Below are 72,089 nucleotides of genomic sequence, written 5' to 3'. Positions count from 1 at the left end.
AGGAGGTGAACTTCCAAGAGGTTTGGGAAGATCATAGATGTTTGAACTAGGACCCAACAAACTATTTTATAACTTGGAAGAGGGATGCTGTAATCCAAGCTATAAAATATTTGAAGGTAGGTGAATGACGATTCACCAATTTCCACCAAGATAAACGAAATGTATAATTAGGTTTTAATTGGTTTTGAAACTCCTAGGTCTTTTGAAATTCACTGAACCTTTCAATGGCATGTTTCAATCTCGAGTGTTCCCTTTAGGTTTTGTGACTGGGATGCCGAGGATCACAAAACAAGGTGTGAAGTAACCATACAAATTACTTGGTACCCTTAAGTGTTTAACCCTCAATCGATGTGCCGGTTAACCACACACGCTCCATCGATACTATGATAAACATTAAGTTACCCTTTGCCTACCTTGTTAAATACGAGTTAGTGTGCCGATTAACCACACACGCTACACTAACCGACTTAAACAAAGTGCAAAGTGTAATTTCATGGATTAGCACCTTATTCACATTTTCCTAAGTAACTCAGATTGGGTATTTATAAAAGCTTTAGTTACTTAGTATTAATACTTTTAATGAGGAGAGAATTTATAGTCTTTGTCCTACCCATTCGGCTAACGACCCTCCACCAGTCAAGGAAGTGGTGGGTGAGAGTGGACATCCATTAAACTTCCATTTTATAGGCAGTAACCTTATACCCCCCTCCCCCCTTATAGACCGGCTTCGTGAATGACGCCTACTAACGGTAAGACTGAATTGCTCTTATATATATATATATATATATATATATATATATATATATATATATATATATATATATATATATATATATATATATATATTATTAACTTATAATATTATAAAGTATAAGTGTTGAATTTTAACTTTTAAAATTCTACGGGATAAACTTGGAATTAAAGTATTCATAAGAGAAAACTTTTCAAATTCCAAAACTTGAGGGCAAGTTTTGTAACTTTCAAAACTTTTCTATTCCATAACTTGTGTGTAAGTAGTTTTAATTAAAAAACTCTTCAAGTTCCATAACTTGAGGACAAGTTATGGAAGACTTTAAACTAATTAAGAAAGTGACTCTTCATAATTCATAACTTATGGAAACTTTATGATTTTAACTAAGGTTACACATATTTTATTTAATGAAGAGACTCTTGAACCTCCACAACTTGAGGACAAGTTATGGAGTCATAAAACCATTTAATGAGAACAAGAATCTTTATTTTGTAACCTATGACAATTTTTTATGAGTTTTAAGAAACTTAAATGTGACTTTTCATGTAACTTGAGGACAAGTTACACAAACATATTTTAGAATCAACTTTTGGATAAAAATGGATTGAAAACAACTATTCAATTAACTTTTCTATTAATCTAAGCAACTCATGTGAAAAAAGATAATTCACATCAAACTTTTCCATGTAATTAGCAATACTCTTAAACTAATACAAAACATGAATCTATTGACAATTATCTTTGAAATTGGATTAACATGAACATTACTACATCAAAAATAGGTTTATAAGTTCAAAAACAACTTAGGGTAATGTTCCTAGTCCATTTCTAGCCAAAATAGTCGAATCTATGCTGTCTGGGGGGTCCAACTCGTCGAGTGCATGAGCCAACTCAGCGAGTTGGATCATTTTGAACATTTTTAAGGCATGGACTCGTCGAGTCCCCTGATGGACTCGCCGAGTCCGTTGTCCAGACAGCAAAACACTTCGATTTTTAAGCAGTTTTTGCAAGTGTAACAAGAAAACAAGCCTAGGCTCTGATACCACTGTTGGGTTTTCAGCATTCTAACACCCCTATGGTGTACATGCAACCCTATAAACCTTGGATCTATGTTTCTCTATTATACATGCAAATAAGAACTTTTCAAGGCTTTAATCCTAACTAGCATAATATGAGGCAACTATACTACAAAGACTTGTCAGATGACATACCTTTTGGTGTAGCTTGATGTCTTCAAGCTTTAAGAGCTTAGCCCCAATAGTGTGGAAGCCTCAAGTGGAATCACAAATCACCAAAACACCTTGGAAGACTTTGAGAATAAGAATACTTTGTTTCTCTCTAGTGAAATCGGCTAGTCCTCTTAGTGTACTCACACTAGTGCCAATTTCACCAACCAAGGACATCTTTATATAGTGTGGAGACTAGGGTTAAACCCATGACCTTTCAATTCATATGATCCATGGGTTACACACTCCATGGACTATCCATGAAAACTTAGCCCAAGCTAAATGAACTTGGCCCATTCCATATATATAAGAGTCCATATTTAATTAGTTCATTTTGATCACTTAATTAATTCTAAATTAATTATTGATCAATACTATTCAAATAATATGATTCCATATTAATATATTAGAACTTATAATATATTAATATAAATCATAAATATGCTATTCTCAAAAGACTATCCATATAAATTGTGATAACCCAAAATTTATTCTGTCACTATAACCCACTTCCGTTAATAAAATTTATTTTTATTATTAAAGTTTTCCGTTAATTTTGAAGTTAAGTAAATCAATTAGGGTTGTTGTCGTAATTTCATACGTGTCGGAAAACGATAAATCACGCGAAAAACCCCGTTTGAGGTTGGTGTTGGGTGGACCCCCCCACCGTAAACTCAACCCTATATAAGGGTTGAGTAGCCTTCATTTCAACCTTTTTCACACCCTAAAACTTTCTCTCTCTACTCTCTCTCTACAAAAGTTGGAAGTTAATCAAGAATCACCCCTTTCAAGCTTCACAACAGTAAGTAAACCCTCCTAGCTTATTGTTTTCCTTAGTATACTTGCAAATTCGTGGTTTAACCACCCAAAAACCCCCTAAGAACATGGGTTTACGGTTTGGGAACATCCCAAAACCGTAAACACCCTAAAAGGGGGTTTTGATGCCCCAAAACCCTTCCAATGCTTGGCTAATGATCTAGAAACTTGCATGAATGATCTTAGAACCCCAAAACATGGAAAGAGAGAAGTAAACATGATTTTACGGCTAGGGAATATCCCAAAACTGTAAACACCTTCTAAGGGTGTTAAAATGCCCTTAAACACCTTCTATGACTTGAATGAGTGGCTAGAACCTTGTAGGCTTACCCTAGAAGCACCAAACCATGAAAGAAAGTGACAAACATGAGTTTACGGCTGTAAACTCATGTGTTTACAACCGTAAACTCCCCAATGAGGGATTCAAAAACCGTAAACTCCAAATAAGGGCCATTTCATGCTCCAATCACTTCCTAAGCCTTTGATTCAACCCTAGGACCTTTCTTTGTGAAGCATGAGACCTTGGAACACCCAAACCCATCATTCCCATGAGTTTACGGTCGTAAACTCATGGGGTATATGGTCCCTCAACCGTAAACACCCCTAAGGCCACCACTTAAAGAGTAAACTCCATGATGAGGCCATACACTCCTTAGATGCAACCCGTATCACCCCTAACACTTGAAATAAAGTGTTTTCGCACATTAGAGTTTATTTACTTACTTAATTAGTGATTAAATAACTAATTAGATACAAATATGTATCGCTTCATGTTACATAGGATCCTCACGTGTGGTCAAGTCCTCAATTGACACCTAGCATCCTACCCGGCACGTCCATCCATTCCACTCACAACACGTGAGTTCATACCCCTACACTTTTCCGAGTTTTTCATGTTTTCAGGGGGGAATGCAAGCAAATCATAAAGGAATTCGTAATTTAAAAACTGATGTAATTATAACGATTTTCTATCAAACTTTTAGATACCTTTATCCCTTTTGTAATATGCAGAGCATAAGGGGCGTTTTGTAAATATAATTACATAGTTTTCAAAACAGCGTGGGAACTTATCAAACCATTCAAATTATTATGGGAATAATTTGGGATTTTTCATTCCTTGTTTTACGGATTCGAATTTCATTCAAAGTCAATATATAAACTATGTCTGAGTTAGTTTATCTATTTCTAATATAGAGTATCATGCTAAATAATTACCTTGTGTTTAATTATTTATACTCTACTTCGTTCCAAACGATTTCAAAACTCGATAACAGTTAAATATTCCGTGAATTAGTTAATACTAGCTTGTAAGACTTATCTTTGTTACGCCCTTCGGGGTACCAATAAATCCTCTCCGGTAGTATAACCAGAGTCTCTTGGAGGGAGAGCGTGAAATTTGTGGATAGATCTATCCGGGATTGACAATCCCATACCTAAACTGCTCGCTACAGTTAGGCGGGCACGCCTAGGGTGACAAATTTTCGAAATCGTACGACGCCTGAAGAACGTCAAGGAGGTCATGGGTCAAATTAGTATGGTTATACGACTCACAATACGTATAAACTAACTTTGTTCACGGATTTATTTCTTTCTTTCTTCTTTAGTTTTATTTATGTAATAAAACTACCTACCTACTTACTGGAGGGTATTCCAGGGACACAACTCATGGTTTTATCTTAAGTAGTAAAAACTACTATACTTACTGGTGGTATCCAGGGTTTTCTTATCATATAGAAATCGACAAACATGTTAGAAAATATGGGATTTTCTTGGAAAACATGCATATGTATTTCATAACTCAATAATAATGGTTTTCGATATTTACTGCATTCTTTATCAATGGAACCAAAGTATTTTCACAAGATTTAGTAACCAGGTTCTCCTTACAAATCATGCTTATGAACTCACCAGCTTTATGCTGATATTTCTAAAATTGCTTGTATTCTCAGGATCACGTTAGGCAGGTACATCGATCACTTTTGGAGAAGACGGAGCATAAAGAAGTCTCGTCTTTACTTTTGTTTATACTGATGTACATAATATATGTATATTCTTCGCTTTCAAAAAAATGTAAATATTCTTATGTCATGTAATGGTTGTGTTTACTATGCTTACTATGTACAATGGTTGTGATACTACGCATGACGTCCTCCGCCCCGGAACGTTTCTGCCGTCGGTTTCGAGGTGTGACAAATCGGTATCAGAGCTTTTGTTTATAGTGAACTAAGTATACCAAACCTTACATGGTATATAACTATAAACACTAAGGGGCCGAAGTGCTCTGAACTAAAAGTATACTTTAAAATACAAGTATTTTACAGAAAGTATACAAGAATACCTAAACGTCATAAATAGTAACCACGAGTAGAACTAAACAAAAGTAATTGGGTGTTGGGCACTACGGTTAAACCTGGGCAGTTATGTAGTCATTTCTGGGGTTAATATTGTAACATCCCGAAATATCAAGAGTAGAGTTGAAGGGCTAAAAGAGTAAGTTGTGGAAGAGTGACTCGGCGAGTCCATGGATGGACTCGACGAGTAGAGTCGCGACTGGGTCGCGTGTTAAGTAGCTGACTCGGTGAGTCAGTAAGGAGGACTCGGCAAGTAGGCGCTGAGTGGAGAAAACATTAATTCCCGGGGTTGTGCCCTATCTAAAGAACATAACAGCCCACTCTCAGCCTCTTTATTCATCTCCAAGTCCAAAAACCCTTAGCCTTCGTGTGTGAGTGATCATATCTCAATTGGGAGCTTGAAGGAGATGATTATTGAAGGAATTTGGAGAGATTGAAGGCTTGGAGCAATGGGCTTTGCTTGGATTCGAATAACATTGCAGTTGGGGTGTCCATTCATTTTGGGGTTTGTGCCAACTTGTCTATGGATGTAATTGGAAGTCTAAAGGTTAGATCTGAGGTTGCTACCTCAGATCTGGAATGGAGAAGAATCAGAGAGCATGAAAGTCCCTGTGTTGGAGTGTTTAGTGAAGCTTACATGTCCCAAACCCTAAACCAATGTGCAAATGGCCTAGATCTCTTAGGATTCACATAAAGTTTGCCACTTTACGTGATGGATGAGTGGTAGGAGGCTAGATCTATGTTTTGGAGCAATTGCATGGCTTGGAATGCTTCTGAATGGATTCAGACCGGTGGTACTCGGCGAGTCACATGGGTGTACTCGACGAGTTGTTTGAAGATGAGCTGGGACTCGGCGAGTTGGAAGAACAACTCGGCGAGTTGGATGAAGATGGCCTGGAACTCGGCGAGTTGTATGAACAACTCGGTGAGTAGGTTGAAGATAGCCATAGACTCGGTGAGTCTGTTCTTGGACTCGGAGAGTCTTGTCGAAGAGTTTCGATATTCTCTGGTTGAGTCGAGAATCGGTGAGTCAAGGGATGACTCGGTGAGTTGTGTGCGAGAGGACTCAGAAGTTGTAGGACTCGGCGAGTCTCGGGGTGACTCGGCGAGTTAGGTCGCGGATTGAGTGAGCTCTGAGTATGGGAACTCGGCGAGTCATCGGGTTGACTCGGCGAGTAGGGTCAGTCAGGGGTTGACTTTGACCTTGTCTTTGACCAAGGGTTGACCAGTGGTTTCCAGGGGTATTTTGGTAATTGTTGAATATTGTTTGAGTTTAGTGCATTGGTGGTTGTCCAGAGGTGGAGATCGTATCAGTGATCGGAGCAGCTTGGGTTATCTGTTCAGTCGGCAGTTTCGAGGTGAGTTATCCTCACTATATCGACAGGGTCTACGGCACCAAGGCCGACCCTTTATCGGATGGAAATTCGGGTAGTGTCTGTTGTTATGATATTGCGGAATATGGGCCGAAAGGCATTAGGTTATGGGCCGGAAGGCATTATATGTTGTGGGCCGGAAGGCATTACATGTTGTGGGCCGGAAGGCATTGCGATGTGGACCAGAAGGTCATGGCCTGGAAAGGCGTATGTGTGTAATTAGTATGTTGACTGATTCGTAGGGTGATGTTATGCTAGTGACCGGTTAGGCCGGTATCTTGGTTAGAGTAATGTTATGTTATGTGATCTGTTGATCGATTTGCTGACTGTGATCTGTTATATGTTTATGTGTTATGTGCAAGGTTGCTTGGTCTGGGGTTTGACCCGATATGTATGGTTGTTCTATGATCTGTTATGTTATGTATGTATTTTATGCTATGGGCCGGAAGGCGATATGTTATGGGCCGGAAGGAAATATGTTATGGGTCGGAAGGCGATGTGTTATGGGCCAGAAGGCAATATGTTATGGGCCGGAAGGCAATATGTTTTGGACCGGAAGGTCGTGGCCTGGAAGGGCGTATATGTGGTTGGTATTTTGGGGGTATCTCACTAAGCTTTCGGGCTTATAGTTGTGGTTTTATGTTTTCAGGTTCTCAGGAGTCTGTGGCAAGGCAAAGGCGTGGTCGTACCGTTCCTCGCGTTGGCATTTTATGATATGAACCTGGGAAAATACTCTGTTAAATAATGTATTGAAAACCTTTTTGTAACAACGTTATTAAAATGGGTGGTTTTTGAAAAGTTTTAATTGTTTTGAAATTTTGGTCGTTACAAGTTGGTATCAGAGCCTTGGTTTGAGTGAATTGGAGGAACACTCGTGTAACTCCAGTCTCAAATCGAGGAAGGTTTTAAAAGAGAAATTAAAATGGTTTTCAAATTAAGTAAAAGGAGGACGCTAAGGTACAATCAGCCGGAGCCATTAAGTAACCCCAAATTACCATTCATGACACTTGTTTTATTGTGCTTTGATAGAACAGCATGCTAGAGTTAGGCTAGGGATCTACAGGAATTCATGATAATGTTGCCTGATTTGTGATGCCTGTAGCCTAGGGTCCCTTATGGGAGATTCTCAGTGTTCCTCTAGTGGTGAGGGGTTGAGCGTTGTTATGCATGTTTCTCTAGGGTATTGTGGTAGTACTTCATACAAATATGGGTAGGTGTGGAAGGTAGTATGGGCCCGTACTACTGAAAGCACAGGACCCATACGCGTATCAGGGAAATCATGATCTCTAGGGTTGGGTTGCGAGAGTTGGATCCCAGGATTGTGGGAAGTGTCTGAGATTTAGTGGTGTTTTCAGTATGGAGATTCCGAGGCATGATGAGAGTGGATCCGGATCAGGATCGGGAGCTGGAGAGAGAGTTCCGGGTGGATCGGTGCCGTCTGAAGTTATCGATCAGATGAGCACGAGCGAGTTGGATGCAAGGATTTGTGAGATCCTGCATGATGAGGTTGCTGCTTTGTTCCGGGTTGAGTTGCCGGAACTGTTTGGATCGATCAAGACCGCCATGGTTGAGTATTTTGATGAGCGCTATGTGACTCTCGCGGAGACGGCTGCCGCGGCGGCTACAGTGGCTGTAGCAACGGCAGGGGGAGGAGCTGATAGGGATTTTCAGTATCGGGACTTCGATAATATGGAGCCTCCCACCTTCTATGGAGTTCAGGACCCGATTGTTGCTATGAGGTGGTTATCGGACGTGGAGGGGTGTTTCTTCACGTGTTCATGCCCTTCTGATCTGAGGGTGAGGTGTGCTATGAACCTGTTAAGGCTCGGGGCGAAGGATTGGTGGACATTGACCACGGGGTCATACTCGGATGTGCAGAGGGCTGCGGTTTCATGGGATCAGTTCAGAGAGATGTTCAGCACCCACTATGTTCCGCAGGATGAGAGGGAGAGATTGGCTCAAGAGTTCCTGGAGCTAAAGAGTCGATGAATGAGATCACCAGGATGTTCACTGAGAGGGCGATGTTTTGCCCTGAGTTCGCTTCGGAGCAGGCTCAGATGTCCCGATATCTGATTATGCTCAAGGGGGATATCAGACAGTTTGTGTCTGCGCAGAGGTGCAAGACCTTGTTGGAGTTGTAGGAGGCCGCCAGGCGGCGTGAGTTAGAGGTTGAGTTGCAATTGCGCGAGCTAAGGCAGGCTCCGATGCAGTCACAGCCGGCGCCGAAACGGTCCAGGACCGTCGATGTTAGAGTGGGGGATCTGAGCGGCCACACTTATGGAAAGTGTGGGAGGGGTCATACCGGAGTTTGTTGGTCTGGTGGTGCATGCCGCAAGTGTGGAAAGGAGGGGCACTATGCGCGAGATTGTCGGCAGTCAGTGCCGGTTCGGGATTTGAGGATTTGTTATCATTGTCGTCAGGTTGGACATTTGAGGGTCAACTGTCCACAGCTTTTTGTAGGACCGGTGCAGGCTCCATCACCGGCCACTTTGAGGATTTCAGGTGGAGGTTAGGGTGGATCGGAGCCCCTAGGGGCTCAGGGTCGCGCTTATCAGCTTGCGGCAGAGGAGGTCAGAGCAGTGCCGGATGCAGCTGCGGGTATGTTTCTTTCTTGATGTCTTGTTATCTTGCGATTATTGTGGTGTATTGTTTGTGCTGGTATCTTTGTGTGGATTTCGATGCGGTATTCGTCGTTTTGCGGGTTGGAGTTTTTGGTTATGGATTTGTGTTCGGGTTTTCGTTTTGGTATCCATTGTTCCCTGAGGGTTTGGTATGGTTATAGTTTGCTGTTTGTGCTATCGTTGGTTATCTTTCGTGAGGGTTATTAGTGGAGATGCGGCATTGGGTGGAATCTCGGGTAGCATCTGCAGTCGTGGAGTGGATAAGTGGAGATCAGGTTTCTTTGACCGGATTGATCAGTGTGGAGTTGTGTTTTGTTGAAGGTCGTTTATGCTTGTGGGAAGCAGTCCGCGTGTAAGTGTTTTCCTTGTGCGGGGTTGTTCTGGAAGGTCGTTAATGGCGACCGATGGTTGTTAGTCAGTGCTTTAAGTGGGGAAGAATTGGAGAATTCTCCAGGTGATCGATGAGTATTTGAGGGTGCTTAGCTGTTGGGATTCAGCAGTGTTCTGTCAACCCAGAGTATAGGCTGATAGGAGCGAGTGTCGGGCGTGCGGGGCGGGATATAGACCTAGGGCATTTGATTGTGGAGGCCTGGAAGCAGGCCGGGATCAAGTTTGAGTAGGTAACCGGGGTTATGTGATCATAGTATTTGTATGCTTTATGTACGTGATGTGTTGTACTGCATTAATTCTATGTGATTTATGATGTGCATGTTTATAGAGTTGGAACCGAAAGCTTCCCAGAGTTAGAGCCTGATGGTCCACAGAGTTTGGGTGTACGGACCCACAGAGATATAACCTCGAGTGGCTAATATGTGTTATGTGAGTCGGTCCAGTCATGCTGGAGACTCTGCTGGTATTGTTGGATCAGTTTGAGATTGCGGATTGTGTATGTTGCAGTGTGAGTGCATTGGAAGGTCTGGCCCCGGGTAGTGATCTTGTTTAGTTGAGGTAGTGCATGGGCTTGAGAGTCCCTGCGAGGAGAGTCAGAGTAAGTGTGTTGGATGGATAGCGGACACACTAAGGGTGGTGTAGCGTCGGGCGAGCACCATGGCATTTGTCGGAGTGACATTGTGGCCAGGTGAATTCCTTGGTAAAGGAAGAGAGAGAGGTAAGAGGTGTGTAACTCCGAGAGGGAGTGCAAGTTCACGGAAGTGAAAGCAGCAAAGCAGAGTTATGATTAGAGCAATTCGAGTATGGTTATTGAGCAGCGTGTTTGCGGCAGTGGATTAGAAGCTCATCCGGTATGGAATGCCTGCTGAGGTCGCGGAAGGAAATCCGCAAGTGTAGAGCCAAGAGGCTCGGAAGGGATGCAGGGAGAGAGAGAGTCTTGAACTCTCAGAGTGATTCTGATCAGGGTATGGGGTGTATATTAGTGGTTCATCCTAGGGGATGTTTGAGGGTATTATCAGTGTATCAGGTTTTCCCAACCTGAGGGTGTTAGAGCTAGTTCAGCATGTGTATGCGGTTGCAAGGGGCGAACTCGTGAGAGTTGCTCTGAGATTGAGAATGGGTCTCTCAGTCGTCCCGGAATGGATAGAGTGGGATTCGGATCGGGGATCCGATGGTTCATGGTTTTCTAACCCTTATGGGTCGAGTGATTGTTGAGATTTAGAGCAGAGTTGCATCTTGGGTAATTCTCGGTTATTGAGAGTGATGATCAGGGGTACAGTCGGTGCCCGGTTCGAGAAGGTGGTCAGGACACCGTGAAGGAGGGGAAAGTGTGTTCGAGTTTCGATAAGTATGCCTTGAGGGACCTGGTCCGGTTAAGGCCAGGTGGAGCGTTGTGGGAGTATCCTTGGAGTTGAGTTGCTGTAGGCTTCGAGGGCGAAGCCTAATATAAGTGGGGGAGAATTGTAACATCCTGAAATATCAAGAGTAGAGTTGAAGGGCTAAAAGAGTAAGTTGTGGAAGAGTGACTCGGCGAGTCCATGGATGGACTCTGTGAGTAGAGTCGCGACTGGGTCGCGTGTTAAGTAGCCGACTCGGCGAGTCAGTAAGGAGGACTCGGCGAGTAGGCGCTGAGTGGAGAAAACCCTAATTCCCGGGGTTGAGCCCTATATAAAGAACATAACAGCCCACTCTCAGCCTCTTTATTCATCTCCAAGTCCAGAAACCCTTAGCCTTCGTGTGTGAGTGATCATATCTCAATTGGGAGCTTGAAGGAGATGATTATTGAAGGCATTTGGAGAGATTGAAGGCTTGGAGCAATGGGCTTTGCTTGGATTCGAATTACATTGCAGTTGGGGCGTCCATTGGAGGTAATATCTCGTTCTTGGACTGATTGTATGTTGTTTCTTCATTTTGGGGTTTGTGGGAACTTGTCTATGGATGTAATTGGAAGTCTAGAGGTTAGATCTGAGGTTGCTACCTCAGATCTGGAATGGAGAAGAATCAGAGAGCATGAAAGTCCCTGTGTTGGAGTGTTTAGTGAAGCTTACATGTCCCAAACCCTAAACCAATGTGCAAATGGCCTAGATCTCTTAGGATTCACGTAAAGTTTGCCACTTTACGTGATGGATGAGTGGTAGGAGGCTAGATCTATGTTTTGGAGCAATTGCATGGCTTGGAATGCTTCTGAATGGATTCAGACCGGTGGTACTCGGCGAGTCACATGGGTGTACTCGACGAGTTGTTTGAAGATGAGCTGGGACTTGGCGAGTTGGAAGAACAACTCGGTGAGTTGGATGAAGATGGCCTGGAACTCGGCGAGTTGTATGAACAACTCGGCGAGTAGGTTGAAGACAGCCATAGACTCGGCGAGTCTGTTCTTGGACTCGGCGAGTCTTGTCGAAGAGTTCCGATATTCTCTGGTTGAGTCGAGAATCGGTGAGTCAAGGGATGACTCGGTGAGTTGTGTGCGAGAGGACTCAGAAGTTGTGGGACTCGGCGAGTCTCGGGGTGACTCGGCGAGTTAGGTCGCGGATTGAGTGAGCTCTGAGTATGGGAACTCGGCGAGTCATCGGGTTGACTCGGCGAGTAGGGTCAGTCAGGGGTTGACTTTGACCTTGTCTTTGACCAAGGGTTGACCAGTGGTTTCCAGGGGTATTTTGGTAATTGTTGATTATTGTTTGAGTTCAGTGCATTGGAGGCTGTCCAGAGGTGGAGATCGTATCAGTGATCGGAGCAACTTGGGTTATCTGTTCTGTCGGCAGTTTTGAGGTGAGTTATCCTCACTATATCGACAGGGTCTATGGCACCAAGGTCGACCCTTTATCGGATGGAAATCCGGGTCGTGTCTGTTGTTATGATATTGCGGAATATGGGCCGGAAGGCATTACGTTATGGGCCGGAAGGCATTATATGTTGTGGGCCGGAAGGCATTACATGTTGTGGGCTGGAAGGCATTGCGATGTGGACCAGAAGGTCATGGCCTGGAAAGGCGTATGTGTGTAATTAGTATGTTGACTGATTCGTAGGGTGATGTTATGCTAGTGACCGATTAGGCCGGTATCTTGGTTAGAGTAATGTTATGTTACGTGATATGTTGATCGATTTGCTGACTGTGATCTGTTATATGGTTATGTGTTATGTGCAAGGTTGCTTGGTCTGGGGTTTGACCCGATATGTATGGCTGTTCTATGATCTGTTATGTTATGTATGTATTTTATGCTATGGGCCGGAAGGCGATATGTTATGGGCCGGAAGGCAATATGTTATGGGCCGGAAGGCGATGTGTTATGGGTCGGAAGGCAATATGTTATGGGCCGGAAGGCAATATGTTTTGGACCGGAAGGTCGTGGCCGGGAAGGGCGTATATGTGGTTGGTATTTTGGGGGTATCTCACTAAGCTTTCGGGCTTACAGTTGTGGTTTTATGTTTCAGGATCTCAGGAGTCTGTGGCAAGGCAAAGGCGTGATCGTACCGTTCCTCGCGTTGGCGTTTTATGATATGAACCTGGGAAAATACTCTGTTAAATAATGTATTGAAAACCTTTTTGTAACAACGTTATTAAAATGGGTGGTTTTTGAAAATTTTTAATTGTTTTGAAATTTTGGTCGTTACAAATATAGCCTGATCAACTATATTCATTCGAGACACGACCAACATTTTCTTGGGAGTGACTGTGGTGTACAGCAGGCCTAAAACATACCAAATATCCATACAATGAGTCATCGTCAAAACGAAACATAAAAATACTATAGGAGTATTTTCTAGAGTCAAATTCGTTATAAAGATTCTCATCCAAGTGTTGCTACTCATTCCCTTTAGCGATAATTCTCTTTCATTGGTAGTTTTCCTATATATTATCGCATAGTAGAACACTCTATCTGCCATAATGAGATATCTCTTGCTTCATATCTCTTGATTCAACCCAGAGGACTTACCATCCTCTCTTTCCCTGATCATTTTAGATCAAGATGCCTCCAAAGAAAAGACCCAGCTCAAAGAACAACAATCCTCCGCCACCACCTCCTCCTTAATTCGATCATGTCATGTTCCAAGCAGCTGTTACTGCTGTTGTGGCTGCCGCGATGTCACAGATGAATCCTGGCGGAGCTGGTGGACAGGGAGGTGGTATTCATCCCCAGAACCAGGAAGGTGGTCAGGGACACCAGAAGGAGTGTTCCTATAAAGAATTCATGAATGTGAAACCCTTGTCTTTCAATGGCACTGGAGGTGTTATTGCCCTGACTCGATGGTTCGAGAAGATCGAGTCTATCTTCGAAATCTATTCCTGTGCGGAAGCTAATGAAGTGAAATTCGCCGCCTGCACTTTCACTGATAAAGCATTGATTTGGTGGAATGGCCGAGTCAAATCCTTAACCCTGCCAGTAGCAAATGCTATGGGTTGGGAGATATTGAAAGAGCTCATGCTTGCTGAGTACTGCCCATGGGGCGAAATGCAAAAACTGGAGCACGAACTCTGGAACCTAAAGATGAAGGGTTCCGATATTGCTGCCTACACTTCTAGGTTTGAAGACCTAGCACTCCTTTACCCGGGGATGGCCACCCCGGAAAGCAAGAAGATAGAAAGGTACATTTGGGGATTGACACCCCCAACTCATGGGAATGTCTTGGTTGTTAGGCCAAACACTTTTGAAAGCACCAAGTGCCTGGCGCAGACCCTTATAGATCACGAGGTCGATCTGGATAAAGTAAAAACCACTTCAGAACCAGCAAAGGAGAGTAGGGATAACAAAAAAGAAATTCTAGAACAAACGGAAGGGTCAGAGTTCACAAGGATCCTCCAAGAAGCAACAACCTGTGGTAGTCCATGCTGCTACTACTCTTGTCGCCACTTCTACAGCTCAAGCACCTACTAGTGGATATACTGGTACCCTTCCTTGGTGCAACAAGTGTAGTTACCACCATTGTATCCCCAGTCCATGTCGTGAAATGCTCTGCAACAACTGTGGCAAGAAGGGTCACCTTGCACGAAACTGCAGAACACCATCCCAACCAACCAATCAAGCATCCGGAGCAGGTGTCAGTCAAGCCTGCTATGCTTGTGGTGAGGTCGGGCATTACAAGAGGAACTGCCCAAAAGCAACAACGACCAACAACACTGGGAGAGTTCTAACGATGAGGCAAGAGGAGGCAGTCTCCGATCCCACCGTTGTCACGGGTACGTTCCTTCTAGACAACTCTTATGCATGCATCCTTTTCGATTCTGGTGCTGAAAGAAGTTTTGTTAGTCATGCATTCAAGCATCTTCTTAAACATAATCCTCAACCGCTAACCGAGACATTTACCGTCGAGATGGCTAACGGTGAGAAAGATAACGCTAACAATATATTCATAGGCTGCACCCTTACCCTCAACGATCATTATTTCCCCATCGACCTCATGCCAGTCTCTATAAAAAGCTTTGATGTTATCATTGGCATGGATTGGTTGAGCCCCAATCATGTTGATATCCTTTGTTACGAAAAAGCTATTCATCTCAATCTTCCCTCTGGCCAGACCCTCATGATCTACGGCGATAAACTTAGTTCCAATCGTCGCATCATTTCATGCATCAAAACCCAAAAGCTTTTGCGAAAGGAGTGCCATGCATTCCTAGCCCATGTGATAAACAAGAAACGGGAAGTTAAAGACCTCGAGAGCATCCCCGAAGTCCGCAAATTTCCTGATGTCTTTCCCGAAGAGCTCCCAGGAATTCCTCCCGAGCGCCAAGTCAAGTTTCGCATCGACCTAATACCCGGAGCAACCCCCGTAGCCAAGTCTCCATATCGCTTAGCGCCAGCAGAAATGCAGGAGTTATCCAGTCAGCTTAATGAGCTACTCAGCAAAGGATTTATCAGACCGAGATCTTCACCTTGGGGAGCCCCGGTGTTATTCGTGAAAAAGAAGGATGGATCCTTTCGAATGTGTATAGATTACCGGTAATTGAACAAGCTGACCGTCAAAAACTATTATCCTCTTCCTTGAATAGATGACCTTGTTTATCAACTTCAGGGAGCCAGTTACTTCTCGAAAATAGACCTTAGATCAGGGTACCATCAGCTACGAGTTCATGAGAGTGATGTTTCCAAGACAGCATTCAGGACTCGATATGGTCACTACGAATTTGTAGTGATCCCCTTTGGTCTAACCAACGCACCGGCAGTGTTCATGGACCTGATGAACCAGGTATATCGTCCCTTCCTAGACAAGTTTGTTATCGTTTTCATTGACGACATACTTGTCTATTCCAAAAGCGAGGAAGATCACAAACAACACTTGAGACTAGTGTTGGAAACACTTAGATCGGAGAAGCTGTACGCAAAATTCTCCATGTGTGAATTCTAGATTTGGAATGTAACTTTCTTAGAGCACGTGGTAAGCGAGGAGGGCATACACATGGACCCTTCCAAAATCAAGGTGATAGAGAATTGGTCGGCACCGAAGACACCCACAGAAATCCGTCAATTCTTGGGTCTTGCTGGCTATTATCGTAGATTCATCCAGAATTTTTCTAGAATTGCCAAACCCCTAACTACTCTGTCATAGAAAGGTGTACCCTTTTCTTGGAGTGAAAAGCAAGACGCTACATTTCAAACGTTGAAGCGAGCCTTGTGTAGCGCACCTATTCTGTCCCTGCCCGAAGGGACGGAGGACTTTGTTGTCTACTGCGATGCATCCAACCAGGGCTTAGGCTGTGTGCTTATGCAGCGAGGGAAGGTTATTGCTTATGCCTCGAGACAGCTAAAGGCACACGAGGTCAACTATACAACTCATGACCTGGAGTTAGTAGCAGTGGTCTTCGCACTAAAGATTTGGAGACATTATCTTTACGGGACCATGTGCACGATCTTCACGGACCATAAAAGCCTACAACACATCTTCGATCAGAAGGACTTAAACATGAGACAACGGTGATGGGTAGAGCTGCTTAGTGACTATGAGTGCGAAATCCGCTACCATCCCCGCAAGGCCAATTTGGTGGCAAATGCCCTTAGCCGAAAGGAAAGCTCAGGCAACAAGGCGAATGCACTGACAATGACCATCCATTCCCACTTATCCGCACAAATCCGAGAGGCTCAGTTGGAAGCCCTAAAACCAGAGAACATGTTGAATGAAGCCTTGAGGGGAATGGATAAGAATCTTGAGATCAGAGGTGATGGAGTTTATTGTTTTATGGATCGAATCTGGACCCCAAAGATCGGAGGTTTCAGGGAGGTTGTCATGATCGAAGCTCACAAGACTAGATACTCCGTGCACCCAGGTTCGGATAAGATGTACCTAGATCTCAAGAAACTATACTGATGGCCAAATATGAAAGCCGAAATCTCTACCTTCGCGGGCAAGTGTCTGACTTGCGCCAAGGTGAAGGTCAAATATCAGAAACCCTCAGGTCTGCTCCAGCAGCCCGAAATACCTGAGTGGAAATGGGAGATGATTACTATGGATTTTATTACCAAATTACCCAAATCTCCGAGTGGGTACGATACCATTTGGGTAATTGTCGATCGGTTGACAAAATCCGCTCACTTCCTACCGATCAAAGAAACGTTCAAAATAAAAAGACACACGCGAATCTACATTCAGGAGATAGTCCGACTGCATAGTGTGCCTGTGTCCAATATCTCCGATCGAGATAGAAGGTTTACCTCGAGATTTTGGTATTCCCTACAGAAGGCTCTTGGAACTAAGTTAGACATGAGCACGGCTTATCATCCTCAGACAGATGAGCAGAGTGAGAGAATTATCCAGACCTTGGAAGACATGTTGAGAGCATGTGTCATCGATTTCTGAAAGTCGTGGGACACCCATTTACCCTTGGTCGAGTTCTCATATAACAACAGTTACCACACCAGTATCAAGGCTGCCCCGTTCAAAACCCTCTACGGTCGGAAGTGCAGATCCCCTTTGTGCTGGGCCGAGGTAGGGGACACGCAGCTAGCCAAGGGTCGAGTCCCCGATAGTGCTCTCGTTGGTCCTGAAATCATCCGTGAAACTACCGAAAATATCATTCAAATTCGAGATCGATTGAAAGCCTCTAGATACAAAAAAAGACCTATGCCGATAAACGACGAAAACCCTTGGAATTCCAGGTTGGAGATCGTGTCCTGTTGAAGGTCTCGCCCTGGAAAGGCATGATACGCTTTGGAAAGCGCAGGAAACTGAACCGAAGATACATAGTACCTTTCGAGATCCTTGCTAGGATCGGTCCCATGGCCTACAAACTCCGATTACCTCATGAACTTAGCAACATCCATCCTGTATTCCACGTCTCTAATCTTAAGAAGTGCATATCCAATGAAACCCTTGTGATCCCTCTTGATGAGATCGGAGTCAACGAGAACCTCAACTTCGTGGAAGAACCAATCGAAATCATGGGTCGAGAGATCAAACGAACAAAGCAAAGCCGCATCCCGATAGTGAAGGTTCACTGGAACGCCAAACGAGGACCCGAATTCACTTGGGAACGCGAAGATTCAATGAAATAGAAATATCCGCATCTCTTTCCAAATCCATGATTTGTAACTTAATTCTAAATTTGGGATGAAATTTCCTCTAACGTGGGGATGATGTGACAACCCGAAATTTATTCTGTCACTGTAACCCACTTCCGTCAATAAAATTTAGACAAAACTTCAAAAATCGTCCTTGTGGTTTTCGAAAATATCAAGTTTAGTCCCTAAGTTCAAAAAAACTCACAGATGGTCCCTGTGGTTTCAAAACTTTTAACAAATGGTCCTTTTCGCTAACACCGTTAACATTTAACCGTTAAGTGAAGGGCATTTTAGTCATTTTACCACCACAGGGACCATTTATGAAGTTTGCCTTAATTTTTTTTAAAAAAAAAGAAAAAAATTATTTAATATTAAAGGGCCCCACCTCTCTCTCTCTCTCTCTCGTAAGATCAAAAAACCCACCTACCCTATCATCTTCTTCCCATTCTTCACCTGCAACTGATGTAGGTATGGCCAGCTTAGCGGAATACTACAAGGGTTTGAAGAAATTCTCTTGTGGATCTTGCATGTTCGGTGCTAAAGGCATAAACGCCCTCCTCGATAGCTGTTCTTATCTCGAGGAGCTGTCTGTTAAACGATTTGTTGAGATTAAAACCCTAAATGAGATTTGATGAACAAGATGCGGAAAATAAGAACAAACACAAATATGAAGATTATGTCGAATGATCACTCGATTTATTGAATTGTGAGGAACAAATTACACTTAAGAAATAAGAATCTAACTCTACAAGAAACCTCACAACGTGGCGGCTACATTTTGCCTAACTCTTCACCCTAATTGTGAATAATACATGACTATTTATAGGGAAAAGACAAGTCTTGGGCTTTTAACCTAGAATTCATCAAAGGGGCCCATTGCCATCATCCATGGAGTGCTTTGAAACCCTACAATCTCCCCCTCAAAGTATGGAATGGATGACAATGCTTTAACTTCCAAAACAAGCATCTATCAAATAAAAAGATCTGCAACGAGGAATATATGAAGCAATCCACGAATCTTGATTCTTCAATAGTCTTCAAACACGGGCTCTAGGATATATAAATCAAGCACTGAAGTAATGTCTTTAAACTTCATTTTCGAATGTAATCCCAAAGAATCTTCATGAAAACCAAACCCGCCATAAAAACCCATTTCAGAATAAAGAGACCGAATCACTTATTGTCTTTGAAGAGCTCCTCCTCCAAGTCACAATGATCTTCAAATAAGCTAATGATATAACCCATCAAAAAATATCATGTAAGAACCCAAACTTTAAGATTCGTAATGCCACTTGATCGAGAAAATACAAGAAGTCGTAGATATAACAAGTCCTTAGCAGAGCTCGATGAAAAACTTCCACAGTAAAGGATACTTCTTTGTAAAAGCTTTAGCAGAGCTCGATGAAGAACTTCCGCTGTAAAAGCTACCTTCATAATTCTACCAAAAGCTATATAAAAAATCTTCAACTTTGAAAAGTCACAAATCCAATTTCGAATGGCCATACCAAATTCTCCCCCGATTTATAATCAAAAACATGATTATAAAGCCTTCAAATGGTCATGAGAATGATCTTGAATGGATAAAAATTTACTAAGCTCCCCCGCGACAAAAAGATATACACAATGAAGTATAAAATCCGAAAAAATCGTGAAAATTTGACGTGATGAGATTTAAAAATAATAACTTTTAATCTATAAAGATCGATTAGATCATGAACAGGTATATGAATATGAAACTGCAAGAACACAATATAAATAACAAGGCAGAACGCAATAATAAGAACAAACAGCTTGAATCAAACGTGTCGAATGATTAAACAAAATCCTTAGAAGAGCTCGATTAAGAACATCAACTGTAAAGGATTGGAAGATTACAAGAGAGCAATATCGTAAACTCTGGAACGCTAAAACAGAAATCTTGAATCTTAACCTAATATGCATGCAAACGATAACTTATATACAATACATAAAAGGCTCTCGGTAGGACAGGCCCAAACCGGAGAATACAAGGCTAATCTACGAGCCCAAAAGACGCAATACAAAACAGAACTTCAGCCCAACAATCTCCCCCTTTGCGTCAATTTGGAGCGAGACCATTCACTTCTTACTTGGGCCGGCAGCTGAAGCTGGTACCTTCTTCTTCACGGTACTAAACAGACACTTGGTTATGGAAAGGATGGTCTGTCTAAACCGGATGTACCAATTAATCATATCTTCAAAATATTTGATGTCATCAGCCGAATTGTCCTTACACTGCTTGACGATAGATAGGATGTGTTCCAAGCAGGTAGTGGTGTAGAGGTGCTTGTCAGCTAACGCGAACAGACATTTCTGTCCTTCGGCTCTGGTGAACATCACAGAGTTTCGCCTCGAATCTATCTTGCCCATTTTCATCATGTTTAGATCACTGGCCGATCCCACAGGCTTGACTTTCGGTTTCTTCTTAAACACTGTGGCAACCTCCTGATCCATTAGGGCCACCTCCATGATATAGCATGCCAGCATCCTTTTGACATGGTCTAAGATGGGACCATATTCGGCTTCGTTTGTCAGCAAGATGTTGTACAAGACTATCCAATCATGAGGGTTCAGATTGGGCAGATCCGCCAGAGAGATCATGTGAGCAGTTCTTGCAGATCCTCGGATAAGCTTGAACTTGACGTTTGTGAATCTCCCTACGGCAAACGGCTTCATCACCCGAACACTGACAATCTTCTGGGCGCTCCATGTAAGGTATTGAGGGCGAGCTGCCTCCAGATAAAAGTCAATGAGCTCCCTGTCAAGCTCATCGTTCGGATGCGGGACTTCGAAAATGTTGGAGAAGGCGTGGAAGATGAACGCCTTTCGAGTCAGCGGCATATCAAATTGCGAATCGACCGAGTTAATGCAGTCGAATGATATCACCGGCTCGAGCCATAGTATACTAGGAGTCTCTATGGCCTCTTTTATCAGTCGATCCCTGGTCCAGGCAGGGAAGAGCAGCTTTCGGCTCTCAAGGAGATCGTTGGCTTCTTTTTGTTTACGTTCGGCTTCTTCAGCTTCACGTGCCACACGACTGACATCGTCATCAGTATTGCGACTGTTCTTTCTCTTTAACATGTCCGCAATAGTCTCCTTGTCTTCATCTTCATCTTCATCTTCATCTCCTCCCTCTGCAATGTTTTTGCCCTTGTCCTTCACACCCGAACCCGAGGCATGACCAGTTGGGGGTGGTTCGGTTGTGTGAGTTGCTTTTGAGGAAGGAGGTGGTTTCGATCCTTTCTTCTCATCTCCCCCTTGTTTCGGAATGGACACGAAACTAGGTAGGCCTTCAATTTTACTCAAGAGAGCCATGGCCGGAGAGAGTTTCTCAGCGAGGGTACGCCTCACCGAGTGATTCAGAATGGGGTCGTGTGCTTCCAGGATGTTGGTTAGAGCGGTGTGGACATCCGAAACACACGTCTTGATGATTTCCCTTTCGGATCGAAGAGCCTCCAATTGTTGTTGGGAGTTGGAAAGTTGGGTGCTCTTGACCTTGAGGGCAGTAGTCTTACTCGCCAGGACGTCCATCAGTGTATTTTCAGCCGCAAGATCCTCTTGTAGCTTTGCCAAGCGGGCTTCAATGGAGGCACGGAGTGCCGAGTTGTCGTCGCTAAGGTTTTGTCTGAGGGTAGCGAACGAGGATAACTCCGTCTTTACAAACTGGGCCAATTGATTAACAAGTGGTTCCAGAGTTGTTTTGGTGGCATCGGCGCGTTCCTGCATAGACTGCAGCAGGATTGTAGCGTCATGGAATAGTTTATCGACTTTTTCGGTCGCTGCCTCACAAGCTCGGGTGGAGGCGTCTATTGCAGCAGTAGCAGAGGCCACTGAGTCATGTTGAGCCCTAGAGAAGGCATCAACTATCCTCTGAAGGGCAGCTTCAGATAAGGATGACTGCTGATTTGAAGAGGAGGCGAGAAGTTGATCAACCTTCTCGTTCAGCTCGCGGAGATGCTACTTGGTTACAGGAGCATCATCCTCCTCATCACTTTGAACTTGAAACGGACTATAGTAGACCGAATCAAAGTTCAGGTGATCACCACCTAGGTATTGATCATCGCCATCGGATGTGTCTTCTGGAGATTGAGGTGGTGGTGAAGCTGGGGGTGTTATGGGTTTGGTTGGTTCAGGTTGAGTAGGTGGGGGGTTAGTTTCGGGTGGTGGTTGTGTATGGGTTTCGGTTTGTGGAGGTTCGGTTACGGGTGGGGTTTCGGTTGATGTGGTGAATATGGGTGGTGGTATAGGGAATGAGGTTGGTGGTATAGTAGGGGTTATGGTGGGAATGGAAATAGGAATAGTGGGTGGAGGGGAAGGAACTGGGGATTGGTGAAGTTCCATCTCCGGGGTTGGGGACCGAGGGGGTGTGTTGCCTCTTTGTGGAGATTCGTCTCCTTGTGACCCCTCAGAGTCCGAACTCCTACTTTCGGATTCACTAGAGGTTGAGGAAAGGACGAGCGTCCGTTTCGGTTGGGTCTTCCTCCTTTTCGGTTTTGGAGAGGAAGCAGCCTTCGGTTGTTTGCGTTTCTTGGGAGTGGGTTTTGGGGCTTTTGATGGTTTCTTCCCCTTGTCTGCCTTCTTACCCCTTGCCACCGGTTTGTCAGCATCATGAATTGATCGCAGCATGTCCGGTGTCAGTTCCCTCGGACCAGATGGCCCTAACTCCTTGATTGCCTTGATCATACTGCTGTCTGATGGCACACTACCATACATCGACTCCGGGATAGAGCCAATGAAGGAGAATTTCGATGCAGCGGATACGATGATCTTCGTGGTGTGGAACGTACCAATCGAAGACATCGGTGCACCGTCAGCAGTTTGGACGTCAAACCTGTCCATGGCCCATCTTGTGATCAAGATCCAAAACCGGGCCAGCGACACTTCAGAGTGTCGAGAAGTGGAAGAAAGGCTCTGAATCAGCTGTTGCCAAAGGACAGACCCGTAATCGAGGTTGATCCCGTTGTAGACCCCATACATGATTGACAGGAAAAGACGACTGGCCCCGTCCGATCCTGAGGTTCGTTCTGACAGTCCCTTGAAGAGAACTGTGAATAACCCATTCCATTGGGGCGGTAGGCATGACTTCTTGAATCTGGCGACGGAGGTGAGAACTTCCGTGTAGCCCATGTTGTAGAACATGCTGTAGAGCATACCAACCGGAATTGTCTCTGGATGAACACGCGATGGGTCAGCAGCAAACCCAAGCATAGAGCAGAAGCGGGAACGAGAAATCGACGTCTTGTGTTCCGCCACTTCGAAAAAGATTCTGTCGACACCCTTGTCGTAGTAGGCCGTCGCATAGACCTGAGATAGAGCCACCATTGGCACCGTTTCAATCCTGGACAATGCCGGAGCAAGTTGGGAGTACTTGAGGCATTCAATAATCGGCGACATGTAGGGATCATAGGCTAGTGGGTTCAGATCAATGATAAGGCATTGTTGAGGTCTGAGGGGAAGAATTTGAGAGGTGGCATGAACGGATGAAGATTCAGCCATTGTTGCAGGTGTGGAGAAGAAGATGACCGGGAGAGAGTTTGGAAGTATTTTTGCTTTGGAAATTATGGGGCAGTAAAGAGGTAAAAGGTGGTCTGGATGGGTTTTTATAGTAGGTGATAGGAGAGAGAAAGATCGATTCAAATCTTTTATGGAAATATGGAAGGGTATTTGAGTGACTGATTGGTGACAGTTGGGACGTGCGATGATCACGTAGGAGAGAGAGTGTCAGATTCCTAGGATTACGCCGCCCAATAAGCGCCGGTTCAGAGAGAGGAACCGTTTCCATTTCCACACGCGCCATTAATGCTAGATGGATGACGCTTCAATACTCGCACACGCGTCCAATAGTGTCAGAAAAAAGCGCGGCCTCTTCAAATTCACGCGCCCGCCTTTTTACCGTCGTTTGAATTTCTATCCTTTGAACTTCCGCCGCGTCAGCATCTTTTGTCTCTTCCCCTTTTTAACCTGCTGTCTTTTGAATAAAAGCCCACGTGGATTATTGGTAACCACAACTTCATTATGAACCATCCATTAATTATCCAGCCTGTAAAATAATTAGTAACGGAATTTTGGAAAATCTAGGATTTTCGTGCTAAGAGTGTAAAAGATAAGGAAATAAAGCAACTCTTTTTGGAATAATCTGTGATGTCAATTATGACACGAAACTGATGATCCCGGGCACGAATCTCTTCCTTCATGGTCAAGAGAGACCGCAAAGTGTTAGTGTGGAATCCCGTTAAATTACGATCAAACATTCATTAATAAATGTTGAAAGGCTTCTTGTAATAAGGCAAATTAAGGGTGGTTTCGCTTTGATTCATCAATTCAATTCTTGATATAAGAACGAATGTGAACAAAGTACTTGTGAGACCAGTGTAGTCTGTTGAACAAGTAGGGTTGAGTTGATTCTGTAGTGGCTTGGATGAATATGAAATCTCAGATAAAAATTTAAAACTGGATCCCTTGGAAGAAATGTTATGGTGTGTAACAATTTCATTGGAACCACGCAAAAAAAAAAATTGAGATTTCATGAAGGTACATTCGTCAATTCATTGGTGAAAACTTGATCAATTTAATTGGTCACCGTCAATTCTTTGGTGTTGAATTTTGGGTTTCACTCAGTTCGTAGTGGCACGAAACTAGGATCATAAACACAGATGTTGCGTAACCATAAACCTCAGTGGTAGTTTCTGAGAGTCTCTAGGGTTACAGTGATGAAACGAATGTTATGGAGAAGTGTAATGGGGATGGTGAAAGAAGACATAGTACCTCTGCTGTGAGAGAAAGGACCAAGCAGGAGACTCTTAACTCATGTGAGAAGAGTGTGAGGTAGCTCATGATTAGAATAAATAAGTTAGCCTTATTGGGAAGACAAGGTTTGTGTATACCAAGTCGTGAAGACAATTATTCAAAATCTTATGAGGCTTGGGACACATACAGCAGCATGCTTCTAGGGACACTTAAGTAATTCAGCAAATATATCCCCATAAGTAAACGAACATACAAAAAAAAAAAACATATTTTTGGAGTGTTTGAAATTTATATATAAAAAAAAATGAAAATAAAAATAGAAAAGATTAAAAAATAAGACAAGAAAAAAAAAAACTTTTGATTCAAAAAAAAAATTGAAAAACCGAACCCGAACGTTCGGTTGTTTTCGGTTGGAAAAAGTTGAAAAACCGAACCCGAACCTTCGGTTGGTTTCGGTTCAGGAAAATTTTGAAAAACCGAACCCGAACCTTCGGTTGGTTTCGGTTCAGGAAAACTTTGAAAAACCGAAGAGTTTAGATATGCAATAAAATAATAAAAAAAAATCTTTTTACATAAAGAAAAACAAATTTTGCACAAGAAATATACAACCTAGAAAAACTACCTTTGAAGTAATGAGCGAGTGAAATGGTTGAACCGAACCCGAACGTTCGGTTGGTTTCGCTTCTTACGTTTGAGATTGAGAGGTAGTGTGAGGTACTGACTCTGATTCCATCATACCTAGTCCTTGCAAAATTTTATTGAATGAGGCTTCTGGAAGAGCTTTGGTGAAGACGTCAGCCAGTTGATCAGTGGTTCTTACGAAGTGAACTTCGACATTTCCATCTTCCACATGATCTTTGATGAAGTGATACCTCAGTGCTATGTGTTTGGTTTTAGAGTGTTGCACCGGGTTATGACAGATCCTAATTGCACTTTCAGAGTCGCAATATAGAGGGATCTTCTTCATATTGAGTCCATAGTCTCGAAGTTGACTCTGGATCCAAATCACTTGTGATGTGCAGGATGCAGCGGCAATGTATTCCGCTTCAGCAGTAGACAGCGACACACATGTTTGTTTCTTGGATTGCCAGCTGACCAACTTCCCATCAAGAAATTGACAGCCACCAGTTGTGCTTTTGCGGTCGAGTCCACATCCTCCAAGGTCTGCATCAGAATAGGCTTGAACGAAGAAGCCAGAGTTGGATGGATACCATAGACCCAAGGAGGCGGTTCGCTTGAGATAGCGTAGGATGTTCTTCACTGCCAGCATGTGAGGTTCGCGTGGGTTAGCCTGAAATCGAGCACAATAACATACAGAAAACATGATATCAGGCCTGCTAGCAGTTAGATACATCAGTGAGCCTATCATTTGACGATAGAGCGTGATGTCGACGGCCGGTTTATCTAGTGAAGGGGTAAGTTTGGTGCCGAATGCCATAGGGACTTTGACTTTTGAGTCTCCCATCATGCCAAACTTTGCTAGGAGAGTCTTTGTGTAAGCTTCCTGATTGATAAAGATGCCTTCGGGTCCCTGTCTTATATTTAAACCAAGGAAAAAATTAATAGGACCCATTGAGCTCATTTCAAACTTAGTCTCCATCAACTTTCTGAATTCAGCTGTTAAGCTGGGATTCGTAGAGCCAAAGATGATGTCATCGACATAAATTTGAACTATCATAAGGTGGTTACCTTCCTTTTTGCGAAAGAAGGTGGGGTCAACCGAACCTTGTTTGAATTTGGACATCTTTAAAAATTTTGTAAGCGTTTCATACCAGGCTCTCGGAGCTTGTTTGAGGCCGTACACAGCTTTATCCAGAATGTAGCAATGATTTGGATATTTTTCATTCACGAACCCAGGAGGTTGCTCCACATACACCGTTTCTTCAAGTTCTCCATTGAGAAATGCGCACTTGACGTCCATTTGGAAGACCTCAAAGTTTTTGTGAGCAGCATAGGCCAGAAATATTCTAACCGATTCTAGCCTAGCTACTGGAGCGAACGTTTCTTCGTAATCTATCCCTTCCTCCTGACAGTATCCCTTGACAACCAGACGAGCCTTGTTCCTTATGACATTACCTTCCTTGTCCATTTTGTTTCTAAAGACCCATTTAAGACCAACAACTGAAGCATCCGGAGGAGTTGGAATGAGACGCCAGACTTTATTCCTCTCAAACTCGTTTAGTTCGTCTTGCATAGCTTGAACCCAATCAGAGTGATCGAGGGCAGTGTTCACTGTCTTCGGTTCGACTTTTGATACAAATGAGTTAAACATACAAAACTCAACTTTTGAGAATAAGGATGTCTGTTTTGCCTTCAGTTGAGATCGGGTCAGAACCTTTTCAGATACATCACCAACTACTTGAGAGATAGGATGATCTCTGGTCCATTTTGTAAGAGGAGGGTAATTCGGATCAAAGGATGGATCTAGTTTAGCGTTGATCATCTCTTCAGGCTCGGATTGGCTATCAAAATCAAGCGTCATATCATCATGCTCCCCCTCAATTGATGAGTCTTGAGAAACATGAGGTTCAGGGGTTTCTTGAGGTGCTGGATGTTCAGGCATTGAAGCACCTTCGCTTGGAGAGGGATCTTCGGTTGGAGAGGTACCTTCGGTTGTTGAAGGACCTTCGGTTGAAGTAGTAGAGCTTGGCTCCCCCTGGACTTGTGAGCTTGGCTCCCCCTCGACTGAAGCATTGTTGGTTGGAGATTCATCAGTAGGCGATTCTTCTTCATGCATTCTTCTTGCAGCATCTTCGACAATCTTCTTCATATGATCTATTTTGTTGTCGGCTGCCCCTGCTTCTGAGAGAGAAGCTTTTTCCGGTTCATCAAAGAGATCCAGAAAATTCTCGTACATATTGGCGATTGAGATTGTGACTTGACCAGTTTGAGGGAAGATTTCCCTGGCAGTGTCATCTATGGCCTGTAGCTTCTTGACATAGCTATCGTCGAAGGTCACATAGTATGTTTCTTCAATCCTTCTTGATCGTTTGTTTAGGACCCTGTACGCCTTTGAAGTGAGTGAGTATCCCAGAAAGATTCCCTCGTCGGCTTTGACATCAAACTTGTTGCGGTGTTCTTTAGAGTTAAAGATGAAACACCTTGAGCCAAAAACATGGAAAATTTTCACATTGGGCTTCCTGTTGTTTAGTATCTCATATGGTGTGAGCGTGAATCGCTTGTTGAGATAGGACCTGTTTTGTGTATAACAAGCAGCAGAAATAGCATCAGCCCAAAAATATAGAGGTAAGGAAGCGAAACTTAACATAGTTCGGGCAGCTTCACACAGAGATCGGTTTCGTCTTTCGACTATTCCATTCTGCTGTGGTGTGTAGGGAGCTGAGAAATTATGGCTAATTCCCTTTTCTGCAAGAAACGCTTCAAACTCCCTGTTCTTGAATTCGAGACCATTGTCGCTCCTGATGTTGCGAACGACCTTCTTGAGCTGGACTTCAATTTGCTTGATAAACACTTTCAGCTTTTGAGTCGCTTCAGATTTGAGCTTTAGAAAGAACACCCATGTAAATCTAGAGAAGTCATCAACGACAACAAGAATGTACTTGCTACCACCGATGCTTTCAATAGATGAAGGACCACACAAATCGATATGAAGCAATTCGAGTGGTTCAACAACTTTTGTGTTAACTATGGATGGGTGACTTTGACGACTCTGCTTTCCCATTTCACATGCAGCACATAAATGCTCTCTGTCAAACTTGAGCAATGGAAGACCCCTAACATGACCTCCAGTGACAAGTCGGTTGATATCTTTGAAATTGAGATGAGAGAGTCTTCTGTGCCACAACCAGCTTTCTTCGTATTGAGCTTTTGATAGCAGACAAATTGCTGGGTTTCCTTTGATGGGTTTCATGTTCAGCGGAAACATTTCACCCTTTCGCTCTGACTTCAGAATCACTTTCTTTGTTGTTTTCTCTATGATTTCAGAACCTTCATCATCGAATGAAACTTTGAGACCTGTACCTCCAACAAGCTGAGATACACTGATGAGGTTGTGTTGAAGTCCTTCCACATAAGCCACCTTTCTTATGGTAAAATCACCATTCGTTATCATCCCATATCCCTTTATGGTGCCGTAAGAGTTATTTCCAAACTTAACGTTGCCACCATTTGCAAGAGATCTGTATTCCCTGAGTTCCTCCTTCCTTCCTGTCATGTGACGCGAGCAGCCACTGTCGATGTACCATTCTTCGTCAAACTGCTCGTCACTTATAACCTGCAAAAATTAAGCAGATTTAGGAACCCAAAGTTTCTTGGGTCCATGTGAGGTTTTCATGGGAACAGGAATAGTTAGAGAGATATCAACAAGATATGTTCTTTTAATTAAAGTTGTTTCATCTTTCTTTTTAATGGTGAAAACTTTTATTTTGTTAGGATTGGATTTGTTCGCTTTAGACTCAGTTTTGAATTCACGGACTTTCTGCTTTTCCTTCTGTTCAGCAGATGGACGTGGTTTTTGAGAACCCATGGAATTAGTGTTAGAGCAAGATGGAGATGAACAAGAAGAATTAGGAAGAGAGGATTTGGATTTGGATGGAGGTGTCTTCCTTGCTGATGACTCTAGGTGACCCTTTTGCTTTTGATCGTTGGTGGGTTTAACTTTTGAGTCTTGTTCTCTTCTGACTTCAGAACTGAACCTCTGAGTTCGGTTGGAGTTGTTCTTGGAATCGAACCTTTGGTTTCGGTTGAAATTCTTTTCAGAACCGAACCTTGGCTTTCGGTTAGAATTTTCTTGCGAACCGAACCTTGGCTTTCGGTTGGTATCTTCTTGCGAACCGAACCTTGGCTTTCGGTTGGTATCTTCTTGCGAACCGAACCTTGGCTTTCTTACGGGATTATTTTCATACTTCAGATTCTTGTCCTTGTGTGAATAGTATGCATTCTGGGAGTGCCAGAATTGTTTCCTTTCAGAAAGGTTTTTCCTGTATCTTAGGTTCCTTTCTATCTTTTTATCCCTCATCTGTTTAGGTTGATGATGAACGTTCGCTTTCGCTTTTGATGTAACCTTTGCTGATTCCTTTTGAACTTTAGGAGTTTTTCTTTGAAACAAGGGAGCAGAGGGAATATCTGAAGAAGATTCAGTTTGTCCTGAGGAAGTGGAAGGAGTATCTGATGAAGTTTCACTTCGAGCTGTTGGCGTTGAAGGAATGTCTTCTTTTACTGAATGATCAACCTCTTGAGGAGTGTCTTTTGTACCACTTGTGCTTGGTTCACTGAAATTATCAGGCTTGTTCAAGGGTTCAGGTATGTATCTCCCTTTCTTCATCCAAGAGGTTCTTTCAGATAGGCCAACGGTTTCATTTCCATTGTCAATAGGAGCTTCCCAGAAGAACTCATCACAGCCATCAGCATTGTCTTCGTTAACAATAGCCGTGAGTTCAGCTGTCTGATGTTCGGTTACTCCAGTCACTTTGTATACCTGATTCGGAGTGGTTCTGACCTTTTGATAGACAACAGCCTTTTCTACCAATTTCGGGGACTTTTGTTGGGACAATCTAGCGAATTCCACAGAATTTTCAGAAACAAGATTTTTGTGGTTTTCAGTTTCGCTTTTCACAAATTCTGAGCAGTCAACCGTATCCTCTACAGAAATTTCACTCATGTTTTCGTCCTCGTTAAGCTCAGATGCATTTTCAACATCAATTTTATTTTCTGAGCTTACTTTGGCATTTAGAGAGTCAAACTTTTGTATGGTTTCGGTTCTCAGTTTAAGTCTATCATTTTCGTCCAACAGATTTTTGAGCATGTCCTTATGGTCTTTGGATTTAATGAAGGACTCAATTTTGTCCAGTCCAATTTGATAAGTTGGGTTGACATCATCAGACGAAATCACACTCTCACAATTGTAAGCTTCAGCATCAATTTCATCCTCCTTAAATTCTAGGAATGGTAAAATCATACGGTGGATCTTTTTGCCTATCTCACAGTCCAAGTGCAGCTGAGTAATATTGGAATATAAACGTTTAGCTATTAAACAAAAAACATTTCGTTGTTTTAACAATTTCAAATTGTCTCTCTGCAAATAAATGTTTTCGTCTTTGACTTTAATTAATTCCGACTCTTTTAACTCAATCCACATACGCCGCTCCTCACTCTTCGACGCCACCCTGCTTAATTGATCAGTCAGGTTAGAATTGGTGACTCTAGTTTGAGTTAAGCTACTATCTAAATGAGAAATTCTTGTGTTAACGTTTCTTAGTTCTTTCTCATATGAGGATGATGGTACTTTAGATGAAATAAAAACAGATTGTACCTTCTTTATCAGTTCATCAAGCTCATTGAACTGTTGGCTGAGTGGTTTGGCTGTGAAGCACATATCTTCCTGCACTTTCGGTCCATTGCTTCCTCCATCGGTATTGTATCCCCTCATTTGAGATGCGCTTGACACCATGAAGCATTTTCCACCACTGCTTTCCTCCTTAGCCATATAAGCCTTTCCATGAGTAGGCTTCCTCACTTCTTCGTCTTCTGAGTCAGTAGACCAAACTTCGGTGCTACCGAACTCATCGTTATTAATCGAACCCTGCACAATAAGAGCATTAATAGAAGGGTTAGCGGTAGACTTTTTCTTCCTCAGCTCATCCAACCTCTTCTGCAGTACGGCTTCCTCATCCTTTCCGTCATCCTTTTCAGCCATCTTTTTAAGAACACAGTCCTTAGCATAGTGGTTCTTGCCACCACAGTAAAAACAGCTTACTCCGGAATCACCATCCGCCTTCGGTTCCTTCTTGGACTCCTCAGCCTTCGGTTCATTGTTTGCCTTTTCAGAGCTATAACTCCCCTGCCAGTTTCGGTTTTTTTTGCTGGGGAATCTCTTCTTTATGAACCTCTTAGGATTGGATACCATCATGGCATAATCCTCAGTTGTGAGGTCATATTCTTCCAAGTTGAGCTCTTCATCCTCCATCACGGCTTTACTTTTAGATAGGAGGGCCAACGAACCAAGACTGGACACAACGTTCTTCTCTTGAACAACAATCTTCTCTTGGGACTTTAGAATACCCACCAGTTTCGCCAAAGAGTATGATTTAAACTGTTCATGGGCTTTGACTGTAGAAACTACTGCTCTCCATTCCGATCTCAGTCCGTTCAAGAAAGTAACCTTTTGTTCGATGAGCTTCCTTTCAATGTCGTGTTTGATCATCTTGCTGAGAAGATGATTGAAGCGATCAAACGTCTGGGTCACGGTTTCTTCGGCCCCTTGCCTGAATTCTCCAAACTCAGATAGAAGCAAGGTTTGAATGGAGTGTTCAAGATCTTCATCTGTTGAATACAGTTCGCGAAGTCTATCCCACACTTCCTTCGCCGTAGTGCATGAGCTGACTAGTCTGAATGTGTCGGACTGAAGGGCGAATCTGATCAACCTTAGTGCCTTAATATTGCACTGGAATTTATCTTTCTCATCCTGCGCAATATTCGTCACGTCCTTGAGCAAATCGTTGTATTCTTTTTGCGTCTTAATAACTCTGGATGTCGCGGAATGAGAAAATGGTCCATTGATAATGGCTTCCCATATGAGAAAACCATTGTCCTCCGATCCAATCACGTAATCTTCAAAATGATGTGCCCATACTTCATAGTCATGGGTGTATAAGATTGGAATCTTTGTCGTCGAACCAATGCTGTTGGAAATATTAATAGGGTTTGATTGCGTTGCGTCCATAATGATCGTAATAACCTGTTCAAAGATCAGACTTGTAATAAAGCAGATTAGGGCAAAACAATAAATACTAAGATACGTCAATTAAGATGACGGCTCAATAAATATCGATGATTGCGGAAAACCCTAATGAAAATCTTTTTCACAGAAAAGAAGTGTATCGATTACACAGCCTCCTGCTCTGATACCAATTGATGAGATTTAAAAATAATAACTTTTAATCTATAAAGATCGATTAGATCATGAACAGGTATATGAATATGAAACTGCAAGAACACAATATAAATAACAAGGCAGAACGCAATAATAAGAACAAACAGCTTGAATCAAACGTGTCGAATGATTAAACAAAATCCTTAGAAGAGCTCGATTAAGAACATCAACTGTAAAGGATTGGAAGATTACAAGAGAGCAATATCGTAAACTCTGGAACGCTAAAACAGAAATCTTGAATCTTAACCTAATATGCATGCAAGCGATAACTTATATACAATACATAAAAGGCTCTCGGTAGGACAGGCCCAAACCGGAGAATACAAGGCTAATCTACGAGCCCAAAAGACGCAATACAAAACAGAACTTCAGCCCAACATGACGTTATCACGATAAACGACTTTCTGAACCGCCAAGACTTGATGGAATCTTTATTTTTCTGTTCACGAAAAAGATATGTGCGTTAATGAATTCAAAACTGTTCACCGGCCCTCAAATTTGCAAACTTTTCGAAAAACGGGCTGAAACTGTCACTTTGCTGAAAGTTAGGGGATTAAAATAATAAATTTGCATCATATCCCCCTTCATTTGTAACAGATTCTGGAAATAGTCCATAACCGCCAAACTGCGAAAGTAACAGGGATCAAAAGTGTCAAATCGCGGAAGTTGTAGGGACTAAAAATGTAACTCGGTAGTGTTCTTCCCCATTTAGACGGACGATTAAAAGAATCACTATAATGGCGACGTCAAACGAATGTTTGCAAACGAAACCTCAAGTCCAACCACGATCAACCAATAACACCGATTAAGCCTTTCGTGCGTGCCTACTAGGACTCCGAATCCGTGTCCAATAGTGCGAATCTGTTCTAGATGCGAACCACAGTGTGAAACAAGGCAACTCCGATTCCTTGACTTTCGCTCCGAATCAATCCATCATAACCCAATGCGAATCTTCAATAAAACCGAATCCAATCACAGGTTCACAGCGAATCATAGTCAATGAACGTTCGCAGGTGAAACAAACTCAAAAACTCAATTTTGACTTTTTGATTTTGACTAACGTTCGCACCTGTTACGATTTCATTCCGATAAACTCTCAAATCCGATAACATTCGTTCTCAGTGAGTTCACTGGAACCAAAGATTTTGCATTATCCTCCTCTTACCAAATGGACCAGAGATCATCCTATCTCTCAACTGGTTGGTGATGTCTCCGAAAAGGTTCTGACCCGATCACAACTGAAGGCAAAACAGACATCCTTATTTTCAAAGGTTGAGTTTTTTATGTTTAACTCATTCGTATCAAAAGTTGAACCGAAGACAGTTAACATTGCTCTCGATCACTCCGATTGGGTTCAAGCAATGCAAGACGAACTGAACGAATTTGAAAGGAACAAAGTCTGGCGCCTCATTCCAACTCCTCCAGATGCCTCAGTTGTTGGTCTCAAATGGGTCTTTAGGAATAAAATGGACAAGGAAGGGAATGTTATAAGGAACAAAGCTCGTCTGGTAGTAAAGGGATATTGTCAGGAGGAAGGGATTGACTATGAAGAGATTTTCGCTCCTGTAGCTAGACTGGAATCTGTAAGAATATTTCTTGCTTATGCTGCCCACAAAAACTTTGAAGTTTTCCAAATGGATGTCAAGTGTTCATTTCTTAATGGAGAACTCGAAGAAACCGTGTATATGGAGCAACCTCCTGGGTTCGTGAACGAAAAGTATCCAAATCATTGCTATATTCTGGATAAAGTTGTGTATGGCCTTAAACAAGCTCCGAGAGCCTGGTATGAAACGCTAACTAAATTCTTAAAGATGTCTAAATTCAAACAAGGTTCGGTTGACCCAACTTTCTTTCACAACAAGGAAGGTAACCACCTTATGATAGTTCAAATTTATGTCGATGACATCATCTTTGGCTCTACGAATCCCAGCCTAACAGTTGAATTCAGAAAGTTGATGGAGACTAAATTTGAAATGAGCTCAATGGGTCCTATTAACTTTTTCCTTGGTTTAAACATAAGACAGGAACCCGAAGGCATCTTTATCAATCAGGAAGCTTACACAAAGACTCTCCTAGCAAAGTTTGGTATGATGGGAGACTCCAAAGTCAAAGTCCCAATGGCATAGGCTCACTAATGTATCTTACTGCTAGCAGGCCTGACATCATGTTTTCTGTGTGTTATTGTGCTCGATTTCAGGCAAACCCACGCGAACCTCACATGCTTGCAGTGAAGAACATTTTACGCTATCTCAAGCGAACCACCTCCTTAGGTCTATGGTATCCTTCCAACTCAGGCTTCTTCGTTCAAGCCTATTCAGATGCTGACCTTGGAGGATGTGGACTCGACAGAAAAAGCACCACTGGTGGCTGTCAATTCCTTGACGGGAAGTTGGTCAGCTGGCAATCCAAGAAACAAACGTGCGTGTCGTTGTCTACTGCCGAAGCGGAATACATAGCCGCTGCATCCTGCACCTCTCAAGTGATTTGGATCCAGAGTCAACTCGAGACTATGGACTCAATATGAAGAAAATTCCACTATATTGTGACTCTGAAAGTGCAATTAGGATCTGTCATAACCCAGTGCAACACTCTAAAACCAAACACATAGCACTGAGGTATCACTTCATCAAAGACCACGTGGAAGATGGAAACGTCGAAGTACACTTTGTTCGAACCACTGATCAACTGGCTGACGTCTTTACCAAAGCTCTTCCTGAAGCATCATTCAACAGAATACTGCAAGGGCTAGGTATGATGGAATCAGAGTCAGTACCTCACACTACCTCTCAATCTCAAACGTAAGAAGCGAAATTGACCGAACGTTCAGGTTCGGTTAAATCATCTGACTCGCTCATCACCACAAAGGTAGTTTTCTTAGTTGTATATTTCTTGTACAAAGTTGTTTATCTTATTGTTAAAAGTATTTTCTGATTGCATGTCTAAATTCCTTGGTTTTCTAAAATTTTCCAAAACCGAAACCTACCGAAGGTTCGGGTTCGGTTTCTCAAAATTTTCCAAAACTAAAACCTACCGAAGGTTCGGGTTTGGTTTCTCAAAATTTTCCAAAACCGAAACCTACCGAAGGTTCGAGTTCGGTTTCTCAAAATTTTCCAAAACCGAAACCTACCGAAGGTTCGGGTTCGTTTTTTCAAAATTTTCTTGAACCAAAACCAACCGAACGCTCGGGTTCGGTTTTTCAAAATTTTCTTGAACCGAAACCAACCGAACGCTCGGGTTCGGTTTTTCAAAATTTTCTTGAACCGAAACCAACCGAACGCTCGGGTTCGGTTTTTCAAAATTTTCTTCAACCGAAACCAACCGAACGCTCGGGTTCGGTTTTTCAAAATTTTCTTCAACCGAAACCAACCGAACCCTCGGGTTCGGTTTTTCAAAATTTTCTTCAACGGAAACCAACCGAACGCTCGGGTTCGGTTTTTCAAATTTTTCCCAACCGAATCCAACCGAACGTTCGGGTTCGGTTTTTCAAATTTTTCCAAAGTTTTTTTTTACTTTTTCTAAGTCTTATTTTTTTCTTACTTATTTTTTATTATTTTTTATTTTCTTTTATTTTTTTTATTTCTTTAATATATTTCAAAAACTCCAAAAATATTTTTCTCTTTTAATTTTGTTTGTATGTTCGTTCTTTTATGGGGATATAATTGTTGGATTACTTAAGTGTCCCTAGAAGCATGCTGCTGTATGTGTCCCAAGCCTCATAAGATTTTGAATAATAGCCTTCATGACCTGGTATAAACAAACCTTGTCTTCCCAATAAGGCTACCACATTTATTCTAATCGTGAGCTACCTCACTCTCTTCTCACATGAGTTAAGAGTTTTCTGCTTAGTCCTTATTTTCGCAGCAGAGGTACTTTATCTTCTTACACCATCTCCATTACATTTCTCCATTACATTCGTTTCATCAACGTAACCCTTGAGACTCTCAGAAATTACCACTGAGGTTTATGGTTACACAACAGTTGTGTTTATGATCTTAGTTTCGTGCCACTACGAGCTGAGTGAAACCCAAAATTCAACACCAATTCTGAATTGACGGTGAACAATTAATTTGCTCAAGTTTTCACCAAAGAATTGACGGATGTACCATCATGAAATCTCAAATTTTATTTTATGTGATTCCTATGAAATTGTTAAACACCATAACATTTCTTCCCTTGGGATCCAGTTTTCAATTTTTTTTTTTCGAGATTTTATATTTTCCAAGCCAATTTAATATTAATTACTGTCTACTTGTTCAACAGACTACACTGGTCTCACAAGTACTTTATTCACTTTCTTTCTTATTTCAAGATTAGAATTGTTGAATCAAAGCGAAGCCACCCTTACGTAGCCTAAATGAAAGAACCTTTCAACATTTATTAATAAGTGTTTGATTGTAATTCAACGGGAATCCGCATTAACACTTTAAGGTCTCTCTTGACCTTGAAGGAAGAGATTCGTGCCCGGGATCATTTGTTTCGTGTCATTATTGACATCACAATCATTCCTAAAAAGAGTTGTTTTATTTATTTTCTTTTTACACTCTTAGCACGAAAATCTTTGATTTTCCAAAATTCCGTTACTAATAATTACAGGCTGTATTATTGCTTTGGTGGTTAATTATCAAGCTGTGGTCAAAAATCATCCACGTGGGCAAATTATTCAAAAGATAAGACGAAGGGTTGCTGACTCAGGCGGGAGTTAAAAGGATTGAATTTCAAAAGACGGTAAAAAGGGGCGCGTGTGAATTTGAAACGTCCACTCTTTTACTGACATATTGGACGCGTGTGCGAATTTCAAGCGATTCCTCTCTGGCACTTAAAGGCGCGTGAGGATTTGAACCGGTTTATTCTGAAACGGCGCTTGTTGGGCGGCGTGATCCTAGGAATCTGACATTCTCTCTCCTACGTGATCATCGCATGCCTTAACTGTCACGCATAGAAGATTTGAACAGATTTTTCTCTCTCCTTACAATCACTATAAAAGGCAGTCTCTACTCCCATTTACCTCTTTACTGCATCCGAAATTTCAAGAGAGCAAAAAATACCAAAAGCTTCATTGTTCATCTTCTTCTTCAACCTTCAACAATGGCAGAATCATCCTCAGTCCATGCTACCTCACACATCCTTCCTATTCGTCCACAACAATGCTTGGTGATCGATCTAAACCCTCTGGCGTACGACTCTTATATGTCGCCGATCATCGAGTGCCTGAAGTACTCCCAAATCGCTCCTGCTCTCTCCAGGATTGAATCTGTGCCTATGGTGATTCTCTCGCATGTGTATGCGACTGCCTATTACGACAAAGCAGTTGAGCGCGTCTTCTTCGAGGTTGCTGATCACAAGACCTCCATTTCACGACAACGTTTTGGTACTTTGCTAGGTTTGGCTGCTGACCCATCGAGAATTAATCCGGAGACGATTCCGATTGGGCATCTTTACAACATGTTCTATAACATGGGGTACACGAAGGCGCTCGTCTCCGTCGCAAAGTTCAAGAAATCCTGCTTGCCGCCGCAGTGGAACGGCATGTTCACAGTCCTCTTCAAGGGCTTATCTGAACGGAGCTCAGGATCCGATGGTGCTAGTCGACTGTTCTTGTCGATTATGTACGCAATTTACAACGAACTCAACCTAGACTTTGGGTTGGTCCTATGGCAACAGCTCATCCAGAGCCTTTCTTCTTCATCACGACATTCTGAGGTGTCGTTTGCCCGGTTCTGGATTCTTATCACCAAATGGGCGATGGATAAGTTGGATATTCCCACTGCTACTGGTGCATCGATGTCTTCGGTCGGTACTTTTCATACCACGAAGATCATCGTCTCTGATGCATCCAAGTTTTCTTTCATTGGCTCTATTCCGGAGACAATGTATGGCGACGTCCCATCCGACAGCAGGATCATCCGGACGATTAAAGAGTTCAAGGCGTCTGGTCCTAGGGAACTTACACCGGAAATGCTAAAGTCCATCCATGATGCTGACAAACCGGTTCCCAGGGGCAAAAAGGCGGATAAAGGGAAGCAAGTGACCAAAGCTCCTAAAGGTCCTTCTCCCAGGAAGAGGAAGCAAACAAAACCTGCCCAGTCACCGCAACCGAAGAGAAGGAAGACTCAACCGAAGCGAAAGCTTGTCATCCCTTCCTCTTCGAGTGACTCAGAAGGCGAGAGTTCGGATTCGGACGGCTCTCAACGAGGCGAAACCCCTCCAAGAGGCAACACCCCACCCCAATCTCCTACACCAGATATGGAAATCCATAACTCACCCATTCCTTCACCCACTCAAACAATCCCTACTTCCATTCCCACCATAAACCCCACTACCACTATTCCTCCAACCTCTTTCCCTATACCACCACCCATTTTCACAACTGCAACCGAAACACCACCTGTAACCGAAACCCCACCCGTAACCGAACCACCTCAAACCGAAACCCAGCATACAACCGAACCTACCCACACTCAACCACCACCCGAAACTACCCCAACCAACACTCAACCTGAACCTACAAAAACCACCACACCCCCAGCTTCACCACCCCCACCATCTCCAGATCATGCCTCTGATGGAGATAACCCGTTTCTTGGCGGTGAACACATGACCTTCGATTCGGTCTATTTTAGTCTGTTTCAAGTTCAAAGTGACGAGGAGGATGATGCTCCAGTGACAAAGAAGCATCTTAAGGAGCTTAACGAGAAGGTTGACTTACTTCTTGCTTCTTATTCCAACAACCAGTCCTCTCTCTCTCTGAAGCCGCTCTTCAGAAGATTGTTGATGCCTTCTCTAGGGCTCAGCATGATTCGGTAGCTTCAGCCACTGCCGCCATAGACGCCTCTACAAAAGCCTGTGAGGCTGCGACCGCAAAAGTCGATAAACTATTCTCAGATGCCTCTACCCTGTTGAAGTCCTTACAGGAGAGCGCTGATGCCACCAAGACAACGTTGGAACCAATCGTTCAACAATTGGCCACGTTCGTCTCCACGGAGTTGACATCGTTCGCTACCCTTCGCCAATCCATAAGCGACGACAACTCGGCCCTTCGTGCCTCCATTGATGAGCGCCTCGCTAAGCTTCAAGAGGACCTCGCAGCTGAAAACTCACTAATGGACGTTCTGGCAAGAAAAACCATCGCCCTAAAGGTCAAGAGCACTCAGCTATCAAACTCACAGCAACAGCTTAAAGCTCTTCGATCCGAAAGGGAGGTCATAAAAACATGTGTTTCGGATGTACACGCTGCCCTATCTAACATCTTGGAAGCACACGATCCGATTCTCAACCATTCGGTGAGGCGAACCCTTGCTGAAAAACTTTCTCCTGCCATGGACCTTCTCAGCAAAATCGAAGGCTTACCTAGTTTCGTGTCCAATCCGAAACAAGGGGGAGAAGGGATGAAGTCCGGATCGAAACCACCTCCTTCCTCCAAAGCTACTCACACTACCGAACCACCTCCGACTGGTCAAACTTCGGGTTCGGGTGTGAAGGATAAAGGGAAGAGCATAGCTGAGGAAGAAGATGAAGATGAAGATAAAGAAACCATTGCGGACTTGTTGAAACGTAAAAACAGTCGCAATGTTGATAATGATGTCAATCGTGTGGCGCGAGAGGCTGAAGAAGCCGAACGCAAGAAGAAAGAAGCCCACGATCTCCTTGAGAGCAGGAAGACTCTCTTCCCTGCCTGGACTCGGGAGCGAATGATCAAGGAGGCCATAGATACTCCCAGCATCCTATGGCTCGAGCCGGTGATTTCCTTCGACTGCTATAATTCTGTCGATTCGCAGTTCGACATGCCGTTGACTCGAAAGGCGTTTATCTTCCACGCCTTCTCCAATATTTTTGAAGTCCCTCATCCGAACTCTGAGGTTGATAAGGAACTGATTGATTTCTATCTGAAGGCTGCTCGTCCTCAGTATCTAACATGGAGTGCCCAGAAGATAGTGAATGTTCGAGTATTGAAGCCTTATACCGAAGGGAGATTCATCAATGTTCGGTTCAAGGTGATTCGAGGGTCTGCAAAAACTGAACATCTTATATCCCTGGCAGATCTACCGAACCTAAATCCTCATGATTGGATCGTCTTGCATAACATCCTCTTGACGAATGAAGCTGAATATGGTCCGATTATAGACCATCTCAAAAGGATGTTAGTCTGTTACATCATGGAGGTAGCCCTAATGGATCAGGAGGTAGCCACCATCTTCAAGAAGAAACCGAAGATAGCTCCTGTAGGATCGGCCAGTGATCTTAATCAAATGAAAATGGGCAAGATCGACCCGAGACGCAATTCGGTCATGTTCACTAGAGCAGAAGGACAGAAATGTCTCTTTGCTTTAGCTGACAAACATCTTTACACCACTGCTTGTCTAGAGCACGTGTTAACGATCATCTGAAGGTGTAAAGAGAATGCAGCGGATGATGTTAAATACTTCGAAGACATGATCCAATGGTACATCAGGTTTAAACAGACGATACTGGCTCTTATCTCGCGTCTGTTTAATACCGTGAAGAAGAAAGTACCTGCCACCGCTGCTGGCCCAAGTAACAAGTGAATATCTCGCTCCAATTGACGCAAAGGGGGAGATTGTTGGGTTGAAGATTCGTTCTAGGATTGCGTCATTGGGCTCGACTATTAGTCCATATGTTTTGTGCTCCGGTTTTGGGCCTGTCCAACCGAGAGCCCGTTAGGTTTACTATATAAGTATATGCTTGCATGCATATTAGGTTAACGATCTAGAAGACGATAGCATAACGATAGCATTACAGTTTTCTCTCTTTATCGTTCCTGTAAACCTACTAACCCTCTACAGTTGATGTTCTTTGTCGAGCTCTTCTGAGGGTTTATTTTTAATCATTCGACTCGTTTGATTCATTCTTGACTTGTTCTTTATTTTTGTGTTCTTGCTGTTTAATATTATTCACCTGTTTAAGATCTAATCGATCTTCAAGATTAAGTTTTAATCTCATCACGATTAAGAGGCATCAACGACGGAGGAGCAGCGGAGCCGATTGGGCCAGGGGCGGCGACTTCCTCGCTCAAAAGTATATGTCTTAAGGAGCTATACAACGGCCATTTCTTCGGACCTTTAATTAGCAGTGCAAAAAAACTGAAGACGTTGAAATTTCTCTGATGCTTAGCCGATTGGGATAGGTTATTGGAGACGATAGCGACTGCAGATAGTTGTTTGGTTGAAGTTCATCTGGAGAGACTACAGGTGACCGATGTTGGGCTTTCATCCCTCTCTAATTTCTCCAAATTGAAAATTCTACACATCGTCAAGACACCATAATGCACAAATACTAGGGTTGTCGCCATTGCTGAGCACTGTAAGTAAGCTTCACATCGATGGATGGAGAACAAACAGGATAGGAAAAGAGGGTTTGACAGCGATTGCTAAACACAGTTCAAACCTTCAAGAACTTGTTCTAATTGGGGTCAACCCTAACTCAGCAAGCCTAGAAGCAATCGCTACAAACTGTCAAACGCTAGAAAGATTAGCTCTATGTGGAAGCGAAAAAATAGCTGATGGGGAGATTTCAGGCATAGCATCAAAATGTGTTGCTTTGAAGAAGCTCTGTATAAAAAAGTGTCCAATATTAGATGAAGGAATCGAAGCTTTTGCTTGGGGTTGTCCTAATTTGGTGAAGATCAAGGTAAAGAAGTGCAAGAATGTGACTAGTGAAGTTGGAGATTGGCTACGAGCTAGAAGAGGATCATTGGTAGTGAATTTGGATGTGTGTGAAGTTGAAACTGAAGCTGTAGATACAATGTTTACGAGAGAGAGAGAAAGAGAGAGAGAGAGAGAGAGAGAGAGAGAGAGAGAGGTGGGGCCCTTTAATACTAAATAATGTTTTTTTTCTTTTTTTTTTAAAAAAAATTAAGGCAAACTTCATAAATGGTCCCTGTGGTGGTAAAATGACTGAAATGCCCTTCACTTAACGGTTAAATGTTAACGGTGTTAGCGAAAAGGACCATTTGTTAAAAGTATTGAAACCACAGGGACCATCTGCGAGGTTTTTCGAACTTAGGGAATAAACTTGATATTTTCGAAAACCACAGGGACCGTTTTAGAAGTTTTGTCTAAAATTTATTTTCATTATTAAAGTTTTCCGTTAATTTTTAAGTTAAGTAAATCAATTAGGGTTATTGTTGTAATTTCATACGTGTCGGAAAACGATAAATCACGCGAAAAACACCGTTTGTGGTTGGTGTTGGGTGGACCCCCCACCGTTGTCATACATGATGCAGAGGGGTCATGTGATAGCTTATGCGTCGAGGCAGCTGAAGCCTCATGAGGCGAGATATCCCACGCATGATTTAGAGTTGGGGGCAGTAGTGTTCGCTCTCAAGATTTGGCGTCACTACCTGTATGGGGTTCGATGTACGATATACACGGACCATAAGAGTTTGAAGTATTTGATGGATCAGCCCAACCTAAATATGCGTCAGAGGAGGTGGTTGGATGTGGTCAAGGATTATGATTGTGAGATCCTGTACCACCCAGGCAAGGCTAATGTGGTAGCCAATGCATTGAGCCGCAGGGCGGAGAGCACTCCATTGCGAGATGTATGTTTGAGACTAACTGTGATGACTCTAGTATTGGATGCTATTCGTGGGGCACAGGCCGAGGCTGTGAGACCAGAGATGCAGAAGAAAGAGCGGGTCGTTGGGTTAATTTCAGAGTTCGTTAAGGATGGACGAGGGCTTCTGACGTTTCAGGGTCGGATTTGGGTACCATTCGTGGGCGGTACGCGTATTACTTTGATGGAAGAGGCTCGTAGATCGAAATTCTCGATCCATCCCGGTGCTACGAAGATGTATTTGGATTTGAGGAAGGAGTATTGGTGGCCCTGTATGAAGAGGGACGTCGCATGGTTCGTTGAGAGGTGCTTGACCTGCCGTAGGGTTAAGGCCGAGCACCAGAGACCGCATGGCAAGTTACAGCCATTGGAGATTCCTGAGTGGAAGTGGGAACAGATCACTATGGATTTCATCACCAAATTGCCGAGAACTGCCAGGGGGGTTGATGCAATTTGGGTGATTGTGGATAGGTTGACGAAGAGTGCACACTTCCTTGCCATCAGCGAGAGTTCTTCAGCGGAGAAGTTGGCGGAGATATATGTGAGAGAAGTAGTATCTCGGCATGGAGTGCCGACCTCGATTGTTTCAGACCGTGATGTGCGCTTCACTTCCAGGTTTTGGAAGAAATTCCATGAGGAGCTGGGTACTAAATTGCATTTTAGTACCGCATACCATCCCCAGACAGACGGTCAGAACGAGGGGACAATTCAGACGCTGGAGGACATGCTTCAAGCGTGTGTGTTAGACTTCGGGGGTAGCTGGGATGCGTATTTACCCTTGGCAGAGTTTTCCTACAACAACAGCCATCATTCGAGCATTGGTATGCCACCTTTTGAGCTGTTGTATGCTAGGAGGTGTCGGACCCCCATTTGTTGGGGAGAGGTGGGACAGAGAGTGATGGGCAGCACAGAGATCGTGCTTCAGACGACAGAGCAGATTCAGCAAGTTAGACAGAGGTTATTGACCGCCCAGAGCCGACAGAAGAGCTACGCAGATAGGCGCCGATCCGAGCTTGAGTTTCAAGTCGGCGACTTCGTTCTCCTGAAGGTCTCTCCTTGGAAAGGAGTGATTCGATTCAGGAAGAGGGGCAAGTTGGGGCCCCAGTATATTGGGCCATTTCGTGTGATTGCAAGGATAGGCTGGGTAGCCTATCGTTTGGAGTTGCCAGCGGAGTTGGGGCAGATCCACGACACTTTTCATGTGTCGCAATTGAGGAAGTGCATAGCCGATGAGTCGGCAATGGTCCCATTAGAGGATATTCAGGTGGATGCGAGCCTGAATTATGCAGAGAGACCAGTGGCCATCAGGGATCGGAAGATCAAGGTTCTGAGGAACAAGGAGGTACCTCTGGTGTTGGTTCAGTGGCAACACCGGAAGGGATCGGAAATGACTTGGGAGCCGGAACGTGAGATGCGGAAGCAGCACCCGGAACTATTTTCAGAGTGAGACTTCGAGGGCGAAGTCTAATCCTAGTGGGGGAGAATTGTAATAGCCCGGAATCTCAGGTATTGTTAAAATTATGTTTTTGGGGTGTTTTAAGAGGGAACTCGGCGAGTTGGAGCCTAGACTCGCCAAGTAGGATCGCAGACCTGGTCGCGGGTTCACGACTGGACTCGACGAGTCCAGATATGGACTCGGCGAGTCTGCGTTGTTTAGCGAAAACCCTAACCGTTCAGGTTTGGGACGTATAAAAGGGACTTATTGGCCGTCATTGTTCATTTTTAGCCTTCTGAGAGGAACCCTAAATCGATTGTGTGCATCTGGAGCAAGGTTAAAGGCCATTGGTGATTTTGAAGGAGTTGTTGTGCAAGGAAGAGAAGGGCTTGGCTAAAGGAACAGCAAGGGAGTCACATTCTGAGGATTGGGGACACAGAGAGTACATCATCCAGGTAAGAATTCGAGTATACTCTGCTATGGTGATGTGTTTAGAGAATTAGGGTTTATGGAACCCTTTTGTGGCTAGATTGAATGTTACCCTAGTCCCCCAAACGATTGTAACCCTGTATTGGGACCTTTGGAGGTCCAGAATGTCCCATGCCTGTGCATTTCGGGAATTGATGAAGGTTTTGGATTGGAATCCTTATGCCTTAGGTCAATATGTAAATTATAAGTCTTGGGGTGTATCATGAGCACCGAAATGAGGACCTTACGTGATGGACCAGTCTAGGAAAGCCAGACCTATGAATGGTCGGAGCAGTTCTGACCTTAGGAAACAGTTTGAGCGGTTGCATGGCATGGACTCGCCGAGTCCGATGAACAGACTCGGCGAGTAGCTTGAAGAATAACTGGGACTCGTTGAGTTGTTCTTCAGACTCGGCGAGTTGAGTCGGGGTGGCCCCGCGATTCTTCCAGGAGTAACTCTTCGGGTCAAAGAGGATACTCGACGAGTAGAAGGGGAATCTTAGAGGATTGGAGGACGTCTAGACTCGCCGAGTCCGGTGGAGTTGACCGTTGACCGTTGACCAGAGTTGACCTATGTGTGACTTCTTAGGGTCAGTTAACTTAGAAGATAAAAGTGTTAATAAGAGATATATGATGTTATAGGGAGTTTGTAGCTCGGCGGATCGAGCACGAGTGATTTCAGGATTTGCTAGCTTTCAGTATTCACGAGGTGAGTCTTCTCACTATACTGTACCCGGAAGGGTTTGACTGTGTGACCGGGAGGTCGGATATGATATGTGATATACGTGCTATATGTGGTAAGTTAATTTTTATGCGTGCTATGTATGTTTATATGGGCCGGAAGGCAATATGTATGGGCCGGAAGGCGATTATGTTATGGGCCGGAAGGCGTTGTGTTGTGGACCGGAAGGTCAGGGCCTGGAAAGGCGTATATGCGTAAGTTGTATATTGGGGAACTCACTAAGCATTTATGCTTACAGTTGTTACGTATGTGTTTCAGGTACTAGCGAGGACCGTGGGAAGGCGCCGGCGTGATGTGTACACACTGATTGATGTTTTGAGATCTTGGGAATTCTATGAATTGTATTTTGACATAACACTTGGAATAATTATGCTTTGTTTGAATGAAAATACTTTATTTTTGAAATGAAAATTTTGTTTGAAAATTTGCGTTGTTACAATTGGTATCAGAGCCTTGGTTTGAGGGATTCGGGTGCACCTTCGGGCGTAACTGAACTCAAACCGAGGATTTGAGGAAAACTTTTAAAAATAAAGGCATAAACTTTTATAAATGATTTTGTGGTAAACAAGAAAGAAGTAGTGTGTACGATCAGTCAGCGCCCGAACGGTAAAGATCCCCAAAATACCTTACAATGTTATGTTATGAGATGAATTATGATATGAATTGTTATGCATGCTAGAAGATTAGGTATTCATGATAGGACTAGAGTGGCCTGATTTGTGATGCCTTAGTCTAGGGAGTTTGCCGATATGAGATGCTCGATAGCGTGCAGGTAGATAGTGCATATCAGAAGTAGAGTACTCACTATCCGGGGTTTGGGGAGGAAGATTTGGGACGAATGCTGATGCGGTGTGGTCGGTAGTATTGGGCCCGTACTACCGAAGACACCGGGTCAGTGGGAAACCCAAGTAAGAATCCCTGGATATCGGAGACTGAGTAGGGTTGCGTTATCGAGTGCGATTATACTCGATGGAGTCTCTGATAGTTTTATGTTGTATTTCAGAGACATCATGGTTAGACCACGCCACGGAGTGAGTTCGAGCGGTGTGAGTGACGAGGAGATTCGTCAGATGATTCACGAGGAGGTAGCTGCGACGATCCGGGTTGAGATCCCGGAGATGTTTGGGTCTATTAAGACCACCCTGATGGAGACGTTTGAGGAGCGGTACGCCGCATTGACTGAAGCTGCAGCTGCTGCAGCTACCGCAGCTGTGGCCGCTGCCAGACCACAGGGGGGTGACTCGTTGCTGTTCCGGGAATTCAGCAACACGAAGCCACCTGAGTTCGATGGGACGCAGGATCCGATTGCTGCGATGAGGTGGATCGCTGATATTGAGGGGTGCTTCTACACTTGTTCATGTCCGGAGCACCTGAGGGTACGGTTCGCTTTGAACCAACTCCGTCTGGGAGCGAAGGATTGGTGGAAGTTCGTGACGGCGAACTTCACTTTGGCAGAGATTTCAGCAGTGACATGGGAGGGGTTTACTGCTATGTTCAGAGACGAGTACGTTCCCCCGGTGGAGAGGGAACGATTGGTTCAGGAGTTCTTGACCCTCAAGCAGGGTACTGATTCGGTTGCGGTGATCACGCGGAGGTTTCATGAGAGGGCGATGTTCTGCCCCGAGCTGGTGCCCACAGAGCAGGCTCGGATGAGCCGGTACTTGGGTGTTTTGAGGAGGGATATCCGGGAGTTTGTGTCAAACTCCACCTATCATACCTTTGCTGAGCTTCAGGCGAATGCCAGGAAGCGCGAGATCGAGTTGGAGACCCAGGCCAGGGAGGAGGCCGAGTCTCAGCAGGTGGACCGGCGGCCGGCTCAGTCTCAGCCGGCAACCAAGCGGACCAAGTCCGCCGATTCGAGGACGGGAGGCCCGAAGGGCCGCACTTGCGGAAAGTGCGGCAAGGGTCACGATGGGGCGTGTCGAGCTGGTGCTTGCTACAAGTGTGGCAAGGAGGGGCACATTGCTAGGGAGTGCCCCAAGGGGTTTACGGTTTGCTTTCATTGCAACCAGACAGGCCATCGGAAGGCCGAGTGCCCTCAGCTTCTTCAGGGATCTGCACCTACTGCCAGAGCCACTGCGACTCGACCGGTGAAGGCCGAGGTCCCGAGGGCTCGTGGGAGAGATTTTCAGCTGACTGCGGAGGAGGTCCGCGCTGCGCCCGATGTTGTGGCAGGTATACTGTATTTTATGTATTTATTTTGATGTCGCGATGTTATGCTTATGTTATGATATACGTAGGTACCTTCCTTGTGAACTCTGTGCCTGCTTTAGTATTATTTGACTCGGGTGCGAGTAGGTCCTTTGTATCCTTGGCTTTTAGTCAGCATATCAACATTAGTCGTGAGTCGTTGAGCCGGCCTCTGAGAGTTTCTATAGCTGACGAGAGAGTGATTAGTGCCACGGAGGTTCTCCGGGGATGTGTGTTAGAGATTTTCGGGGTTGAGTTTCCGATTGACCTGATTCCTATTGCGATGGGTGATGTCTGTGTCATTGTGGGCATGGACTGGTTGAGCCGATTCGGCGCCGTCATCGACTGTGAGCATCAGCTGGTGACTATACGAGACCCTGGTGGGGGAGTTCTTTCGGTGTACGGCGAGGGTACCCGTTCGGGATCAGCTTTTTGTTCGGCCGCTAGGGCGAGGCAGTGTCTACAGCAGGGCTGTAAGGGTTTTGTGGCGTATGTGATGGATACGCGGGAGGCTTCCGAGAGACCGAGGTCAGTGGAGGAGGTCCCAGTGGTGCGTGAGTTTCCAAATGTTTTCCCCGAGGAGCTGTCGGGAGTACCTCCTGTGAGGCAAGTAGAGTTTGGTATCGATCTGGTTCCGGGGGCCGCGCCTATTGCTAAGGTGCCTTATTGTCTTGCACCTCCAGAGATGCAAGAGTTGTCCTCGCAGCTCCAGGAGTTGCTGGGGAAGGGATTCATTCGGCCGAGCAGCTCGCCGTGGGGAGCACCTATTCTATTCGTCAAGAAGAAGGATGGTTCACACCGGATGTGCATTGATTACCGGGAGTTGAACAAGTTGACGGTCAAGAACCGTTACCCGTTACCGAGGATCGATGATTTATTCGATCAGTTGCAAGGAGCATCTTGGTTTTCCAAGATCGATCTGAGGTCAGGGTACCATCAGGTGAGAGTGCGGGATGAGGACGTCCAGAAGACAGCGTTTAGGACGCGATATGGGCATTATGAGTTTGTGGTGATGCCTTTCGGGCTCACCAATGCCCCGGCTGTGTTCATGGATCTCATGAACAGGGTATGCAGGCCGATGTTGGATCGGTCAGTGATTGTATTTATCGACGACATCCTAGTGTATTCGAGATCTAGAGAGCAGCATGAGGAGCATTTGAGGGAGGTCCTTGAGGTATTAAGGTCGGAGAAGCTTTATGCAAAGTTCTCCAAATGTGACTTCTGGTTGCGGGAGGTCCAATTTCTAGGACATGTTGTTAATCAGGAAGGGATATTGTTCGATCCGGCCAAGGTTGAGGCTGTGATGAGTTGGGAGGTGCCGAAGTCACCCTCTGAGATTAGGAGTTTCCTTAGGTTGGCAGGGTACTATCGGAGATTTATTAAGGATTTCTCCAAGATCGCAGTGCCGCTCACCAGATTGACCCGGAAGGGTGTTGCATTCTCATGGGGACCCGAACAGCAGACTTCCTTTGAGACACTTCGCCAGAGGTTGTGCGAAGCCCCGGTATTAGCTCTCCCGGAAGGGATGGAAGATTTTGTAGTATATTGCGACGCATCGATTTCGGGACTGGGTGCAGTGTTGATGCAGAGGGGTCATGTGATAGCTTATGCGTCGAGGCAGCTGAAGCCTCATGAGGCGAGATATCCCACGCATGATTTAAAGTTGGGGGCAGTAGTGTTCGCTCTCAAGATTTGGCGTCACTACCTGTATGGGGTTCGATGTACGATATACACGGACCATAAGAGCTTGAAGTATTTGATGGATCAGCCCAACCTAAATATGCGTCAGAGGAGGTGGTTGGATGTGGTCAAGGATTATGATTGTGAGATCCTGTACCACCCAGGCAAGGCTAATGTGGTAGCCGATGCATTGAGCCGCAGGGCGGAGAGCACTCCATTGCGAGATGTATGTTTGAGACTAACTGTGATGACTCCAGTATTGGATGCTATTCGTGGGGCACAGGCCGAGGCTGTGAGACCAGAGATGCAGAAGAAAGAGCGGGTCGTTGGGTTAATTTCAGAGTTCGTTAAGGATGGACGAGGGCTTCTGACGTTTCAGGGTCGGATTTGGGTACCGTTCGTGGGCGGTACGCGTATTACTTTGATGGAAGAGGCTCATAGATCGAAATTCTCGATCCATCCCGGTGCTACGAAGATGTATTTGGATTTGAGGAAAGAGTATTGGTGGCCCTGTATGAAGAGGGACGTCGCATGGTTCGTTGAGAGGTGCTTGACCTGCCGTAGGGTTAAGGCCGAGCACCAGAGACCGCATGGCAAGTTACAGCCATTGGAGATTCCTGAGTGGAAGTGGGAACAGATCACTATGGATTTCATCACCAAATTACCGAGAACTGCCAGGGGGGTTGATGCAATTTGGGTGATTGTGGATAGGTTGACGAAGAGTGCACACTTCCTTGCCATCAGCGAGAGTTCTTCAGCGGAGAAGTTGGCGGAGATATATGTGAGAGAAGTAGTATCTCGGCATGGAGTGCCGACCTCGATTGTTTCAGACCGTGATGTGCGCTTCACTTCCAGGTTCTGGAAGAAATTCCATGAGGAGCTGGGTACTAAATTGCATTTTAGTACCGCATACCATCCCCAGACAGACGGTCAGAACGAGGGGACGATTCAGACGCTGGAGGACATGCTTCGAGCGTGTGTGTTAGACTTCGGGGGTAGCTGGGATGCGTATTTACCCTTGGCAGAGTTTTCCCACAACAACAGCCATCATTCGAGCATTGGTATGCCACATTTTGAGCTGTTGTATGGTAGGAGGTGTCGGACCCCCATTTGCTGGGGAGAGGTGGGACAGAGAGTGATGGGCAGCACAGAGATCGTGCTTCAGACGACAGAGCAGATTCAGCAAGTTATACAGAGGTTATTGACCGCCCAGAGCCGACAGAAGAGCTACGCAGATAGGCGCCGATCCGAGCTTGAGTTTCAAGTCGGCGACTTCGTTCTCCTGAAGGTCTCTCCTTGGAAAGGAGTGATTCGATTCAGGAAGAGGGGCAAGTTGGGGCCCCGGTATATTGGGCCATTTCGTGTGATTGCAAGGATAGGCCGGGTAGCCTATCGTTTGGAGTTGCCAGCGGAGTTGGGGCAGATCCACGACACTTTTCATGTGTCGCAATTGAGGAAGTGCATAGCCGATGAGTCGGCAATGGTCCCATTAGAGGATATTCAGGTGGATGCGAGCCTGAATTATACAGAGAGACCAGTGGCCATCAGGGATCGGAAGATCAAGGTTCTGAGGAACAAGGAGGTACCTCTGGTGTTGGTTCAGTGGCAACACCGGAAGGGATCGGAAATGACTTGGGAGCCGGAACGTGAGATGCGGAAGCAGCACCCGCAACTATTTTCAGAGTGAGACTTCGAGGCCGAAGTCTAATCCTAGTGGGGGAGAATTGTAACAGCCCGGAATCTCAGGTATTGTTAAAATTATGTTTTTGGGGTGTTTTAAGAGGGAACTCGGCGAGTTGGAGCCTAGACTCGCCGAGTAGGATCGCAGACCTGGTCGCGGGTTCGCGACTGGACTCGACGAGTCCAGATATGGACTCGGCGAGTCTGCGCTGTTTAGCGAAAACCCTAACCGTTCAGGTTTGGGACGTATAAAAGGGACTTATTGGCCGTCATTGTTCATTTTTAGCCTTCTGAGAGGAACCCTAAATCGATTGTGTGCATCTGGAGCAAGGTTAAAGGCCATTGGTGATTTTGAAGGAGTTGTTGTGCAAGGAAGAGAAGGGCTTGGCTAAAGGAACAGCAAGGGAGTCACGTTCTGAGGATTGGGGACACAGAGAGTACATCATCTAGGTAAGAATTCGAGTATACTCTGCTATGGTGATGTGTTTAGAGAATTAGGGTTTATGGAACCCTTTTGTGGCTAGATTGAATGTTACCCTAGTCCCCCAAACGATTGTAACCCTGTATTGGGACCTTTGGAGGTCCAGAATGTCCCATGCCTGTGCATTTCGGGAATTGATGAAGGTTTTGGATTGGAATCCTTATGCCTTAGGTCAATATGTAAATTATAAGTCTTGGGGTGTATCATGAGCACCGAAATGAGGACCTTACGTGATGGACCAGTCTAGGAAGGCCAGACCTATGAATGGTCGGAGCAGTTCTGACCTTAGGAAACAGTTTGAGCGGTTGCATGGCATGGACTCGCCGAGTCCGATGAACAGACTCGGCGAGTAGCTTGAAGAATAACTGGGACTCGTTGAGTTGTTCTTCAGACTCGGCGAGTTGAGTCGGGGTGGCCCCGCGATTCTTCCAGGAGTAACTCTTCGGGTCAAAGAGGATACTCGACGAGTAGAAGGGGAATCTTAGAGGATTGGAGGACGTCTAGACTCGCCGAGTCGCCATGGCACTCGCCGAGTCCGGTCGAGTTGACCGTTGACCGTTGACCAGAGTTGACCTATGTGTGACTTCTTAGGGTCAGTTAACTTAGAAGATAAAAGTGTTAATAAGAGATATATGATGTTATAGGGAGTTTGTAGCTCGGCGGATCGAGCACGAGTGATTTCAGGATTTGCTAGCTTTCAGTATTCACGAGGTGAGTCTTCTCACTATACTGTACCCGGAAGGGTTTGACTGTGTGACCGGAAGGTCGGATATGATATGTGATATACGTGCTATATGTGGTAAGTTAATTTTTATGCGTGCTATGTATGTTTATATGGGCCGGAAGGCAATATGTATGGGCCGGAAGGTGATTATGTTATGGGCCGGAAGGCGTTGTGTTGTGGACCGGAAGGTCAGGGCCTGGAAAGGCGTATATGCGTAAGTTGTATATTGGGGAACTCACTAAGCATTTATGCTTACAGTTGTTACGTATGTGTTTCAGGTACTAGCGAGGACCGTGGGAAGGCGCCGGCGTGATGTGTACACACTGATTGATGTTTTGAGATCTTGGGAATTCTATGAATTGTATTTTGGCATAACACTTGGAATAATTATGCTTTGTTTGAATGAAAATACTTTATTTTTGAAATGAAAAATTTGTTTGAAAATTTGCGTTGTTACACATTTAACGACGTAGAAGCATTTAACTAAGTAGAAGCGTTTAACGACATAGTAGCATTAACGAAGTAGGATCGTTTCACGAAGTAGAAGCGTTAGCAAAGTAGAAGCGTTAATAAAGTAGAAGCGTTTCATGAAGTAGAAGCGTTTAACGAAGTAGTAGTAGCATCTAACTAAGTAGGAGCATTAACTAAGTAGAAGCGTTAATAAAGTAGAAGCGTTTCACGAAGTAGAAGCGTTTAACGAAGTAGTAGTAGCATCTAACTAAGTAGAAGCATTTAAAGAAATAGAAGCACCTAACGAAGTAGAAGCATAACGAAGTAGGAGTATTTAACGAAGCAAAAGTATAGGAACATATAAGAGAACTTTGACGAAAACTTTGGGAAAACCTTTAAACTTAAGAAAATTGTGACTTGTTATCCTTTTGTAAAATAAGCTTGAAGACCTTTGGAAATCCTTTGAAAACCTTTCATAAACAAGTTTTGAATGAAACTTTGATAAAACAATATAGGTAAAGAAAATCTTTGTTTAAAATACTGTTGTAACTGGTTTTGAAGTAAAACATACAACGCGAGAGATAATTTGAGAAAAGATTTAAACAGTAAAAGCGTTTTGGAAAACCATTTATAGTATCATACTTGGTAAAACAACTGACAGTGTAATAAATCCTTGTGCATGCGGGTTATCAATCACATGTGATTGATATGATAACTGGCATGTTTTAACTTGTACCCCTCCCCCCCCCCCCATAAAAGCATGTAAAAACATTTAAAAGGTTAATTCAGGGGTATGAACTCACCTGTTGTAAGTGGATCGAACGAAAGTGTTCGTTGGGTGGCTCGGTGTCAAGTAAAGACTTGAGCTCGCCTAGGGACCTATTAACATATGATGACATATGTTTACATACAATTAGTAAATATAATACTAATTAAACACGTATATGCATCCTAAAGTGCGGAAAACACTTTGGTCAAGTGCTAGGAGTGTCCCGGGTAACATCTAAAGGTGTGTATGGCCTAGATAGGGAGTTTACTCTTCAAGAGTAAACTCTTTATAGAGTTTACGGCCCTAAGACCTTATCCCCATGAGCTTACGGCCGTAAACTCATGGGTAGTGTGTTCTTTGATGCATTAAGGTCTTATAACACTAGTGGAACTAGGCTAGGTTCAATTCTAGGGCTTATGAAGGGTTTAAGGCTTCAAAATGGACCATTTGAGGAATTTACGATCCACTGACACTCCTTGAGGAGTTTACGGTCGTAAACACATGAGTTTACGGTCGTAAACTCATGCTTGGCCATTTCTTTTGTTGTTTGGTGGTTCTAACTCATGCATGTAAGGTTCTAGTCACTTTTAGGAGCTTAGGAAGGTGTTTAGGGCACTTAAACACCTTGGAAAGGTGTTTACGGTCTAAGAAGATGTTCTTGGGGAGTTTACTACCTTAAACACATGAGTTTACGGTAGTAACTCATTTTTTCCATGAATCCTATGTTTTGGTGTATCAAACGAAGGATTACAAGGCTCTAGGCACTCGTTGAAGCTTTTGGAGGTGTTTGAGGGGTAGTTTAACACTTAAACAAGTGTTTATGGTCCATGGAGACGGGTTTACGGTCTAAGGATGTTCCTAGACCATAAACTCATGTTTACTCCCCATTTGTCCCGATTTTGGTGTTCTAAGTCCTTTCGTGTAAGCCTATAAGTCATTGCTAAGCATTAGAAGTGGTTTGGAAGGGTTTTTGAGCAATAAAGCCCCATTATGAGTGTTTACGGTCCATGAAGGTGTTCTTGGACCGTAAACTCATGTTCTTGAGGGTTTTGGATGATTAAGCCACGAATTTGAAAGATAGATGAGATGAACAACGAGCTAGGAAGATTAACTTACCGATTTGAAGCTCGTAGGGGCGATTTTTGACCAAAACCCGTTTTGTAGAGAGAGAAAGTAGAGAGAGAGTGTCTAAGGTGGGGAAAAAGGAGGGAGTGAAACCCACTCCTCCCTCATATAGGGTGGAGTTTATGGCCTGTCTGGGGTTCACCTGACACCAACCGCGAACGGGGTTTTTCACAACTATTATTAATCACGACAAATTTTAAAATTATACCGCCTAAATCTTGGTTCGCTTGACGAATATTATTTAACATATTCCAACGGGTTTAAATCCGGTCAAAAATATTTTCGGGATAAATTTGGCTAATTTTTGACGTAATTAATTTTGACGTTAATTTCGACGTTAAAACTAACGGAAATTTTTGGGTTGTCACAACCGTAAACTCAACCCTATTTAACGGTTGAGTGGCCTTCATTTCAACCTTTTTTACACCCTAGAACTTTCTCTCTCTACTCTCTCTCTATATATACAAAAGTTGGAATTTGATCAAGAATCACCCCTTTTCAAGCTTCCCAATAGTAAGTAAACCCTCCTAGCTTATTGTTTTGCTTAGTATACTTGAAAATTCGTGGTTTAACCACCCAAAAACCCCAAGAACATGGGTTTATGGTTTGGGAACATCCCAAAACCGTAAACACCCGAAAAGGGGGGTTTGATGTCCCAAAACCCTTCCAATGCTTGGCTAATGACCTAGAAACTTGCATGAATGATCTTAGAACCCCAAAACATGGAAAGAGAGGAGTAAACATGAGTTTACGATTGGGGAATATCCCAAAACCGTAAACACCTTCTAACGGTGTTAAAATGCCCTTAAACACCTTCTATGACTTGAATGAGTGGCTAGAACCTTGTAGGCTTACCCTAGAAGCACCAAACCATGAAAGAAAGTGACAAACATGAGTTTACGGCCGTAAACTCATGTGTTTACGACCGTAAACTCCCCAAGGAGGGATTCAAAAACTGTAAACTCCAAATAAGGGCCATTTCAAGCTCCAATCACTTCCTAAGCCTTTGATTCAACCCTAGGACCTTTCTTTGTGAAGCATGAGACCTTGGAACACCCAAACCCATCATTCCCATGAGTTTACGGCCGTAAACTCATGGGGTATATGGTCCTTCAACCGTAAACACCCCCTAAGGCCACCACATGAAGAGTAAACTCCATGATGAGGCCATACACTCCTTAGATGCAACCCGTATCACCCCTAACACTTGAAATGACATGTTTTCATGCATTAGAGTGTATTTACTTACTTAATTAGTGATTAAATAACTAATTAGATACAATTATGTATCGCATCATGTTACATAGGATCCTCACGTGTGTTCAAGTCCTCAATTGACACCTAGCATCCTACCCGGCATGTCCATCCATTCCACTCACAGCACGTGAGTTCATACCCCTACACTTTTCCGAGTTTTTCATGTTTTCAGGGGGGAATACAAGAAAATCATAAAGGATTTCGTAATTTAAAAACTGATGTAATTATAACGATTTTCTATCAAACTTTTAGATACCTTTATCCCTTTTGTAATATGTGCAGCATAAGGGACGTTTTCTAAATATAATTACATAGTTTTCAAAAAAGCGTGGGAACTTATCAAACCATTCAAATTATTATGGGAATAATTTGGGATTTTCCATTACTTGTTTTACGGATTCGAATTTCATGCAAAGTCAATATATAAACTATGTCTGATTTAGTTTATCCATTTCTAATCTAGAGTATCATACAGCGAGTCATCGTCACTAAAATATCCATACAACGAGTCATCGTCACAACAAATATAAAAATACTATAGAAGTATTTTCTAGAGTCAAATTCGTTATAAAGATTCTCATCCAAGTGTTGCTACTCATTCCCTTTAGCGATAATTCTCTTGCATTGGTAGTTTTCTTATATATTATCGCATAGTAGAACACTCTATCTGCCATAATGAGATATCTCTTGCTTCATATCTCTTGATTCAACCCAGAGGACTTACCATCCTCTCTTTCCCTAATCATTTTAGATCAAGATGCCTCTAAAGAAAAGACCCAGCTCAAAGAACAACAATCCTCCGCAACCACCTCCTCCTCAATTTGATCTTGTCATGTTCCAAGTAGCTGTTACTACTGCTGTGGCTACCGCGATGTCACAGATGAATCCTGGCGGAGTTGGTGGACAGGGAGGTGGTATGCATCCCCAGAACCAGGAAAGTGGTCAGGGACACCAGAAGGAGTGTTCCTATAAAGACTTCATAAATGTGAAACCCACATCTTTCAATGGCACTGGAGGTGTTATTGCCCTGACTCGATGGTTCGAGAAGATCGAGTCTATCTTCGAAATCTGTTCCTGTTCGGAAGCTAACAAAGTGAAATTCGCCGCCTGCACTTTCACTGATAAAGCATTGACTTGGTGGAATGGCCGAGTCAAATCCTTAACCCTACCAATAGCAAATGCTATGGGTTGGGAGAGCTTGAAAGAGCTCATGCTTGCTGAGTACTGCCCATGGGGCGAAATGCAGAAACTGGAGCACGAACTCTGGAACTTAAAGATGAAGGGTTCCGATATTGCTGCCTACACTTCTAGGTTTGAAGACCTAGCACTCCTTTGCCCAGGGATGGTCACCCCGGAAAGCAAGAAGATAGAAAGGTACATTTGGGGATTGACACCCCCAACTCAAGGGAATGTCTTGGCTGCTAGGCCAAACACTTTTGAAAGCGCCAAGTGCCTGGCGCAGACCCTTATAGATCACGGGGTCGATCTGGACAAAGTAACAACCACTTCGGAACTAGCAAAGGAGAGGTGGGAGAATAAAAAGAAATTTTGGAACAAACGGAAGGGTCAGAGTTCGCAAGGATCCTCCAAGAAGCAACAAACTGTGGCAGTCCACGCTGCTACTACTCCTGTCGCCACTCCTACAGCTCAAGCACGTACCAGTGGATATACTGGTACCCTTCCTTGGTGCAACAAGTGCAGTTACCACCATCGTATCCCCGGTCCATGTCGTGAAATGCTCTGCAAAAACTGTGGCAAGAAGGGTCACCTTGTGCGAAACTGCAGAACACCAGCCCAACCAACCAATCAAGCATCCGGAGCAGGTGTCAGTCAAGCCTGCTATGGTTATGGTGAGGTCGAGCATTACAAGAGGAACTGCCCAAAAGCAACAATGACCAACAACACTGGGAGAGTTCTAACGATAGGGCGAGAGGAGGCAGTCGCCGATCCCATCGTTGTCACGGGTACGTTCCTTCTCGATAACTCTTATGCATGCATCCTTTTCGATTCTGGTGCTGAAAGAAGTTTTTTTAGTCATGCATTCAAGCATCTTCTTAAACATAATCCTCAACCGCTAACCAAAACATTTACCGTCGAGATGGCTAACGGTGAAAAAGATAACGCTAACGATATAGTCATAGCCTGCACCCTTACCTTCAACGATCATTCTTTCCCCATCGACCTTATGTCAGTCTCTATAAAAAGCTTCGATGTTATCATTGGAATGGATTGGTTGAGCCCCAATCATGTTGATATCCTTTGTTACGAAAAGCTATCCGTCTCAATCTTCCCTCTGTCCAGTCCCTCATGATCTACGGCGATAAACTTAGTTCCAATCTTCGCATCATTTCATGCATCAAAACCTAAAAGCTTCTGCAAAAGGAGTGCCATGCATTCCTAGCCCATGTGATAAATGAGAAACGGGAAGTTAAAGACCTCGAGAGCATCCCCGAAGTCTGCAACTTTCCTGATGTCTTTCCCGAAGAGCTCCTGGGAATTCCTCCCGAGCGCCAAGTCGAGTTTCGCATCGACCTAATCCCCGGAGTTACCCCTGTAGCCAAGTCTCCATATCGCTTAGCGCCAGCAGAAATGCAGGAGTTATCCAGTCGTCTTTATGAGCTACTCAGCAAAGGATTTATCAGACCGAGCTCTTCACCCTGGGGAGCCCCGGTGTTATTCGTGAAAAAGAAGGATGGATCCTTTCGAATGTGTATAGATTACCGGGAATTGAACAAGCTGACCGTCAAAAACCGTTATCCTCTTCCTCGAATAGATGACCTTTTCGATCAACTTCAAGGAGCCAGTTACTTCTCGAAAATAGACCATAGATCAGGGTACCATCAGTTACGAGTTCATGAGAGTGATGTTTCCAAGACAGCATTCAAGACTTGATATGGTCACTACGAATTTGTAGTGATGCCCTTTGGTCTAACCAATGCACCGGCAGTGTTCATGGACCTGATGAACCGGGTGTGTCGTCCCTTCCTGGACAAGTTTGTTATCGTGTTCATTGACGACATACTTGTCTATTCCAAAAGTGAGGAAGATCACAAACAACACTTGAGACTAGTGCTGGAAACACTTAGATCGGAGAAGTTGTACGCAAAATTCTCCAAGTGTGAATTCTAGATTCAGAAGGTAACTTTCTTAGGGCACGTGGTAAGCGAGGAGGGCATACACGTGGACCCTTCCAAAATCAAGGCGATAGGGTTCACTTATGAACAACCAAAATGTAAGAAAATCCAAAACGTAGGAGATTTTACAAGTCTTGTTTGTGGATCCTATTATATACATATATTAAATCCCCGAGTATTTAGGAACAGTGCTTTTTCTGTGGTTCACATTTTGATCACCATAAATTTTTAGTTTCTCAATTTCACCATTGCAATATTGCAGTTTCTACGCTTTCATCTCTATCAATACGATACATGCATCACCATTAAACCGATTATCATTCCTCTTTGTCTTTGTCTTTCCCTTAATTTATGATTTCTTCTTCGCCTTTTCTTTGCTTCCAAAAATTTTGGGGTTTGTCGGTGCAGTGATTCTTGAGATTTCGCAACGATCTAGCAGTTTTCGTCACAATCAACCATGGGTTTCAATGTATGTATTTTGATTGCGAGTTAGGTAAGTTGTCATTGCTCTGTACATGTTCATACATGTATTTTTGATGTTTGGAAACAGTTCTGTTCGATTTTGGGTTAGTTGTTTTTTTATTTTCAATTTTTGATTTTGGGTTCCACCGTCAATCACTTTGGGTTAGGTCTGGGTTTACTTTATTATCTAATTTTGGTCTCGGATACATAGTCGATTCCCACCTTCCACCATGGATTGCTAGAACTGGAAAATCCCCCAATAATCAAAACTTGACAGACCAACCTCCGTCCTTTCTGGAGTATATAGCAATCTATACGCCGAACTGGAAAATCCCCCAATAATCAAAACTTGACCTCAACGACTTAACCGCCTCATAACTCAAATATTGACGAACTCAAAAGAAACATTGACCATAACAAACTCCCTGACTAATGGCTACCTGTCGTGAAGTCGCTCATCCATTCCTTTGCACACTCAACCTGCATCATCTCGCTATGCATCTTGCCTTGACCACATCTAGACCCAAGTATCATGCACCTGGACTGCAGATCCCAATAACCCAACCTTCTGAAGCCGTAATCAAACAGATTGATGATCCTCCCAACAGAATACCATGTTCTCCCCCACTTAGGGTTCGAACCACCGCCAATTGGCATTCCAACAGACCAACTGCAAAGTGGCTCACAAAATATACCCTACCCGACTCTCGGAGCGTACCACGTAACAGTCGATGACCTTCCAGATAAAGACCCATCAACCCCAAGTATTTTGAATCTCAGATGGAGACCTCGGAAACTTCCTAATGTGACTGCCTCCAATCACCAAGAATCTCATACAGCTGCGCAAACAAATATTTCGACAGTCCTAAAATAGCACCGACTCTTTATCTGGGAATAATGGACTATCACACACTTCATTCTCTGAATCCTCAACCAACACCCCAACACAAGAATCGACATAGAAACAGGAGACCTCACTTTTACAGTCGACTCGCAGCATAGACAACGAGGGTCGTCGTCCCGATATACTCCTCCTGATTTCCTGGAAATGCTACTAGAATACGCCTTACTATACTCAATTAAGGCATATTCTTGCCCTTATTTGTCACAACCCCTACTGATGACTCTCTTACAGCATAAGAAATACCTCACAACGTACATACTACAAACATCCTTTGGTACAAATACTGAAACTATCTGCTACCCCACGGGGTTTACCTCCAAACTCTGAAACCGAAAGCTCACTCTCCCTTCTACCCAAAACGGGAAGTGGGAATAATATAATCCTCGCCATAGAAAATGACGTCGCAAACCCTCGGCCGATCATTCAACTCAGACTGCAATCCTCAACAGCGCATCACCTTTACCTCCCTTTGAGTCCTATGACCCATTTGGTACCTCACCAGTCAAATCCCTTGAGACCTAACTCAATTTCCTCGCAAGTTCTACTCCATTCAAACCCGACCAACATGGCCCTCGAGCCCAACAATCACCAGAACCACTCTCAGTCCGAACAACCACAGCCGGATAACTGGCAAAGACGGAAAACACACTCTGCAACGAACCATGGTACCCAAACCATGTTATCTTCCCTCGACCTTCTACTTAGAACCCCTGGAACTCTCCTCATTTCGAGTATGAATCCTATGCTTTCAGTATTATGGGCCCAATACTGCCTTTCATATCTATCCATACTTTCATCGACAATCGTTCCAGATTTTCTAGGTAGTTGCTCAAATTTCCCTATCGACCAATCCCATTCCACAAGATTGTTCATCAGCGAATACTTACCGCTAAACAGCACACTCAGTAGACTGAAAATACTCTCTAGGCTCCCCTAGGATTTCCCTCACTCTGCTCTCTGCCATCAGCTGCAAAAAGGAACTCCTAATAATACCTACTAACTACTTCTCGAATACAGCTACATGCTTCATGCACTAGATAATTCTTCGACTGCAAGATCCCGCCCTACAACGACTAGGCCCACTCGAGAGCCACGCCATAGAGCTAAATCCAACCTTCTAAAATTATCTACTCCATGGAGCATATAACCTAACGTATTTGATTAATAGTTAGTTGGTGTAAATGGAAGTCTCTAAAAGCACAAAGCAAGCAGCATTCAGGCATCAAGCAACCTCCACCAGCACATAAAACCACCCCAGTATACCACTCCAAAAGTTATATCCACAACACAAAAGGCATCACCAAACTCAGGAAAACCTACCTCACAACTCTTGGAGATCTTTAATCATAAGCATGCAACACTACTAGCTCGCATAATAGGCATAAAGGCATCTCTCCTAAGCAGGCACACTATCATGCAATACTAAGCAAATTCCTAGTTCTAAACTAGCATGTAAATTCTATCATCTCATGATAACGACACATAATCAAGTAAGCGTATTTTGGGAAATCACCGTTCGGGATATGGCTGATTGTACACACTGCTTTGAACCTGCTTTCAAAACTCTTTAATTTCCTTGGAAATTCGTGTGATGAAAAATCATTTCTTTTGAAAAGTTATCATCTCCTAAGTTTTAATCCAGACATACCCGAGGGTGTTCCCGAATCCCTCAAACTAAGGATCTGATACCAAATTGTAACACCTTAAATTTCAAGACAAATTTTTCATTTTTGTTTCACCAAACATTACTCATAATTTCAAGTTATCACATAAATTATAAGTTGTTATAAAAACTATATCAGGGTATCCCAGAATCCACAAGATCTCATAAGTTGGAGAATGTGTGCAATCATGCCTCCGCCTTCCCGGAATCTACAGAAGTACCTGAAACACATTTAAATCAACACTGTAAGCACGAAGCTTAGTGAGTTTCCCAAAATACTACATACACAAATAATTATCCTATCATGGCTATATCTCGATAAGGACCCTCCAGTCATGAGTCTCAGTGAAGACCCTCCGGTATCATGTCTCGGAATGGACCCTTCAGTCATAACTCAATATATATATATATATATATATATATATATATATATATATATATATATATATATATATATATATATATGGTGTTATATTATTCTGTGTGTGTGTGTATATATATATATATATATATATATATATATATATATATATATATATATATATATATATATATATATATATATATACACACAGAATAATATAACACCATAAGTCGTAAAGACAGAATGCATAGTAACACATGTATCAGTTTAAGCAAATAAGACCCTCCGGTCGGTAACACGAATAAGACCCTCTGGTCACACATAAATTACCACACAGGTAAGTATAGTGAGAAGACTCACATCAACCGCTACGCGAGTAATCCTACATTGTCGCTGCTGTTGCGAAATGGCTCCTGAACTGAGCCAAACAACCCAACACCATAATCAATAACTAAGAAAGGCTAAACCCTAGCACTAGGCCCAAAGATGGCCCAACTAACCAGGCCCATTAATGACCCAAACCCATTGGGCCCACCAAGGCCCAAGACCAAACTCATTGGGCCCAAACCCTCACTTGGTCCTTACCCTAAAGCTCACTGCTTAACCCTTTACCAAATCACACCTTCTCAGATGGCCCAACAAGACACTAAGCAACTAGGCCTAAGAAGGTAGCCCAAATGCACAAACCCACTTAGACAGAGTACGCGGGGCGTACAAACATGTATACACAGCATACTCGCTTGGAGGCTTGCACGCTGCATGTACCTGCTTGTACTCCCAGCGTACTCACTTTATCCAGCCCAAACCTCATTTCCATTTAATCCATTAAGAAAAAGCTTCCCAAACCACAGATCTGACCTCCTTGAGCTAGAATATCACGTAAAGTTGCCAACTTTACGTCCACATATGACCAAATAAATCTCTTAAGCTAGAAAGGGACGTAATGGGTGACTTAATACATGCATGACCCCATAATACACATAAATCTTGCATCTTTATGCTCAAAGATACCAAAACAAACTCAAATCTGAAAGGATGAACCTTTAAACAACTTACCTCATCCATTAACTCAAAAAGAAGGCCAAAATCACAATAAATTAGTCATGAGGAGATCTATTCATACACAAGGCAAGATTGAAACTTTATACCTCAAATGGCTTCCCCACAAGATGATGGCTCTGGATCTAAGGTCATTCCACCAAGCCAAGCAACTTCAAACTCCTCTTCTTTCCTTCCAAAAGAATAAAAGAGTACCAAATCCATCCAAGAGCTCAAGAACACCGTTAAGAGGCAACATGGTTGAATTAGGGTTTCTAAGATATGGAGGTTGGCTTGGAAATGAAGAAAAATGACTAACATTATGCTTATATAGGGTACAATACTCGGTATTAGGGTTTTTAATTTCCTCTTGTACGCCCAGCGTACGAGGTCTCGCACCCCAACCCACTTATCTTTGTACGCTAAGGGTACACTCCTTTACGCATGGTGTATAACTCTTCGTGTTAGTACGCCCAGCGTACTAAGGTCTTCCTCCAAACCCTAATTTAATCTGAAAGCCATAACTTCTTTGATACAACTCCGACTCCCACCATCCTTATACCCATGAAAAGGTATTAAGAAGCCCTACACTATTATCAATTTCTACAAGCCATAAGATATTCTGAATGAACATCTACTTCCAATTAAATCTCAACTGATAAATTACCGAAATACCCCTTTAGCTCCACATCACAGCCGAATACCCGGTTCATCCAATACACCATCCACCTCTAAATGAGCTCCAAAACTAACTTTCTCAATGATTCTAACCCTACTAATACCCAATCCTTGATCGTCATTCCGAAATGAAAACGACATGAGACATGTTACACTTATTTTCTTAATTTGGAAATTTCAATCTCTTATCTCCTTTTCATTTGTTAATTTTTGCTAATACATCTACTTTTATTGTATGAAATAGTGATCTTCATCCAATCAACTATTTATTTTCCAGTTGTAATTTACATTGTATGTAGTTGTTGGTACCATGGCCAAGCGACTTTGTATGTTAATTTTGAATTTGGAGCATGGCTTTGACAGGTCGGATTTAGAAGGGAAACAATCACCAACTTTGAAGGCAATACTTACCAAGGAAACAACATGCTTCCTTCAACTTATCACGGTAATACAACTTTCATCAACCACAATCACACTTTGTCAGTCTGTGTTGTTTCTTTTAAATTTTACAAAGTTTTGCAATTTCTGATACAAGAAGCGATCATGGATTCAATTTAAACTTGGGAATTTCAACTACTTCTATTGGTGAAGGTTCAAGTGGAAATGAAAATTCAGAACAAGCTCATTTGAATTACGCCCATCACGCTTGAAAATTGCAAGTAACGAATAATCCACAAATCATAATACAAATTTATTGATTTTTTTACATTTTAATCGTATTTTGCTAAATTCCACCTATTTATGTTATGTTAAAGCAGATGGAGAACCTTGTTTCAATAGCAGTAGACTATATGCTAATCTTTTGTCTCCATTATCATTGTTTAAGTATGTATTGATTTAACAGTGAGTTTCCGCATCACTTGATAAATATAAACTAATTATTGTTTTGGAAACTTATTTCAAAAGAAAGTCACTTCTTTCCCTAGTGTATTTCCGCAATTTTTGCTTTAATGTTATTATTCTCTCATTTTCAACTATTACTATTCAAAATAAACTTGAGTCATTGTGTAGGGTAGAGATGGCAACGGGGGCGGGGAACACAGGGGACCCCAATCCTCATCCCCATCCCCGAATCCTCATTCCAATCCTCATCCCCATCCCCATCCCCACCGGAGAATATAAATAAGCCCCCATCCCCACCCCCAACGGGGACTGGGGATCCCCAACGGGGAAACGGAGATTTCTTTTTCACTTTTAACATGCAAAGTTTTACGTAAGAAAAAACTCTGTATTTCAATTTTACTAGCATAAATTTAAAGATTTTATAAAATCTATAAGTACCCATAAATTGCAGAAAAAATATAAATAAATTTTATACCAAATTTAAGTACATACATGAAAAATCAAGTAGAAAAAAATTATCAGATTGATATTTAAGGTAAAATATATCAACCAAAGAAAAAAATATATATATATATACACGAGTTTAAATTAGATAAAAGAAAAAACAAAAAGTATAATTTCAACCAGGTAGTTACTAATGAGTTAGGTTACTTAGATCAAATTTTATGTATTATAAACTATACTATAAATATATGTTCTGTATTATTTTTATATATTAATATATGTCGGGGGCGGGTCTGGGGTCGGGGATTAAGGGTATCCCCGTCCCCATCCCCATCCCCACTTTTTTTATTCGGGTATTCCGCATCCCCGTCCCCATCCCCGGTCAATCTGGGGATTCCCCAGTCAAAACGGGTGCGGGTTTCGGGTTCCCCATTGGGTATGGGCTTTTTGCCATCCCTAGTGTAGGGAGCTACAATGTCAGAACAAAATGTTAATGGTATGCTTTTTAGTTTATGCACCGATTTCGTTTATTCTCAAATTTTATAGTTATAGTATATTTATGTTTGTTTCAGCTTTACCAAATATATCCAACAAAACATTCCTATCCTTCCAATAAGATTGTTTCGACATTATCAAATCATAAATTCATAATCAATAAGATTTTTTTTTTTTCTAATAGTTGGATGGTTTCTGATGAATTCCTCCGAGTTTTGTATATATTTATATAAAGTGGTTATCATTTATTAGCACTAGAATAATCAAACTTAAATCAAATAACATTAAAGTTTCCATAACATTACCAAAACTCTCCACAAGAACAAAACCCATTCCTAAAATGATGAAACCGATTTGTATCCCTTACTACAACCTCCCTTCCTGTAATCTTGGATGCCAACTTCATAAAAACATGGCAATCCCCACAAATCCTAAGATTCTTCATGATTCTTATAGGAGCAGAAGAAGGTAAACACATTACTCCAAAAACAAAAGCAAGTTTCTCACTATGGTACCTTAAAAGTTCCTCTTTCTGATTCTCTTCAACATTATGTAAATCATGTTGTGTCTCACATCTATAACCAAACTTTCTCATTTCTTCAAGAATACCCTCCAACTTTGAATAAATCTCATGGATTCTATCATGGTTTCTTTCTCCAACCATAAAGGCATGAACTTTGTCTTTAACCTCAATCCAACTCTTACCTCTTTCTTTCTTTACTTCTGTTTCTTTAAGAAGCTTTCTTGCTTGTATAACTTCATCCCATTTTCTATTTGCAGCATAAATGTTTGAAAGCAACACATGATTTCCAGCATTTTCAGGTTCAATTTCAAACAAATGTTTAGCAGCAATCTCAGCTAACTCGATATTTCCATAGACTCTACATGAGCTTAAAAGTGATCCCCAAATGGAAGCAGTAGCCTCAAATGGCATTTTATCAATCAAGATTTTAGCTTCATTGATCAAACCTGTTCTACCAAGAACATCAACCATGCATGAATAATGAACAACATTAGGTGATAAATTATGTTCTTTTATCATCATTTCAAAGTATTTCTTCCCTTCTTTCACTAACCCCATATGGCTACAAGCAGACAATACAGATACATAAGTAACCTCATTTGGTTGCAAGCCAATTTGTTGCATTTTTTCAAATAATATCATTGCTTCCATGGATCGACCATGTCTTGAAAACCCAGAAATCATTGCATTTAGTAAAACGATATTCTTCTCTTTTACACATGAGAACACTAAATAAGCTTCATTGATGCTTCCACATTTGGAGTACATGTCTACTAACGAAGAAGAAACAAAGAAGTTTAGAATGAAACCTGTTTTGAACAACACTGCATGTGCTTGAATTCCTTCAATTTTAGCAGCTATAGCTGCACAAGCTGCAACAACTGAAGAAAGAATGAACTGGTTGAATTCAACTCCTGTAGTTTGTACTTTTTTAAACGTCATCAATGCTTCCTCATGAAGCTCGTTTTTCACATATCCTGCAACCATTGAACTCCATGTCACAGCACTCCTTTCGGGCATATACTCAAACACACGGATTGCATCTTTTAGTAGGTTGCATTTGGCATAAACATCAAGTAAAGCAGTGCCAACAAACATGTTTTCAAGCATAGATGTTTTGAGAGCAAAAGCATGTAACTGCCTACACTCGAACACTGCAAACTCAGCTGCACAAGCACACAAAACGCCTGAAAGTGTGAATTCACTGAATTCTGTTCCTTCTCTTTGCATCTGAACAAAAAGATCAAGAGCCTCCCTTTCGTTTCCATTTTGGGTATATGAACCAATCATGGTATTCCAAGAAACTAGGCTTCTTTCAGGCATTTCATCGAACACTCTCCGCGCATGCTCCAGAAACCCACATTTTGAGTACATATTAATGAGCATATTTGAAGTTAAAGTGTTTGCCCACAGTCCATACTGAATTAAACAGCCATGACAAGCCATCCCTTCCATGGGTAAACTTTCTCTCGCACATTTTTGCAAAATTTGGTGTAAAACGGATAGACGAATAGGGTATGTAGGCACATACGAAGGGGTTTCCTGGGGTTTCCAGATGGGGCCATGTGCGTCGACTGGTAAGGGTGTGGCTATGGATGACAGGTTCCTTCTATTTGTTTCCAAGGATTGAATGGGTTTATTGAGTCGCCGCACAGCTTTCATGTCATTGATTTCAGTAAATCACCAGGCGCCTGTTATTGGAGGCATAGGATACGGGTCGGGTGATGCCACCCATCCGGACAGCATTTTCCCACCTTGTCATCCAAGTATCAAGTATGTATAGGAGTAGGGTTGGTACACGAAAATATGTGTAATTGATCTAGAAATTCGAATATATTTTTGGAATGACTAATGACTAAATTACATGGACTTGAACGATAGACTTTCATATTTTATATGTATCGTGTCCCAAAATAAAACGATATAAAAAACAATTGATTTTGAAACCGAAAATATGTTATCTCTAAGATATATATCACATTGAGACAAACTTATATTACTATGTAGATAAAAGTAAGACCGGCTCAAGATATATTCGGATTTATATGAGAGTATTATTTATAAAAATTTAAAACTCCTAGAGTTACCTTAAGTCTTTAGGTTCTTCAAATTTAAATCGTGTCAGGCTTGACATACAAAATACTATACACAATTTCTTCATAATGCCTTTGAATACTATAAACTAGAACTCTAGAAGTATGTCACAATCTTTTTATACAAATATTGTTACAGGGGTCTAAACTAATAAGTTTACTAACAGATTGTAATTTACTCTAGTTATAAGAAGTTATCATCATCAAATCAATAAACAAAGTGTTTGTCAGTGTATGTGACACCCATAAACGCATGACGTAAATAAGATAAAGAAAACCCTACTAAATCTTAAGTTCGAATGTCATGCTTGAAAACACTTGATGTGACTTTAATATAATGATATGGTCCATGCCAATACCATGATGTGTACGTGAGACCCATAAGCCTCCACAATAGAAGAGCTTTTTTCTTTTTGATTATTTACGTTTTGTTTTATATTTGACTTTTTGCTATCAGTTTAAAAATATATGAGACTCACCGGGTCATTAAAAAAACTCACATAACGCGTAAAAACGGCTAGGCGAGACGGTGTGCGGCCGTTACCACGGCATTTTCCAGCGTCCACATCATCATAACGGTTAGGCATGCCCACACCAAACAGTGTAAAAACTAGTTTAAGTAGCTCTTTCAAAAGGTATATGAATACCAGGAAAATAGATAAATGTTCTGAAAAGATAATGAACTGATGAATTTGTTTTAAATACCGCTGCAACCCAGACTTGTTTGTTTCTCATGTTTTCCAGCCATGAAGGTCTGTTGAATTGTCAAAAAACGATCTTGTTTTGGCCCAACCTTGATTCAACTAACTTTAGTGGGTTTAAGAAACCATTATCATCTACCCTTTATAAACTATATTTTGGGTAGACCCAATTCCAGCCTCCAAGAAAACATACCAACGTTTTTAGCGACCATAGAAGGGTTCAAAGCATCCAATACAAATATACAATTTTTAGATTCAAAATCATGTTCAAGCAGCAAACAAACAGAAGGAGTCAACTTGCAAGATAGGTTAGTTACCCCATTATGACAATAATCTTATTATAATCATACAAGTGATGGAGGATGTTTGATATTTGTATGTTGTGCAGAGTGCATGTTTGTCGATACCAAACACGAATGACAAATTAACATTGAATGGGCATAACTAACTTCCAAATTTGGAGCTATAACTATATTATACAACAGACAATCTAACTTCCAAAACTTCAACTAACTACCTGCAACTATTTTGTGCTTCTGAAACACAGTTCTTTTCACCCTTACAACACACCACTTTTTGAAACTCCTACAATCTTGAACAATGTAATTGGAACATGATATCTTGCTTATCTTTCTTGTGTGCCAAATAATTTAAGTGTTAAAATTCTCCTACAAAACTACTTGTAGTATCCCAAGAACAAGAAGAGATAGATTTTAAGGAAAATAATTTTACAGGATCCTACAGTTATCTAAGTAATTTGATCATCAACACATCCCTACTTTTGAACCCAATTCCAAACAACCCATTCAACTCTCTTTCACATTTTCCCAAACAAGACAGGATTTTGTCACCATATTTGTTGAATTGTTCACAACAATCCCAAGTGAATTGTTCACAACAAAACATAAAATAAATCATGGAACTATTAAGTTAAGTCACTGAAAGTACAGTCCCAAACTAAACTTGTGGAGACCCCATGGCCATGACTACAAGAACACATGATCAAGGAAATATCCAGAAGTGTCAGCACACTCTATACAGAGACCCACAAAAAGCATTTAAAAATCACATACATTATTCTTCTCTGAAATACTTGCAACAGCTTCAGCAGCAGTGTGTGATGAACATCTCCCTGGTACCTAAGGTTTCTGGAAGAAAATGGATTAACAGTAAAGTTAATATTATAGATTAATGTGCTTTCTAACTCTTTTTAGTCTATGGGACAACCTGTATTCTTAAATTTCAATATTTACAAGATTCAATCAGGAGTCAAGAGTGAACACAACCTGTTTTATAGATCAAAGTTTAAGAGATTACAAGTCTGATTCTCTATAGTTTTACTTAGATTTATAATCAGAAAAGGCTAATACCCGATGATAAAAAGTGTTACACATAATGATTATCCAAATTGAACTTAAACCATTATCTTACCTTCTCGGCCTTCTCTTTCTCCGCTTTCTCCTTTTCCTCCTTGCGTTTTTGCTTCTCCAGCTTCTCTTTCTCCATTTTCTTCATAACACAACAATAACACCCCGAGTCAACCAGTGAATCAACTAGCTTTATACAACTTCAATCGATATAAACACAAATATGGATACATATTTATTCAACTTCAACCTATCATCAGTAGACTATATATACTATTAATCGATAAACAGACAAATAGAGAGACGCGTGTACCCTGATGTAGACATTCTCAGCAGCACGTTCTTCATCGTTAAGGACACGACCTTGGTCACTAAAAAAACGGAAGGCTGATCGAGAACTTGAGGAATCCATGGAAAGACGTAAAAGAGCTGACCGAGAAACAACGAGGGATCTCATGGCCATTGTTGACGCTAAATTTTAGGGTTTTCGTTGTCTGTGAAAGTCAAAATTGCTAATGAAAGACGAGAAGCGTCTAGACAGTTACACTACTATATGGAGAAATATGATAGACCGGACCCAGTTGGGCCGGATTCGATGTTATTGTATTGTGGATTTTTGTTGGCGATGTCCACTATCCAGATTAAAAGTGCGCAGATACAGTTTTAGATATCTTCCGTTTTTTTTACTGGTTATTGACCCGAAAACCCTACAAAGTTTTACTTCTATCTTTAATCGGTCGCTCAACTTATTTATTTATTTATTTACCATCTGAGATCATTTAACTTAGGTTTTATTAGGGGATTCTGATAAATTTCAAATGTTTAAACGTTATATAGCTGATGTGGAGGTTTTTTCCCACTTATTCCTTCCACTCACTAAATCAGCATAGATCATCAAGTTAAATAAGAAATACCATCTTTTTATGGGAAATAAACAAAATCACCACGATTACTATATGCTTTAAAGTTTCAAAGATCGACATCATTGCTGCAACCGCAACACCACCATGGATCATCTATATTCCCTCTCCATCAAGTTACATATAGAGGGTTCTTCCCCGATCTTCCTACTTCTTGAATACGCATTTCCTAATTTAGCACTTGATTTGTGTTCTTTTGACCAACCCACTAGCT

General features: G+C 42.7%; 2 protein-coding genes and 1 pseudogene across 2 annotated transcripts; 1 reads left to right on the top strand and 2 right to left on the bottom strand.

Annotated features, from left to right (window-relative positions):
* Positions 1-13,571: 13,571 nt before the first annotated feature.
* LOC122196318 (F-box protein SKIP2-like) lies at positions 13,572-42,788 on the top strand (annotated as a pseudogene).
* A 23,696-nt stretch (positions 42,789-66,484) lies between these two features.
* On the bottom strand, positions 66,485-68,656 carry LOC111900772 (pentatricopeptide repeat-containing protein At5g04780, mitochondrial). Its single transcript, XM_023896652.3, has one exon. The coding sequence runs from the start codon at positions 68,454-68,456 to the stop codon at positions 66,573-66,575; it is 1,884 nt and encodes a 627-aa protein (XP_023752420.1). The 5' UTR covers positions 68,457-68,656; the 3' UTR covers positions 66,485-66,572.
* A 1,837-nt stretch (positions 68,657-70,493) lies between these two features.
* On the bottom strand, positions 70,494-71,491 carry LOC111900771 (uncharacterized protein At2g27730, mitochondrial). Its single transcript, XM_023896651.3, has 3 exons — positions 71,269-71,491; positions 71,020-71,097; positions 70,494-70,736 (listed from the first exon to the last, which is right to left on the bottom strand). The coding sequence occupies exons 1-3, from the start codon at positions 71,416-71,418 to the stop codon at positions 70,728-70,730; spliced, it is 237 nt and encodes a 78-aa protein (XP_023752419.1). The 5' UTR covers positions 71,419-71,491; the 3' UTR covers positions 70,494-70,727.
* Between the last annotated feature and the right edge of the window lie 598 nt (positions 71,492-72,089).

Source organism: Lactuca sativa, chromosome 8 (assembly GCF_002870075.4).
Source record: "Lactuca sativa cultivar Salinas chromosome 8, Lsat_Salinas_v11, whole genome shotgun sequence".
In the NCBI taxonomy this organism is placed as follows: Eukaryota; Viridiplantae; Streptophyta; class Magnoliopsida; order Asterales; family Asteraceae; genus Lactuca; species Lactuca sativa.
This window is presented reverse-complemented; position numbering and strand designations above follow the sequence as displayed.

What these genes read in the sequence shown, in the direction of transcription:
- LOC111900771 (XM_023896651.3), bottom strand. Translation starts at nt 71,418, where the DNA reads ATGGCCATGAGATCCCTCGTTGTTTCTCGGTCAGCTCTTTTACGTCTT. An exon ending in CTGAGAATGTCTACATCAGG is followed by an intron (nt 71,098 to 71,268) that starts GTACACGCGTCT and finishes TGTGTTATGAAG; the next exon opens with AAAATGGAGAAAGAGAAGCT.
- LOC111900772 (XM_023896652.3), bottom strand. Translation starts at nt 68,456, where the DNA reads ATGAAAGCTGTGCGGCGACTCAATAAACCCATTCAATCCTTGGAAACA.